Source organism: Nicotiana tomentosiformis, chromosome 11, assembly GCF_000390325.3.
Source record: "Nicotiana tomentosiformis chromosome 11, ASM39032v3, whole genome shotgun sequence".
Lineage (NCBI taxonomy): Eukaryota > Viridiplantae > Streptophyta > Magnoliopsida > Solanales > Solanaceae > Nicotiana > Nicotiana tomentosiformis.
The window spans coordinates 86,067,043-86,139,131 of record NC_090822.1 but is presented as its reverse complement, the minus strand read 5'-3'; the positions used below and the strand labels follow the sequence as shown (position 1 = coordinate 86,139,131).

General features: G+C 38.8%; 3 protein-coding genes and 1 long non-coding RNA gene across 4 annotated transcripts; 2 read left to right on the top strand and 2 right to left on the bottom strand.

Moving 5' to 3' along the window:
- Positions 1 to 33,944: 33,944 nt before the first annotated feature.
- Positions 33,945 to 35,919, top strand: LOC104111872 (uncharacterized). The gene has a single exon (XM_009621667.4). It carries the CDS (start codon positions 34,438 to 34,440, stop codon positions 35,518 to 35,520), a length of 1,083 nt encoding a protein of 360 aa, XP_009619962.1. The 5' UTR covers positions 33,945 to 34,437; the 3' UTR covers positions 35,521 to 35,919.
- Positions 35,920 to 39,217: 3,298 nt separating this feature from the next.
- LOC104111871 (probable WRKY transcription factor 4) lies at positions 39,218 to 43,504 on the bottom strand. Its single transcript, XM_009621666.4, has 4 exons — positions 42,915 to 43,504; positions 40,563 to 41,275; positions 40,295 to 40,459; positions 39,218 to 39,838 (listed from the first exon to the last, which is right to left on the bottom strand). The coding sequence occupies exons 1-4, from the start codon at positions 43,353 to 43,355 to the stop codon at positions 39,559 to 39,561; spliced, it is 1,599 nt and encodes a 532-aa protein (XP_009619961.1). The 5' UTR covers positions 43,356 to 43,504; the 3' UTR covers positions 39,218 to 39,558.
- A 21,433-nt stretch (positions 43,505 to 64,937) lies between these two features.
- On the top strand, positions 64,938 to 65,337 carry LOC138900961 (uncharacterized). The gene is made up of 2 exons (XR_011412352.1): positions 64,938 to 65,057; positions 65,172 to 65,337. It is a non-coding gene; the product is annotated as an uncharacterized lncRNA (long non-coding RNA).
- On the bottom strand, positions 65,239 to 67,768 carry LOC104111870 (eukaryotic translation initiation factor 5A-2). The gene is made up of 5 exons (XM_009621665.4): positions 67,513 to 67,768; positions 66,200 to 66,322; positions 66,037 to 66,093; positions 65,881 to 65,955; positions 65,239 to 65,582 (listed from the first exon to the last, which is right to left on the bottom strand). Exons 1-5 carry the CDS (start codon positions 67,633 to 67,635, stop codon positions 65,481 to 65,483), a joined length of 480 nt encoding a protein of 159 aa, XP_009619960.1. The 5' UTR covers positions 67,636 to 67,768; the 3' UTR covers positions 65,239 to 65,480.
- Between the last annotated feature and the right edge of the window lie 4,321 nt (positions 67,769 to 72,089).

Here is a 72,089-nt window from a genome sequence, read left to right as displayed (position 1 = left end):
GTTGAGTTCCCGATATTGTACTGGTTAGCTAAGGCATGTTTCTATGCTATTTAAGTTCTAATGTATGCTTGGACTTACACAATCATGTGCTCTTAAACACTGTTTGAAACTTTAGGAAACCTCATAACTAGTCTCTCCTCTCACATATGACCAACTAGTATCATGTTTAATACTAGCCTATCTTGCTATTGAGAATCGACATGTTTCTTATATTATGATTAATGTTCAGCATGCTAGGGTCTTTCCCATGTTCCATTAAGCAATTGCTTGAACGTGAGTTGGTTCTGTTACTTTATTTCGTGGGGTTTTCATGATGAACATTTTCATGTGTTGACTTTGCTTTATTTTCCTCTTGCTTGAATCTGTTAGACCTTCAACTAAGGTTCCCTAGGTTGACTCTGAATCATGCTTCATTATTGAAACTCTTTGGAATGGTTTACTATCCTACATAGTCAGTTAGGTCACTCTTAAACTTTATCGCTAGAACTATGAGCACGAACTTGCCTTGTGTGCTTCTCAATCTAGCCTGATCATGTTTATATGTCTTGGCTTGAGTTGTTGTTAGCCACAACTCTTAGAACTAAGTGTTTAAGTTGTTTAGTTAATTCTATGAACATTTTGTCACCTGTATGGCTGATCTGAGTAAGTAAGGTTATTCGTTAGGCCTATTGTTGGGCCATACATATTGGGTTTGAGTATGGAACTTAGGTTGCTATGGTAAGTTGTGTATGGGTTTGTTGTTGCGCGAAGATTAAGACCATTGAAGGCTTGGGGACATCCCTGGGTTGTTCTGCACTGGGCATGTGTTTGTTCTATTAGGTTTTTGGTTGTTTCATTCTATAACCAGTCATATTTAGGTTTATACTATGTCATTTGGGCATGTACTAATTTGTAACAACGAATAATGGGGAGATTAATGAAAGGGGGCTGGGGTATTCTAATATTCGCATGAAAGGGTAAAAAACATGTCTATAGGGTTTACATGCTTTATGTGCTACTTTGTTTAAACTTGCTTTATTTATGTATATCAATAGAAATCATGGCTATAGGAATCACGCACATCTCACTTGCACACTGTCCAAACTTAGTTCAAGTATTTACCATACTCGATTCTATATTACTAGTGTACATTTAGACAACATGCCTATAGGATGTATGACATATGCTTTTTGTCAACCTAGATACCATGCCTATAGGACTTCAAATAATCAATTGGTCGATTGCTTCTATTACTTTTAGTGTACTACCCATCTAGATGCCATGACTATAGGACACCAATCTTTTAATCAACTACTCCTGTTTGTTTTCATTACACTGCCTCGCCTAGATGGCGTGCCTATAAGAGTACAGTGTTATAAAATCAAGTCTGATTGTCAATGGTTAGAAACCCTACCTATAGGATGTTGTCACTCGCTTAAAAAATTATTTATGAGATCAACGTTGTTAATACTAGACTTTCAAGGTTGTTTCATTGCCTAAGTTATCAACTATTAGAAATCCTTCCTATAGGATACTGCCATCTTCTTGAAACACACGTCTACAAAATTAGCACTGGTAATTCATAGTTCTGGATCGTTTCATTGTGCAAACAATTAGAAATTTTGCCTATAGGATTTACAATGCATGTAGTCTACCTAAGCATTAGTCTAAAAATTGCAGTACTGCCTGCATGATGCCAGAAATCAGAATCATATGGAAATCATGCCATAGGACTCAACGACTCAATTACGTCTTAATACTAAAATTGTGTACTGTGTAGCCTGGAACTTGTTTGTGTGCTTTGTTGTTACGTGTGGAGGCTAACATGAGCCACTCTTTGGCATTATGTGTAGTCCTACTTGTTTTGACTGCGCGATTAGTTTTATCATTTTGAGCAACCTAGGTAAAGTCTAGAACCACCCAAATAGAGGTCCAAAGCCTCCTGGACCGCAGGTATGGGACGGCTAGTGCACGCATAGGGTACGGTTTAGAATTGAATTAGAGTGCCTTTAAAAAATAATATCAACATAGTAATTAGGTAGCAGGAGATGATAGTCTGTGCCCACTGAATAATATGAGCAACCCCCTACCTTAAGGGAGTTGCGAAGTATTATTTATGTTGCACGGGGTGATCCTTTTGGCTAAAATCATAGGACCCCCCTTTCTTTATATACTTGTTATTTACACTTAATCATCTAACATAAACCAATGTAGATGTATCCTTGTCATCATTAAAGATTTGTACTGATTCTCATGTGTTATGATAAGACTCTTCGACTTCTATATTTCCCTTTGTTTATTCGATCACCTAGCCTAATCACATAATCCACATAGTTTAAAATTCTGTCGGGACCTACGATTGTGGACCTTAAAGAGTGCCTAACACCTTCTTTTTGAGGTAATTTGATCCTTTACCCGATCTTTGGTGACACGGACTAGTCAAATAGAGTTATTTGCAAATAGGTGCCCTAACGTACCTTTAAAAGTCGTTAGGTGGCGACTCTTCTCTTTTAATACCTCATTTTAAAAGAGTTGTCACATATCGAAGAACGCTGTCGCAAGAAAACGTGGCGCTACAGTGAGCTAATTGTGTTTAGTTTGTAGTTACATGTTATCTTTCTTATTGTTGAGTTATTGGTGTTGAAGTTGTGGAAGTCATATCATTTTGAAGCGAGGTTGATAATTGTTAAGATATCTTTCTTGTTGAGAATTTTACATTCATTGTTATTATTGATATTCGTGTACACGTTGTGGTAGAGCTATGGATGTAACGACCTGGCCGGTCGTTTTGAGAATAATAGTCCTGATCCCCTATTTACTGTTTCCCTCATGCCTTTTTCTACTTAGGTGACTTGCCGGGAGGTTTTGTTTTTGGTTTCGGAGTGTTTTGGGACACTTAGTCCCTAAATGGAGGTTTAAGCCCTAGGATTTGGACCGTAGTCGAAACTATGTGAAGATGACTCCGGAATGGAATTCTGTTGGTTCTGTTAGATCTAATAGGTGATTTTGGGTTTAGGGGCGTGTCCGGATTGTGTTTTGGAGGTTCGTAGCTCATTTAGGCTTGAAATGGCGAAAGTCAATTTTTTGGAGTTTTGGGCCGATCGTGGAATTTTTTATATCGGGGTCGGTTTCCGATTTTGAAAGTTGGAGTAGGTATGTAATGTTTAATATGACTTGTGTGCAAAATTTGGGGTCAATCGGACGTGGTTTGGTTGGTTTAGGCATCGGTTGTCGAATTTGGAAGTTTCAAGTTCTTTAAGTTTGAATCGTAGGATGATTTGTGATTTTAGCATTGTTTGATGTGGTTTAAGGATTCGACTAAGTTCGTATGGTATTTTAGGACTTGTTGGTATGTTTTGTAGAGGTCCCAGGGGCCTCGGGTGAGTTTCGGATGGTTATCGGATCATTTTTGGACTTGGAAGATTTTTCTGGTGCTGGGCTGGTTCTGCTGTAATCGCACCTACGCAAGGCTGCCCGCAGGTGCGAGCAAATTGGCGCAGAAGTAGAGTTGGGTGGATTGGTCAAGGGTCGTAGCTGCGTGGAAAAGGCCGCATCTGCGATGCCCGCATATGCGCAAGGCTGTCCGCAGGCGCGAAGTTAGACCGCATAAGCGGATGGGATTTCCGCAGGCGCGCACGCGCAAGTGTGGCCCTTTCATCGCAGGTGTGGAGGCAGAGGGGGTAAGTGGTTTGCACATAAGCGCTCATTTTTCGCACAAATGCACGTGCAGGTGCGAAAATGTCTGGGCAGTGTAAAAAACCGAAGGGGCTTCGTGATTTTGTCATTTTGGACTTTGCAAACTCGGTTTAGGGCGATCTTTGAGAGCATTTTCGAGAGATTTCTTGAGGTAAGTCCCTTGTTCTTATTTTTGATCAATAATCTTGCTCCCCATTTATTTTTTCACCTAGTTAGTGTGTATTTAAGGTAGAATTTGGGAGTCTGAGGCGAGGGATTTGGAAAGTTTGAATTGTGGATTTGAAGGACCATTTGGTGTCAGATTTTAGTAAAGTTGATATGGTTAGACTCGTGAGTGAATGGGCTTTCGGATTTTGTGACTTTTACCTGATTCTGAGACGTGGGCCTGGGTAGACCTCTTTGGGCAAATTTCGGAATTTTTATTAAAATCTTGATTTCATTCATTAGATTAGCCTATTATAGTTGTGTTTATGATATGTAATTATTTTGGCTAGATTTGGGCCATTCAGAGTCGGATATTCGTGGAAAAGGCATTGTTACCGATTGATTGAGCTTGGTTCGAGGTAAGTGGCTTGCCTAACTTTATGTGGGGGAAACTCCTCATAGGATTTCTACTGTTTTTGATATATGAGCGTCATGTACGTGAGGTGACGAGTACGCACATGGGCTAATTGTGTAAAAACCCTATTTTCTACTAAGTAATAACCTGATTTCTTTCTTATTTGAGTTTCATCAGCATGTGTAGTATCCTGCTAGATTAGAATAGCATGTCTACTTGCCTTAATGGTTTACTTAAACTACGTGCAGCATGTTTAGTGAATTTACCTGTCTTTCTGTAACTGGTACTTAGGTTGAACTGTAGAATTTCGTGCCGTGACTATTGAATTCTATTGTTTAGCTGCATATTTACTTTGGTACTATGGAACGGTATTCCGGGAGATCCGCCTGTACTGCATATTTACTTTGGGACTACGGAATGGTATTCCGGGAGATCCCCCTGTACTGCATATTTAATTTGGGACTACGGAACGGTATTCCGGGAGATCCCCTTAGTACTGCATATTTACTTTGGGACTACGGAACGGTATTTCAGGAGACCCCCCTGTACTGCATATTTACTTTGGGAGTACGAAACGGTATTCCGGGAGATTCCTTGTTGTTATCTCTGTGTACTGAGTTGTTGTCTTCTATGAATATATTCTTCCTTAAATTTCAGCACTTATTTTACTGCAATATTTCATTCTGTCTTAGTTCATTATTTATATACCGACTTATTAGTGTCTCGCGGATCGGTACGGAGACGTCTGTACTTATCTTCGGGAGGCTATGGAACTGTTAGGAAAATTTCACTACTTTAATTCCTTGTCGTGCGAAAATTGTTGACTTCAAAAATTCTAAACTTTTGTATTCTATTCTCTCACAGATGGTGAGGTCACATACAAGTGGATCTAATGACCAGGCACCCGCGCCCCTAGCTAGATCTGCGAGAGGCCGGGGCCGGGGTAGAGGCCGAGGACGTCCACGTGGTGCATCCAGAGCACCCGTACGAGCTGCTACAGAGGAGCCCCCAGTAGCTCCAGCTGGAGGGCAGACACCTGAGGTACCTGTTTCTGCACCAGCCCTCCAGGAGACTCTAGCCCAGTTTCTGAGCATGTTCAGCACCTTAGCTCAGGCTAGATTGATTTCACTTGCTCCTGCCACATCTCAGGCCAAGGGAGGAGCACAGACCCCCGTCGCCGGTACTCTAGAACAGCAGGTTCAGGTCAACCAGGTTCCAAAGATTGAACCAATGCAGCCGGTAGCTCCAGCTCAACTCGAGGGTAGGGCAGCAACAGCTTTTGAGATGGAGCAGCTCAGACTTGAGAGGTACAAGAAGTACCACCCGCCTACCTTCAGCGGATTGGCTACAGATGATGCTCAGGGTTTTCTGGACAAGTGTCATCGTATTCTCCGTACTATGGGCGTAGCGGAGACGAGCGGGATTTCTTTTACTACATTCCATCTTAGAGGAACAGCCTATCAGTGGTGGCATGCTTAGGAGTTGAGTAGTCTGGCTGAGGCAGCTTCACTTACATGGACTCAGTTCTCGGACATGTTTTTGAGAGAGTATGTCCCTCAAAGCCTCAGGGACTCATGGCGCGCGGAGTTTGAGCAGCTGCGCCAGGGTGCTATGACTGTGTCAGAGCATGTAGTTCGCTTCAGTAATTTGTCCTGACATGCACCGGCCTTGGTTGCTACAGTTTGATAAAGGATTCGACGGTTTATTGAGGGACTCCACCCCAGCATCCGGATTAGTATGGCCAGGGAGTTGGAGAGGGATATTTCTTATCAGTAGGTTGTGAGTATTGCCAGGAGATTGGAGGGCATGCTTGCCCGGGATAGAGAGGATAGGGAGGCCAAGAGGTCTTGAGAGACTGGTTATTATTCTGGAGCTCGTGTCCCAGCAGCTCGCCATGATAGGGGTTATATGAGTCGCCCCGTTCATTCAGCTCTTCCAGCTGTCAGTGGTGTTCTAGCTCCTTCTAGGCCCCAGGAGCCTTATTATGCACAACCAGTATCTAGCGTGCCTCCTGCACGGGGTGTTCCTAGCCGCCAGTCCAGCAGACCTGGCCCGAGCCAGTCACAGTAGCCACGCCCTCCCAGAGCTTGTTTTGAGTATGGAGACACTTGCCATATGGTGAGGGATTTCCCCAGGTTTAGGAGGGGTGCACCTCCATAGACTTTTTAGCCACAGCGTGCTCCACCGGGTCCTCAGGCTATGATTACAGCACCAGCTGCCACCCCACCTGCTCAGCCAGCCCGAGGTGGAGGTCGGGGAGGTAGAGGTTGCCCTAGAGGGGGAGGTTAGGCCAGATATTATGCCCTTCCTAATCATACAGAGGCAGTCGTTTCTGATTCTGTCATTACAAGTATTGTCCCGATCTGTCATAGAGATGCGTTGGTATTATTTGACCCAGGCTCTACATATTCTTATGTGTCCTCATATTTTACCCTGTATTTGGGCGCATCTCGGGATTCTTTGAGTTCCCTGGTTTATGTGTCTACTTTTGTGGGAGATTCTCTTGTTATGGACCGCGTGTATCGGTCGTGTTTGATTGCTTTTAGTGGTTTTGAGACCAGAGCCGATTTATTATTGCTCAGTATGGTAAACTTTCATATTATTTTGGGCATGGACTGGTTGTTGCCCCATTATGCTATTCTTAATTATCACGCTAAAACCATGACGTTGGCTATGCCAGATTTACCGCGGTTAGAGTGGAGAGGTACCTTAGAGTATACTCCCAGCAGAGTTATTTCATTTCTTAAAGCTCAACAAATGGTTGAGAAGGGGTGTGACACGTATCTAGTTTATGTGAGAGATGTCAGTATTGATACCCCCACAGTTGAGTCAGTTCCAGTAGTGAGGGACTTTCGAGATGTGTTCCCAGCGGATCTTCCGGGCATGCCGCTCGACAGAGATATTGATTTTGGCATTGATTTGTTACCGGGCACTCAGCCCATCTCTATTCCTCCATATCGTGTGGCTCCTCCTGAGTTAAAGGAGTTGAAGGAGCAGTTACAGGAATTGCTTGATAAGGGCTTCATTCGGCCCAGTATGTCACCTTGGGGTGCTCCTGTCTTATTTGTGAAGAAGAAGGATGGTTCTATGTGGATGTGTATTGATTACCGCCAGTTGAACAAAGTCACGATGAAGAACAGGTATCCAGTGCCTCATATTGATGACTTATTTGATCAATTACAGGGTGCCAGAGTGTTTTCCAAGATTGACTTACGTTCAGGATATCATCAATTGAAGATTCTGGAGCCAAATATCCCGAAGATTGCTTTCAGGACCAGATATGGTCACTGTGAGTTTCTTGTTATGTCTTTTGGGCTGACCAATGCCCCAGCAGCTTTTATGCTCTTGATGCACAGTGTGTTCCGGCCTTATCTTGACTCATTCATTATTATGTTTATTGATGACATTCTGGTGTACTCTCGGACTCTGGAAGATCATGAGCAGCACCTGAGGACTGCACTTCAAACCTTGAGAGAAAAGAAGTTATATGCAAAATTTTCAAAGTGTGAGTTTTGGCTAGACTCAGTGGCATTCTTGGGTCATATAGTATCGAGTGAGGGGATCCAGGTGGATCCGAAGAAGATTGAAGCAGTGTAGAGTTGTCCCAGACCATCCTCAGCTACAGAGATTCGGAATTTTCTTGGTTTGGCGGGGTATTACTGTCGCTTTGTAGAGAGATTCTCATCTATTGCAGCACCTATGACCAGGCTGACCCAGAAGGGTGCTCCGTTCAGGTAGACAGAGGAATATGAGGAGAGCTTTCAGAAGCTTAAGACAGCTTTGACTACAACCCTAGTATTGTTATTGCCTACAGGTTCGGGATCTTATACTATATATTGTGATGCATCGTGGATTGATCTCGGCGCGGTGTTGATGCAGGACGGTAGGGTGATTGCCTACGCATCCAGACAGCTGAAGGTGCATGAAAAGAACTATCCTATCCACGACCTTGAGTTAGTAGCTATTGTTCATGCATTGAAGATTTGGCGGCACTATTTGTATGACCCAGAGTTTGCAGCATCTGTTCAAGCAGAAGGATCTTAATTTGCATCAGAGGAGGTGGTTGGAGCTGCTTAAGGATTATGATATCACCATTTTGTACCACCCTAGGAAGGCCAATGTGGTGGCCGATGCTTTGAGTCACTGAGCAGAGAGCTTGGGGAGCTTAGCATATCTACCAGCAGTAGAGAGGCCCATGGCGTTAGATGTTCAGGCCTTAGCCAGCCAGTTTGTGAGATTGGATATTTCTGAGCCGAGTCCAGTATTGGCTTGTGTGGTCTCTTGGTCTTCCCTTTATGATCGTATCAGGGAGTGTCAGTATGATGACCATCATCTACTTATCCTTAAGGACACGGTCCAGCACGGTGATGCTAAGGAGGTTACTATTGGAGATTATAGTGCATTGAGGATGCAGGGCAGGCTATGTGTACCCAATATAGATGGTTTGCATGAGTTGATTCTTCGGGAGGCTCAAAGCTCGCGGTACTCCATTCATCTGGGTGCCGCGAAGATGTATCAGGACTTGAGGCAGTTTTATTGGTGGAGGAGGATAAAGAAGGACATAGTAGAGTATGTGGCTAGATGTCTAAATTGACAGCAAGTGAAGTATGAACATCAGCGTCGGGTGGGTTGCTTCAAAAGATAGAGATTCCAGAGTGGAAATGGGAGCAGATCACTATGGACTTCATTGTTGGTCTCCCACGGACTCAGCGGAAGTTCTATGCAGTTTGGGTGATTGTGGACAGGCTGACCAAGTCAGCTCATTTCATTCCTGTGATGACTACCTATTCTTCTAAGCAGTTGGCTCGAATTTATATCCGTGAGATTGCCAGGCTTCATGGCGTACCGGTATCTATCATCTCTGACTGGGGTACACAGTTTACATCATGATTCTGGAGATCCGTACAGCAGAATTTGGGTACTAAAGTGGAGCTGAGCACAGCATTTCACCCTCCGACAGACGGACAGTCCGAGCGCACTATTCAGATACTGGAGGATATGTTTCGCACTTGTGTGATAGATTTTGGGGGTGCTTGGAATCAGTTCTTGCCACTTGTGGAGGTTGCTTACAACAACAGTTATCAGTCCAACATTCAAATGGCACCGTATGAGGCTTTGTATGGTAGGCGGTGTCAGTTCTCAGTGGGTTGGTTCGAGCCGGGCGAGGCCAGATTATTGGGTACGAACTTGGTTTAGGATGCCTTGGAAAAGGTTAAGGTGATTCAGGATAGACTTCGCACAACCCAGTCCACACAAAAGAGTTACACAGACCAAAAGGTTTGCGATGTTGCATTCATGGTTGGAGAGCAGGTCTTGCTCCGGGTTTCGTCTATGAAGGGCGTTATGATATTCGGAAAGAAGGGCAAGCTGAGCCCAAGGTTCATTGGTCTTTTTGAGGTGTTGCGGCGTGTTGGGGAGATTATTTATGAGCTTGCCTTACCTCCCAGTCTAGCAGGAGTTCATCCGGTATTCCATGTTTCGATGCTCCGAAAGTATCACGGTGATCCGGCTCACGTATTGGATTTCAGCTCAGTCGAGTTGGACAAGGATCTATCTTATACTGAGGAACCAGTGGCTATTTTAGACAAGCAGGTCAGAAAGCTAAGGTCAAAGAACATTTCTTCTATGAAGGTTCAGTGGAGGAAACAGCCGGTCGAGGAGGCGACTTGGGAGAACGATCAGGATATGCGCAGCCGTTATCCTCATCTTTTCACCACTTCAGGTATATCTCTATGCTCATTTGAGGACGAACGATTATTTTAAGAGGGGGAGGATGTAACGACTCGGCCGGTCGTTTTGAGAGTAATAACCCAGATCCCCTATTTACTGTTTCCCCCGTACCTTTTTCTGCTTAGGTGACTTGTCGGGAGGTTTTTTTTTGGTTTCGAAGTGTTTTGGGACACTTAGTCCCTAAATGGAGGTTTAAGCCTTAGAATTTGGACCGTAGTCGAAACTGTGTGAAGACGGCTCCGGAATGGAATTCCATCAGTTCCGTTAGCTCTGTTAGGTGATTTTAGGTTTAGGGGAGTGTCCGAATTGTGTTTTGGAGGTTCGTAGCTCATTTAGGCTTGAAATGGCGAAAGTCGATTTTTTGGAGTTTTGGGACAGTAGTGGGATTTTTGATATCGGGGTCGGTTTCTGATTCTGGAAGTTGGAGTAGGTCTGTAATATTGAATATGACTTGTGTGCAAATTTTGGGGTCAATCGGATGTTGTTTGGTTGGTTTCGGCATCGGTTGTCGAATTTGGAAGTTTCAAGTTCTTTAATTTGAATCGGAGGATGATTTGTGATTTTAGCATTGTTTGATGTGGTTTGAGGATTCAACTAAGTTCATATGATGTTTTAGGACTTGTTGGTATGTTTGGTTGAGGTCCCGGGGGCCTCGGGTGAGTTTCGGATGGTTATCGGATCATTTTTGGACTTGGAAGATTTTTCTGGTACTGGGTTGGGTCTGTTGTAATCGCACCTACGCAAGGCTGCCCGCAGGTGCGAGCAAATTGGCGTAGAAGCAGAGTTGGGTGGATTGGTCAGGGGTCACAGCTGTGTGGAAAAGGCCGCATCTGCGATGCCCGCAAATGCGCAAGGCTGTCCGCAGGCGCGAAGTTAGACTGCAGAAGCGGACGAGATTTCCGCAGGCACGCACGCACAAGTGTGGCCCTTTCATCGCAGGTGTGGAGGCAGAGGGGGTAAGTGGTTTGCGCATAAGCGCTCATTTTTCGCACAAACGCACGCGCAGGTGCGGAAATGCCTAAGCAGTGTAAAAAATCGAAGGGGCTTCATGATTTTGTCATTTTGGACTTTGCAAACTCGGCTTTGGGCGATCTTTGAGAGCATTTTAGAGAGATTTCTTGAGGTAAATCCCTTGTGCTTATTTTTGATCAATAATCTTGCTCCCCATTTATTTTTCCACCTAGTTAGTGTGTATTTAAGATGGAATTTGGGAGTTTGAGGCTAGGAATTTGGAAAGTTTGAATTGTGAATTTGAAGGACCATTTAGTGTCGGATTTTAGTAAATTTGATATGGTTAGACTCGTGAGTGAATGGGCTTTCGGATTTTGTGACTTTTACCCGATTCCGAGACATGGGCCCAGGTCAACTTTTTGGGGCGAATTTCGGAATTTTGATTAAAATCATGATTTCATTCATTAGATTAGTCTATTATAGTTGTATTTATGATATGTAATTGTTTTGGCTAGATTTGGACCATTTAGAGTCGGATATTCATGGAAAAGGCATTGTTACCTATTGATTGAGCTTGGTTCGAGGTAAGTGGTTTGTCTAACTTTGTGTGGGGGAAACTCCCCGTAGGATTTGTACTATTTTTTTTATATATGAGCACCGTATACGTGAGGTGACGAGTACGTACACGGGCTAATTGTGTAAAAACCCGATTTTCTACGAAGTAATAACCTGATTTCTTTCTTATTTGAGTTTCATTAGCATGTGTAGTATCCTGCTAGATTAGAATAGCATGTCTAATTGCCTTAACTGTTTACCTGAATTACGTGCAGCATGTTTAGTGAATTTACCTGTCTTTCCATAACTGGTACTTAGGTTGAACTGTAGAATTTTGTGCCATGACTATTGAATTCTATTGTTTAGCTGCATATTTACTTTGGGACTACGGAACAGTATTCCGGAAGATCTTCATGTACTGCATATTTACTTTGGGACTACGGAACGGTATTCTGGGAGATCTCCCTATACTACATATTTACTTTGGGACTACAGAACGGTATTTCAGGAGATCCCCCTGTACTGCATATTTACTTTGGAACTACGGAATGATATTTCGGGAGATCCTTTTGTACTGCATATTTACTTTGGGACTACAGAACTGTATTCCGGGAGATCCCCCTGCACTTTTACGTTTGGAACTACGAGACGGTATCTCGGGAGATTCCCTGTTGTTATCTATGTGTACTGAGCTGTTGTCTTCTATGAATTCATTCATCATTAAATTTAAGCACTTATTTTACTGTAATATTTTATTCTGTCTTAGTTCATTATTTATATACCAGTATTGCCCTGACCTGATCTCGTTACTACTCGACCGAGGTTAGGCTTGGCACTTACTGGGTATCGTTGTGGTGTACTCATGCTACTCTTCTGCATATGTTTTGTGTGCAGATCCAGGTACTCCTTACCAACCCCGCTACTAGCTGAGAGTGCTTGTTGTTGTACGGAGACTTCAAGGTATATTTGCCGTGTCCGCAGACCTCGGAGTCCCCCTCTATTCCTTCCTATGTCATTTACATTCCTTACTTCTTTTATTAGATTCTGGTGTATAGAGATACTAGTTTCCTTCTGTAGTTTGTGACTTATGATGTTTCGGGTTCTGGGATTTTTGTGTATTTTTGAATAGTTAGTTATTGTACATACCAGGCGGCATGGTACCCAGTTATGTTGTTACTGCTATAGTTAGTTGTTAAATTTATGATTTCATTTCATTATTCTGCAAATGTTAGGCTTACCTAGTCGTAGAGACTAGGTGCCATCATGACGTCATGCGGAGGGGAAATTTGGGTCGTGACAATGGGCTATTGTTGTGAAAATATTGATATTGTTGATTGTTGGCAAGTTGTGATATATGGGCACTCGTGATGTGAGTTGTTATTGTGATGTGATATTGACGTGCATGCAGTGGTATAAGGCTTGGGGTTGATGTGTATGTGGAGATGGGACTTACGTGCGTGTTGCTTGTAGGGGAACTACATGAAGCCACGTGGCGTCATAAGGTGGGCTAAAGTATGTGTAGTTATTTTGGGAAAACCGTTTTCAAAACCTATTTCAAATGTAAGGCTCACGAGGCAGTATAAGAAAGGATTGTGATTGAGATTATGAATTGTGAACATGAGGCGGTACCTCGTTTGTGATTCTTGATATATATACACGAGGCGGTAACTCGATGATGATTCTCATTGTACATGAGACGGTACCTCGTTGTGATTCTTATTGTTGTGTTTTGTTTTCCTTGTTTTTGACAGTTAATGTCCGTAAATGATCATTCTGGTTCTCTTTAACAGATTTTCTTATATTATTTCCGTGCTTAAAATTTTGGTATTAGTTCATGTTGTTAACTTTTTCGTATCAGTTATTTCTCTATTTTCCACTATTTATCCTTGTTACATTTTCATATTGTTTATTTATATCCTAGTAGGTGTCTTTACCTGGCCTCATCACTACTCTACCGAGGTTAGGCTTGACACTTATTAGGTACCGTTGTAGTATACTCATACTATGCTTTTGCATATTTATTTGCAGATCCAGGTACTCCTGCTCGTGCCGGTCATTAGAGATCATCTGCTAGCTACCTTTTGGAAACTTCAAGGTATGCATGCTCGGCGTCCGTAAGCCTTGGAGTCACCTTCCTTTATTCTTATTCCCTGTTGTATTTACTTTCAGACAATGATGTAGTAGATATTCTAATTTTACTCTATAGATCTTATGACTCAGTTCCACCGGTTTTGGGGAGAGTATTGATGAGATTTTATTTTTTGGAAGGTTATATTAGTTATTTAGCTTTGTTTTAGTATTTTGAAAATTATTTATGTCAAGTTATTATTAACTGTTAGTCTTACCTAGTCGTAGAGACTAAGTTCCATCATGACATCCTACAGAGGGGAAATTGGGGTCGTGACAAAATTAGGGCATTACATGTCAGCAATAAACTACACATTTAATATCCCGGCTCAACCCGCTCAAGTATATCTTTCAGAAGCCGATGCCTACAGAAAAACTAGCCAAATGACAGATCCTTCTCAGCGAATTTGACATTGTGTACATAACGCAGAAGGTCATAAAAGGACAAGCCTTAGCCGACCACCTTGCAGAAAATTCAGTGAACAAGGATTATGAGCCGCTTACTACATACTTCCCAGAAAAAGAAGTGTTATTCGCCGGAGAAGATATTGCAGAGTCATACCCAGGGTGGAGAATGTTCATCGACGGAGCAGCAAATTTCAAAGGAGTAGGATTTGGGGCAGTCCTAATTTCAGAGTCAGGATAGCATTACCCAGCATCAGCAAAGATAAGGTTCCCTTGCACCAATAATATGGCCGAGTATAAAGCATGCGTACTTGGGATCCGGATGGCGGTCAACATGAACATCAAAGAGCTTTTGGTCATAGGGGATTCTAATCTATTGATACATCAAGTTCAAAGAGAATGGACAACCAAGAACATCAAGATCCTTCCATACTTGCACTATGTAAAAGAGCTATGCAAGAAGTTCACAAAGATCAAGTTCAAGCACATTCCCAGGGTCCAGAACGAGTTCGTCGATGCTCTTACAACCTTATCATCCATGATTCAGCATCCAGATAAGAATTGCATCAACCCTATCGAGATAGAGATCAGAGATCAACATGCATATTATTTTCATGTAGACAAAGAGCCAGATGGTAAATCGTGGTACTACGACATCAAGCGGTTCCTCAAAATAGGAGAGTATCCAGAGAATGCTACTAATAGTCAAAAGCGAGCACTCAGAAGGCTGGCAAATCACTTTTTCCTCAACGGGGAAATCCTATACAGGAGGACCCCAGACTTGGACCTATTAAGATGTGTAGATGCCACCGAAGAAACCAGATTGTTAGAAGAAATACATACAGGAAAGTGCAGGGCCCACATGAATGGATTCACCTTAGCCAAAAAGATTTTGAGAACTCGACACTTTTGGATGACCATGGAAAGTGATAGTATCCGCTATGTGCAGAAGTGTCACCAGTGCCAAATCCACCGGGATTTCATCCGGGTCTTGCCTAATGAGTTAAATGTAATGGGTTCGCCTTGGCTATTTGCCGCTTGGGGAATGGACGTGATTGGACCTATAGAGCCCGCGGTAGAAAATGGGCAGCATTTCATCTTGGTAGCCATTGATTACTTCACCAAATAGGTTGAAGCTTCTATATAAAAGGTCGTCACGAAGAACGTAGTGGCAGATTTCGTCTGTAACAACATAGTTTGCCGATTTGGAATACCCGAGTCAATCATCACTGACTACGCAGCCAACCTCAACAGTGATCTCATGAGGGAAATTTGTGAGAATTTCATAATTGTCCACCATAACTCTATAGCCTACAGACCCCAAATGAATGGAGCAGTTGAAGCAACCAACAAAAACATCAAGAAGATTCTACGAAAGATAGTGGACAATCATAGGCAATGGCACGAGAAATTATCCTTTGCCTTACTAGGTTATCGAACCACCATGAGGACATCCACTGGGGAAACGCCATACATGTTGGTATATGGCACCGAAGCTGTGATACCCGCAGAGGTCGAGATACCATCTTTAAGAGTCATCCAAGAAGCCAAGTTAGATGATGCAGAATACTTATGGGTCAGGCAGGAGAAACTCATGCTTATTGATGAGAAGAGAATGGATGCGGTATGCCATGGTCATCTGTATCAAAATAGGATGGCCAATTCATTAAACAAAAGGGTGAAGCCTCGCTAGTTTATACCGGCACAATTGGTTTTGGAGAAACTATTCCATCATCAAGAAGAAGCCAAAGGAAAGCTTGCACTGAATTGGCAAGGTCCTTACGTGGTCCATTGAGTGTTGTTAGGAGGAGCTCGGATCTTGGAAGAGATGGATGGAAGTGTCAGTAGGAAGCCTATCAATTTAGAGGCAATCAAGAGATAAAACGTTTGAAGACAATAGAGTTAGGTTTTAGTTGTAACAGAACTATGCTCGACCTGATTTCCCATGGAGGGATACGTAGGCAACCCACGTAGGGTTCGGTTTTTCTCTCTATCACCTTCTTTTGTAATAGAAAATCCAAATATCATCTCGCTTGTACTCGGAAGTACGCCACGACTTGATTTCTTTTGGAAGGAATACATAGGCAATCCTCATCGGATTCAGTCATCTTTTGTAATTGAACTATATTCTAGCCTGATTCCATTTGGATAAGTAGGGAGTCTAAGTCAGACTCGACCACTTCATTTCAATCTCATCATTTTACATATGTTGTGATTGAACTATGTTTTGAACTGATTCCATTTGGATACGTAGGCTGCCTAAGTCAGGCTCGGTCATCTTCATCATATTTTTCTTTATCACTACCCATGAATAACGTCCATACCTGATTTCGTTTCGGATACATAGGCAACCTGAAAGGGTACGGTCATAACCTAAGGAAAACCTTTGTAATACATTAGTTCAGATTAGGATGCAATCATAGTAGCAAGAAGCCGCATCATCAGAAGCATCATGGAGGATCGACATCAATAAGATAGAGTCTTCTAGAAACAACGTCTGTGCCTGAGGGACTTATGAAATATGTCATAATCCGGAACAACGGTATTCGCCATAGAACAAAAGATTTTTCAAAATGTTTTACAAAGATATTATAATTCTTTCCACCTACCGAACTTCATGGGGTAACCTCATCAAGACAGGGGCAAAGCCAGGACTACGGTCGACACAAACAAACACCCCCTGCTAAGAATTTTGCTTTGAATGCAGGGCCAACGGGACATAAAGAAATGCTGGAACACATTGGGGCAATAACGGATCCGCCATTCTCTCATAACTATCATCCCTCTTTCCTTATCAAATATTTCTCCTTATATATGACTAAACACTAACTCTCATATCCATGCAGTATCTCGAAACCAAGCCGTCGGCCTCGTCATTCGAATCCATGTACATAGCAAATCTTCTTCTCAATTAATCGGAGCACCTTGTACAAAATTGAGCTGCCGGCTTCGCCAATCGAAGCTTTGTATATAACAAACCGAAAGCTCAATCAATCAGAGCGCCCTATACAAATCAAGTGTTGGCTTTGCCAATCAAAGCCTTGTATATAGCAAATTGTTTGCTTCGCCAACGGGAGCATTCCGCACCATCACTCCACCATATCGGAGATCAAAATAGATAGCTACAAACCTCGTCGCCAATGTTCTGCCAAATAAGGGCCGCAATTTAGTTTCGCAGTCAAGAGTACCTCTTAGGCATGCTCCTTCTTCTTTATTTTTATCTCGAATGTTTTGATGTTTTGCTCATGTAGCTTACAAGCATGATTACAATTTTTCAATTTAGAAACTCCCATCATACGGAGGATATTTTACGTTCCAGTACAATCGCTCCCATTTAGTGGAGATACTTTACATTTCAATGCAACCTCTCACAGCATGCGAAGATGCATTCTATATTACAAGTCAACTACTCACATCGCGCGGAGATACTCCCAACACGAGGAGACTTAATGCTCTGATAGCTGTGGAACGGTACACAACCCGGCTAATAATCGAGTCAGATTCAAGTATGCCATCATCCCAATCCCAAATAACGGCTAGCAGGCAGCCAGTCATCATCATTCCTACATCATTTACATCACATCTAAACATAATCTTCATTACAATATATGGGTATGTGTGTGTTTCATTTTTGCAGGAACAAACATCACAACGCGGAAATCCTTCTAAGCAGCAAACCAAGATACATAGCTATATGAGACAACAAACTTATAAGTGGACCAAGGATCCGAGCTCAAACTCAAAACGATCAGTAGAACTCTAATTCTTCAAATCTTTCAAATCAAGCCGCAACTCAAAGCTATCATTCGTACCGAATCTTCCATCTCACAGTATCGTCATAATGCGATACTGGGGAAATTTCTGTGGGCGTCGCTTCCCCAAATCTTCACTCCAGAACTACATTAGTCATGATTCTCGATAAGCACGAGGTATATAAGCAACTCAAAGCCAGAATTCGACCTCAACTCCCAAAAACTCCTCCTGGAATCTTCCTTAAATCCTAATCTTACAACTCATAATCTTCCTTAATCCAAATGTCATTCTTGCAATGTATGCCCAAAGTCGGGACAAAATTGGCTTTAGTTCAATTTCTTTGCCTGAAAACTCTTTTATCGTCTCCGGTCAAAGAGGGGCAGCTGTTGACGACCAATTTTGACCCTCCCTTTTAAAATTAATTTATTTATACTTAATAATTTACAATGAATATTTTGAAAATATTTTCAATCAATAATACCTATTTTTACAAAATTAATTTAGTATTAGTAATTCTGAAATTGATAATTCAATGTTATAATTATAATTACAAATATACCATGCTTACTACTTTTAGATTATTAAAAAAATTATATACGTCACATAGGCTTTATAATCAATTTAATGAATTACTCCTTAGTTTCTAATTAATTAGATTACTATGTTAATAATTTGAAACTAGTGTAACAATTTAGAAGAACAAAAGATTTTATAAATATTTAATTGCAATAATTAGTAGTATATTTGATAATTATAATTTTACTATATTTTATTGAAAATAATTAAATTTATTTAAATTAATTTCAAAAGGGTTAAAAGTCAAAAGGCTATAATTGTAATTCTTCAATTAAACACAAATTGGCCATCTTTTAAATTAATTTTGGCCCAAATACATAAGCCCAATCTAAAATGACCCAGTCCAAACAACCCCTCCAATCCAACTTGATCGGAGCCTACCACGTCACCCGTCTCCAACGCACACAAAACAAACACAATTGATGTGGGTCGTCCATTTCTTAGATCAACGGCCCACGATTTTGGACTCCATTTTCTCTTTTTAATTTGAAGCACTCGGCAGGTTTAATCATAGCCGTCAAGGATCCAACGGCCACCAAAATTCTCCATAAAAATTCTAAATCCCAAATTATCAAGACCGTTGATCTAAAAGAGCAATAACCCATATCTCGTTCTCTTATCTTAAACCTAGAGACCACCCCTAATCCTCTAAACCCTAATCATTTCCCCCAAAGACACGGTCGTCCCCTTTTACCCCTCCTCTCTTATTTCTCTCAACCTCACAGACCCATCAATCTCAAAACCTTGCACTAATTAGTTCAAGGTCATGAATCATGACCAAAGATCATCCTTCCTGTCTCTTATATCTGTGATTCTCGCTTAATCTTTCCCCTTTCACCGATAAAATTTGAAATCCCCCAAATATGAACCCTAGACCAAAAGAACAAAACTTTAAATCTCCTAATTTCTCTTATGCTCCATCAAATCGGAGCATACATGAGGATTTCATCGGGCTTCATCGTGTTATTCGATGTTCGGAGGTCAAACGCAGTGACCTCTGGACATTAGAGTCTTATCTGATGGATTTTTCTCATTAACAATCATTTCTGGCCTTCTCTCTTCTCAGGAAAAAATGGCTACTAATTTCTCTCTATTTTTCTAAGATTTTTACTTGATTATGCTCGCATCACTACCCCTTCATCACTCTTCACTACCGAGTTTGAATGCTATTGAGCCTAAGGTATTGAATGCCACTATAAATAGAAGCCTTAATTGCTCTCACAAAAAAAAAAGCCTAACAACACCTAAAATCTGAAGAAAATTAATACATAGTATAGTATCTTTTAGGAATTTTCAATTAAAGTTTAAGTTCTTACTCAATCTTTACTTTTCTCTCTGTGTCTGGTTCTGAGTTTGCTTACTGATTGAAAGTTTGAGCTTTTGGTTTTCTAAACGGCTAATTTGAGCACTTGTTTGGTTTGTTGCCCTAAAGGAGGTCAGTAAAACCTCAACCCTACACTTCTTTTGTTTGTTTGAATTACTAAGTATAAATTATTCTGTTATCTCTTACTGAGCGATGTTGTTAATAATGTGTTAATAATCGATTGTTTTATATGTTTATTAATGACATATGGTTGTTAAATAAGTTCTGGAATCATGAATTTTCTTAGGTTATTAAAATTAGAATTATGTATTGATCCCAATGAACATTTGATGACTTATCTCTGTTGTTATGTTTTGAAAATAGCCTAAAACTCTCAAACTATCCTGATATTTAGTTTTGGATTTCCCTAATGTTCTGTTAGTACTGTCATGGTTGTTATACAAACTTGCCTTAGGTATTACTTGTAACTGTAGTGGCTCACCTGACAAACTAGACTTAAACAAGTATGAATCTATTTAGTGATAAGACAAGATTATCATCTTAGTTTGGGAACACCAGCTTATGACATTTGAATCTATCTTCTCTTTCTGGTATGCCTCTGTGATTTTGTTAACTCTTAAAAGGTCATTGGCTCTTTGATTAAACTCATGGTTGTTTGATCATATTATATAATCATATCCTAATCTAATTAGATTCATGTACCATCTTTGTGTGTATTCTGAAGATTACCATATACTTGACTTAAGTCATGAGGTTTGTCTAAGACATGTTCATGTTCTGATGCTTCATCTGTTGTGCTAAAGTGCTGCAATTAGGCTTCACTATACCTGAAATCCCATACTTGACTTGCTTAACAAATTCCCCAGTGTGATGATTCTACCCCTTTTCTGAAACTCATATAGTGACATTGTTAGCCTAATTCTATATGAATAACATCCTAATTCATGTTTGTAATAATATGACTTCTGCTAAATGTACCCTGTTGGTGTTCCCCTAGATTCACTTATCTTGATTCTTCGATAACTCTGTTTATCTTTCATGATCATGTACATGTCTATATTGTCCTTAGAACTTCACTAAACTCACATAAATGGACTAGATTTAGCTTGTGAATATAAGGTGAATATCCTGCCTTGTTTTAGTTTAGTAGTATGTTTTATTCTCCAATGAGATTAGTGTGAAGTTAAAGCTTTTATAAAGAAGTGGTCATGCCATTTATTTTAGAATGAGATAGTTGTTAACTTGTACCTCTGTTAATACTCTTTAGAAGTTCTAATTGAAGTTTGTTAAATTGTTAATACTCTTTAGAAGTTCTAATTGAAGTTGTTAATTTGTAGCACTGTCAATACTCTTTAGAAGTTCTAATTATGGTTGTTAACTTGTATCTATGTTAATATTTCTTTAGATGGTTTTCTGATTGAAGTTGTTAACTTACATCTCTATTAACATTATTTAAAAGCTTCCATTGAAACTGCTAACTTGTGTGTATGCTAGAAGTTAAGACCTAATTAAAACAAGTCCTTGACAAATTTGATTGAAGGCTATTAAGAAGATGTAGTCATGAACTTGTTATAACTATGTACCTCATTTACTCTTAAGACAGGTGATTTCAGGTGTTTTGGTTTCTAGCAGTAATCTGATGATGCCCTTGTCTCTATGTGTGCTTGAAGCTAATTTCTTTTGAGCAAACCTAGAATGTCATATTATTCATAGTGACTCATATGCTTATGTTTAAATTGTGGTTGTACTAGAGTGATTGGTTGTCCTGTAATCATATAGTAATCTGTAATAGTTGTTATAAGAATGCATACTTTAATGGTTTGGTGTTATGTGGTATGGGAACCTACATGGAATGCCTCATTAGCACCTAAACATGTAGGGAAGAATGAGTGTGAGTAGTTAGGGGTATTTGAGAGTAGATTTTAATTCTTGGTTGGGCTACTCTCTCTGACACAAGCACTGCCCTGGGCCTTGAGACCCTTGGAAACTTTGAAGTGTCAAGGATCCAGAGATTGCCTTGGCCTTGAATGGAATTCTATCCTTCGCCTCTAACCTATTCACATTTATTACTCCTTTTAGGTCTAGGGTTTAATGACTACAAAAGGCTTTCATTGTGAATCACTTTACCATCTGTGACTCCACACTAATTCTTCTTATATCTTTCAACTGATAGTGATTGTTGTAATATGTCTTAAACCCATGCCTAGTTTATTTCATGTGTAGTTATGAGCTTAGAGTAGCATATCTAATGACCTTTTTTTTTCTTGAACATGTATTACAATTGGGCCTGCTGAGTTCTCAAAGAACTCGGGCCCAAGTCATGTACTTGCGCATAATGGAATCCGAAGAATGTTGTTGTTCGTTCCTACTATTTGTTGGGCCTACTTCTTTTCAGGCACATACCAAAGTCCATTTCTCTTCCTTTACAACTTATTTAAATTTTACTGTCCTTATTTTCCACATGTATATAACACTTATCATACTAGATTAAAGGCTTTACTTTATCTCTTTGAATCATGTCAATAATCTAGGCAAGCCTAAAAGACATAAGATTAAAAGAAACATTAGACTTAATACCAGATAGCCTTAATTTGTTAATCATATATTGTTTATACAATTAATCTCTACTAACAATTTTATGAAGTCTTTAGGAATCAAAATATCTTTAGCAAAGGATGACAATTTTCTCTTTCAAAAACCAGAAACGAAATCTGAAAATTGACCTTCTAAAATTGAGTTTTTCTAAACAAGTGTCCCTGCCCAGTTTAAAGGCCTTCCAACGATTTCTTCAAAGTAAAATGAAGTTTGAAAACCAAGGTATATCTTAAACCCACTCTCACAATACCCTTATTAGAGTTACACAAATAGTCATATTCATTTAAAGACATAGTGCTTTATAACTTGGCCACATCTTACAAGTTTTTTAAACACAAACACTATATACCATACTTCAAAACTCTTTCAATCATATATATACAAACATTACCTTCAAGGCTTTTATAAACCTATATCCTTTTATAAAAATAAAAAGCTACATATCCTCTTTTAAAGTATTAAGTTCTAAATTAGATATATAGCATGTCGTACCTCTAACACTTGTTAAGCAGAGTACAGACAACTAATACTTTACACCTAGTCTAAGTCCTATAGAGCTACCTCAGGTAGATTTTAAAGGGTGCCTAATACCTTTCTCTTAGAAGAACAAGAACCCTTATCCAAAATCTCACCGGTTAGCAGACTAATAAAGAAATAACCTTAATAATTAAATAGGTACCCTAGTATACCTTTAAATATTAGGTGGAGACTCTCTATTATCATCAACGAGGAAATCATAAGTTGAATCTTATTTTGACTTGTGCAAAATAGGGTGCAACACTTACCTCGCTCCGAAATCCGATAACCGGCTCCAACACCTCTCAAACACCTCAAACCGATGCCAAACGATCCAAAACTAATCAAACAACGTGCAAACTAATCAAAATATACTCCAATACTCGTAATTTAATAATTTATAATAATTTTCAACTCTGCTCAAAAAGTCAACAAAGTCAACCTCCTGGCCCACGTGCTGGGATTTCAAAAATTCTTGAAGATAATTATTACACATAGCACCACGAACTCAAATATATAATTTATTTCCAATTCCATATCCTATATCGTGGTCAAAACTCAAAAGTATTAATTCTAAGTCTGTTACCAAAAATCCCACATTTTTCACTTAAATTCTAGAATTTACATGCCTAAATTCATATATATTCATGAAAATATAATAAAAATGGGTTAGAAACACTTACTATTAATAGAAGGGTGAAATGGACCTCCAAAATCGCCCCTAAAGTCAGCTCCGATTGGTCCCAAATGAAAAATGAGATGAAATCCCGAAATTCCAACTTATAAAGTTTGCCCAGGAATCCTTCTTCGCGGTCACAGAAACCTCCTCGCAATCGCGAAAGCCAACAAGCCTTGCCCATGAAATCACACTACACGAACGCGAGGGCACACTCGAGATCGCGAGCCCAACTCTGCGAACTTGTGTTCCGGGACTGCCCAACCATTTGTGATCGCGATGGTATGTTATCGGACTCTGGGCAGTGTTCCGGGACCTTGGATAGGTTTGTTTTATTGATTGGAACTTGTGTGTGAAGTTTGGTCGTGATCCGATATGTCTAAGTGTGATTCGGACGCGTGCATCAAAGTTTGAAGGTTTGAAAGTTAAAAGAAGGATTTTTTGACTGTCGATCCATGGTTTTGATGTTATTTGTGGTATTTTAAGCCATTGGATAAGTTTGGATGAGGTATTAGGACTTGTTGGTGTGATTGGATGGGGTCCGGGGGGCCTCGAGTGTATTTCAGGATAGTTTCAGATCATTTCTCTATGTGTTACAGATGGTGGTTTCTGGTGTGTTTTGTGTGCATCGCAATCGCGGAAGAAGGGTCGCGATCGCGAAGGGTAAAGTGGACTGGTGGGGACTTTGTTCTTAGCGATCACGAAGAGAGAGTCGCGTTCACAGAGCTTGATTAGTCTGTACTTCGCATTCGCATAGATATGGTTATGAACACAGTGAGTTAGAGGAGCTAAACTGGGACTGGAAGGTTGTTCATCTCGATCGCGTTCGCAGAGTTGGTTGGTCTCCTCTAATTTGCTTGATCCCTTCTTGTGTCCGAATATTCAACAGTTGATGGTATGTTGAAGTTCATGTATCCAAGGCCTTCTGAAGATTACATTATAGCCCTTGTCGCTATCTATCACTTTGAATAGGGTGCTCTTTGTTACTCCTTCGGCATGTGCGGTCAGCAAAATTTCTCCTCGGGTTGTCACATTTGTTTAGTTGAAGCCAGCTAGAAGCTTTATCACTAGAATGATGTTCCTGATTAATTTTGCTTGCCCCAAAACTCTCCATTGTATCATATTGGCCGAACTTCCTGGATCAACCAAAACACGCTTAATTTTAAAATCTAAAACATTAAGAGAAATTACCAAAGCATCATTGTGTGGTAGAAGTCCATCATCATCTTGCTCTGTGAAAGTGATGTCATCTTCTGAAACTTCTCGAATCCTCTTGCCATGAGTCACCGATATCTTCATCTTCTTTACTGCCGAAAATGTCACTCCATTGACATCATCTTCTCATAAAATCATGTTGATTGTCATCTAAGGTGACCCTGCTACCGGCTTTGATGGTTCTGTATTATCCCAGTTTCTCCCACAGTCATTATTGGCACGGTTGTAAGGCCCCGTAAAATATTACCTAGAACTTGGGATTTCGTGGTGCCGAGGTAGGCTAATGTGTTCGAAAATTGTAGAAAACGAGTCATGGTACGAACTTTTTGGGTTGTACAATGCATAGTGGAGGGGGTAGAAGAAATTGCAGAAAATGATGATTCTGTGGTCCATTATGCTATAGTGGATCTGTTATGCTGACCATGAAATGACCACATAATGAACCAGAAGCAACTCAAATTTTGAAAACTATTTTTGCTGGACACATAATGATTCTGTTGTCCGCATAATGATTATGCTATCACGAAATTGCATCGCGGAATGGACCAGACCCAACCCAGAATTTGAAATTCATTTTGTGGCCATTCTGCTGGCCGCATAATCATTCTGCTATCTCAGAATTGACATACCATTTTGTGGCCATTCTGCTGCCCACATATTGATTCTTCTACCCACATAACAATTCTGCTACCATATAATTGACTTCGGAGGTCATTTTTGGAAATTTTCTTATCCGACCCTATTTTGATATAAGGCCTTAGGGGGTCATTTTACTAGATAAAATCTGATATTTTAGAAAGAGGGGAGAGCTATTCTAGAGAGATAAGGAAGGGCACCAACATCTTCATGCTTCAAATTCTTTCTCAAGCTTTGGAGATTCATGGGAGAAATCCACAAGATCTTTATCTAATAGGTAAGGTTCTACTCCCTAACCCTAAACTTCGGAATTTGGACTGAAAGTAGTCATGGGATGTATGATTCTTAGGTGTGGGATTTGCTTTTTGTATATGAATGTAAATATAAGGATGGTGGGAAGGTAATTGAGCAAATATGAGTAAATATTTGGTATTTAATGGGTTATGGAGTGAATAAAATCTTGTAGAAGAACCTTGTGGTCAAATTTGCACACCTAGTGCTTGATAAAATATCCAAATGAGCTGAAACCATGAATATCTTTCTAATTTGTGTTCAATTCTGTTATGTCTCAAAATAGATTGTGATTGTTAGGATTTCCAGAACGTTGTAGTAACTTAAGGAAAGCTCAAGCAAGATATGTTGGATAAACTAATCTCTTAGAATTGAATTCCATGATGTTCCCATAAGTTTCAAGTATGGTTGGCTCAAGTTCCTTATTCCCATGTTCCGAGTTATTCCTAATAAATTCGATTGTCCCGAGTAAGCAAAGTGTCGAGAATTATGTATTCAAAATATGTTCTGAATGTTCCTATCATATTATGTTATCCTTCGAAAATGTGTTCAAGAATGATATATGTATTAAAATGTTATGGCTTTGAGTCGTGTTTCAAATGAAAGTCCATTATGCTTAACTTGGAAAGAATACTCCATGCGTCTAAAACTCATATTGCCCATATGTGTACTTAAGGTCTTGATTTGAAATGTCTTGTTGTTGATAATCTATAAGGATGCTTGAAAGTGAAAGAAGTGGGTTGGAGATGTAAAGCGTGGCCATCGTGCCAATATAAAAGTTATACTTGTGGCCAATGGTGCCAAGAAAATGAAATGATGTGATAAAGGTTAAGAAATGAGCCTTGATTCAACTGTTCCAAATTGACTTTGAAAATAGATTTGCCTAAAAGCTTATGTACTCAAGTCATGCCTAAATGTGGTTGTTTCAACTAATGCTATGCTTTATAAGTATTTCCAACGTGTTTTAAGCTCTTATATATTCATGAGTAGAAATTGTGTATTTCCCTTTTGGGGAAAAGTATTTCAAGAATAAATGATGTGTTACTCGTTTATGATTTTAACTTGTGCTTCGATTGCCAATAATTTTACTCCATTTCTTGGAAAGAAATCCATTGTGTTTAAAGTCTTCATTACTAATGAACCTAAAGTTGTGATTTCGGGAATATTCTATTTGTTGATATTTATGATGATGATCCATGAAAGGAAAGAAATTAAAGTGTGGAATATGAAATACGGCCATTGTGCCACAAATGAGGAATCATATGTATGGCCAAGATAGACAATGAAATAATGATGTTGTAAGTAGTTGAAAGTGTCAATGAGGCTATAAATGGTGTGAAAGGTTATGAGGTAAATGCAATTGTATTTATGTTTCCCTTGTATGAAAATCAAAAAAATGTTTTCTTTCGGGAGTATTATTAGTCATCGAGGAATGGTAGGTTGATATAACTTAACCCCAGAATACACCTCCACCCGCATACATTGGGGTGAGGCGGCAGGGCCGCTTTCTGTAGAGATTGTGATTATGAATACACCTCCACCCGCATACATTGGGATGAGGCGGCAGGGCCGCTTTGTGTAGAGATTGTGATTGTGAATACACCTCCACCCGCATACATTGGGGTGAGGCGGCAGGGCCGCTTTGTATAGGGATTGTGATTTTGATTACACCTTCACCCGCATACATTGGGGTGAGGCGGCAGGGCCGCTTTGTGTAGAGTTGTGGTATTGTGATTATACCTCCACCCGCATACATTGGGGTGAGGCAGCAGGGCCACTTTGTGTAGAGTTTATGGTATTGTGGTTGCACCTCCACCTGCATACATTGGGGTGAGGTGGCAGGGCCGCTTTGTGTAAAGGTGGTTACAGAGGATCCCCGACTTAAAATTTATAAATGTTGTTGGAAGCTCTTGATAAATTTGCTTTGACTTTAACGGCTATCTAAGCCCTTTTATTTGTTACCATGATTCATCATATCCATGTTGTATTTTCAAGTCCTTGAATAGGTGTTTTGGTTTTCATACTAGTACCATTCCACATGTACTGACATCCCTTTTGCCGGGGGCGCTGCGTCTTCAATGGATGCAGGTGGTTCATCAGTGGGCAGTTTTGGTACTCGTTAGCAGTCACTCTCTATTCAGCAGATTTTGGTGAGCCCTATTCTGTTCTGGGCCTTGTGTCATTTCATCTTGTATTTTGATCTTTGAGGTATAGTCGGGGCCTTGTCGCCAGCACTTCCATTCTTCTCTTCTATTGGACTTAGAGGCTCCTTAGACAAGTTGTGGGTGATGTTTGATGTTGGGAATTAAACTAGTAAGTGTTGGTATTTGGGAAAATATGTTTTTCATCATATCTATAAACTTGTAATACTTTAGAAATCATAAATGAATATTCTTTAGTAATGAAAAAAGAATGTGGAACACTCGAATCTTATCATGTCTATCACTTGTACTAGTTCTTATATTGTTAATGGGAAAGGTTGGGTAGAAGGCATCTAGCAAGCTTGCTTAACTGGGGTATCTCGGTTGAGAGCCGGTCGCGCTCCTCGAGGTCGGGGCGTGACAACGGTCACTTAAAAACTCTCTGAGGTGACCATTCTTCAACAATGTTGCCACCCCTTCTCGAAGGTGTCGGCAGTCCCCAGTCCTATGGCCGTGAGTCCCGTGGAATTAACACCATAGGTTAGGATCCCTTTGGCTAGGATTCGATCAAATTGGTTTCGGGAACCTAGCTTCTTTAATGTTCCTCATTACCGACACCAATTCTACCAATCTAATGTTAAAATGGTAGTCAGATAATCTAGGATATGTCAAATCTCAAAACCCCGATACCTCTTTCTCCTGCAATGATCTGTTACTTCGACCCCGGTCCGCCTTTCTACCGAAAGCAAGCCTATCCGAAGATTGAAAACATTTATTTCCACGCCTCTAAACCTTCTCGTAAGGTTGAAAACAACTTCTAGAGGACCTCCGATCTATATCAAAATCATTTTTGAACTTATAAAGATTTAGATAACGATTTCATCCTTTTAAAGACATCGAGGAACCGAGTTGATCTCGTAGAGATTATGAACATATGCCCATGTGGTTGTCTGAAATTCAAGCAAGTTTTCCTTCAACTTTCGGGAAGCATCAAAACTCAACGGGCTGAGAACCTTTGTAAATACCTCTGCTGCCCAATCATCCGGAACCGCTGGTAGCGAAGTCCCATCATATTTTGGCAACTGTGTATACTTCTTTGAATCTGGTCCCTTCAACACCGGTGGCGCTCCCGAGATCTGATCCATCCGAGCATAAAATTCCTTTGTATTTGGATCCATTCGTTCATTCATTTCTCTCATAAATCTCATGACCTCGGTTTTGAAAGGGTCATTTAAGTTGTTGTTCCAAGATCCACTACCGGTACCTCCTGCTTCGTCGAAACTGATTTCCTCCCTTGGAGCATCGTTATCGGTTCTTCGAACCGTTTGATTTATGGGAATGCTAGAAGGAATCAGAGCCCTTCTATGAGAATTATTGGAAGCACCCGATAACGTCTGCTATAATTCTGTCATCACCTAATCTTGCGTTGAGAGTGACCCATGATTGCCTTTTAATGTTCTCTCAAGATTTTGGCCATAGCAACAACGTGTTCATCATCAGCATCATCAGGAGTTGGCCCTACACATGCCGAGGATATTAGCCTTCACGAACTGGAGTTGTCTCATCTCCTTCATTGCGGGTTTCATTGGCTGAATTATCACGTTGAAACAGATTGTCACGTTCATTGTGTGCTCCAACATTATAGACATTGTCAATATCGTTAGTTGCGATATTGAATTTTTCTTTTGCTAAGAAAGGAATCAAAATTTGTTAGCAATAAATGAATGGATCAAAGCAATTACACAATTGTCTATGCCCCATGGTGGGTACCAAATTATTTACCCGTAAAATGGTACAATTAAATTTATTACGTGATTTATAGACAAGTGAATTGATTTGATCCAAAAAATATAAAACGAATAAGAATACAAGTAAGAGTATAAAATAGTATTAAAGGAAATACAAGACTGACTGTGAGTTTAGTCTTTCCAGTAGCAAAAATACAAACAATATTAAGAGCAGAAGAAGTAAATATTTTTATAATTTTGAGAGCAGAATATAGCTTTTGTGTACAGAATATTTTCTGTCTCTACAAATGATGTTAATTCTCCTATTTATAGCTTTATTTAGGGAGACAAGATCCTCAAATCAAGCTCATCTTGAATGAGAATAAAACCATCATTGATGGTTGCATAACGGTTGTTTATAAATTCTAATATTCTCTGCATCGACTGCTCATTGAATGTTATCTGATATCAAATCTTCGAATCGTTATTATCGACAATTGTCTAATTATCACTAACTAATTTTACCCCATACACTAATGAGACACAGACTCGAGCTCATATGGCAGGTATAATTGTTTCTCTTTCATCAAGTATACATACAGAAAACGGGATAGTACACTTAGGAGCTATACATTATATAACATCTATATTGGATTTGTTGAGTGATGTCAGGTGTATTGACAATCCTGTAAATAATAAAGTGAAGTTGCCTAATGGAGATAGTAAATATATCACTCATGTTGGTAATTCTAGTCTGTCAGAAGATGGCAAGTTGAAAATGTGCTCTATGTCCTTAACTTTAAGTTTAACTTGTTGTCAGTCTCAAACTGACTAGAGATTTGTCTTGTATTGCTATTTTCCTACCTGAGTTGTGTGTATTTCAGGATCTATATAGTGGCAGGGTGAATGAGACTGGTAAGGAACATGATAGATTATATTTGTTAAAAGGAAGAGGAGTCAAGCAGTTAGTAGCTCTGACTAATGCAACAGGGAGAGCTGGAGATTCAAGTAGTTTGTGGCATAAAATATTAGGACATACTTTTATGCCAGTGATGTATCACATTTTATTTTTGCAATATAAAGTAGATAGTTCAATACATAATAAACGTGTTTGGCCTGTGATAAAACAGTCTAGGTTAAGCTTTCCTAATAGTAAGAAGAAAAGTTCTAAGCCTTTTCAATTAGTGCATATGGATGTATGGAGACCATATAGAACAACTACTCATGATAAGAAGTATTATGCCCTCATTGTTGTAGATGATTTCTCTAGAGCAACTTGGATCTTTCTGATGCAATTAAAGAATAAAACTACTATTTTTCTGAAAGAGTTTCTTTGTATGGTAAAAACTCAGTTTGACACCTTAGTTAAAATAATTAAAACTGATAATGGGACAGAATTTTTCAGCTGTCAGTGGAATGAGTTTTTGAGGGCTCATGGTGTGTTTCATCAAAGTAGTTGTGTGTATATACCACAACAAAATGACATTGTGGAGAGAAAGCATAGGTATATCTTGGATATTGCCAGAGCACTGAAATTTCAGGCAAATATTCCAAGTAAATACTGGCTGAGGTATACAAGCTACAGTTTACGTATTGAATAGATTACCCTCTAGAATTTTAGATGGTAAAAGTCCCTTTGAACGATTGTCTGGTAGGGAACCATCATTCACTCACTTGAGGGTGTTTGTATGTCTATGCTATGCCACAAATGTATTGAAAGAAGATAAGTTTGTTGTTTGATCTAGAAAGGCAGTGCTCATGGGGTATTCCACACCTCAGAAAGGATACATATTATATGATTTAGTGACTAAAACTTTTTTTTGTTAGCAGGGGTGTTATTTTTAGGGAATGTGATTTTTCCTTTATGGACATGCAACATAATGCTACTGTTCTATCAGTTGAAGACCATTCATAGGATTTCTTACACATTCAACAAGAGAATTCACATACAATAGTGGAAGACACAGTGGCAGAACCAACTACTATTATGATATTGACCAGCTAGAAGCAGATACAATTGAAAAGTTTGTTGATTCTGGACACTTCTCTGAAGCAGCTCAAGGAGTGGAGGCTTTATTTAACTTGTGTGAATCAAGTACTCATGTTAATATTTCTCCCAAATTACCTCTGATGAGCCCAACTCCACAACAATCGCCAGACATTCTACAAAACTAAGCATCCACATATACGGATACAGGATTATGTGGCTAAGGGTAGGGGTATTCATCGGTCAGTACAGTACGATATTTAGATATTGGTATTTTTGGTATTTGATTTCTTAAAAACGCTATAACAATACCATACCTAATTAGATTCAGTATGGTTTGATTTTTCTCCTTTTCGATTTCGGTTAATTCGGTCCGGTAATTTCGGTTTGTTCGGCTTGAATAGTAATTGTAATACTCTTAATTAAAGGAAAGTGGTTGATTTGCCTCCTGAAAAGAGTTCTACATGTTGTAAGTGGGTTTACAAGATCAAATACAAAGCTACTGGTGAGATTGAAAAGTTCAAAGTTAAACTAGTGGCTAAGGGTTACAACCAACAATAAGGACTGGATTACAATAAAACTTTTTTTCTAATGGCTAAGATGGTCAGGTCAGTCATAGCCCTTGCAACCTCTAAGGATTGGGAATTGATCCAGATGAATGTCTTTAATATCTTCTTTGTAGAGATCTCTCTGAGGAGGTGTATATGGATATGCATCAAGGTTTTCAACGACACGGGGAACAGAAGGTCTGCAGGTTATTGAAGTCCTTATATGGACTTAAACAAGCCTCTAGACAATGGAATTTGAAACTTACACATGCCTTGCTGAGTGCAGGTTTCAATTAGAGTAAGTTTGATTACTCTATGTTCACAAAGAGAGTTGGCGAGTCACTAGCGATGGTTAGCCAGGTAGTTGGTCGTTTTCCGGCATGACAATGGAGGTGGTGTTTGAAATGGTTTTCTTGGCGCTTTGGGTAAAGAAGATGAGAAGGGGAAAAGATGGGGGGTTGTTTGGTTGGATATCAGCCGGCGGTGAGAAGGATTTAAGGAATAGGAGGGAGGAGGCAAAGGAAGATGGAGAAAAGATAGCGCAAGGGAAAAAGGATGTAACTGAACTCCTTGAAGAGTGACGCTAATCATAGTGACAATTAAGGTAGTATTCAGATATTCAGAGGCTTTTAATGAGGGGATGCATATAAATTTGTAAAAAAAAATATTTAGTTCTAATCAAAATTGGGTAAAATAGTTTGTAATATATTTATATATATATTTCAGAAACTACTATTGTTTAGTGGCTATTAACTTTCTATAGCTACCATATACATAATTACTTCCTATAGCTACTATTAAGTTGTTACGGTAGTGTATTCACATGTATTTGCACTGTTGTATTCATGAATACATCAGCAAAAAGCACCTAAAATCATGGCAGTCCAGCTGTACGCGCATGTATTCGCGCCATGTATTCATGAATACAACAGTAAAAAGCGCCTAAAATCAGGGCAGTCCAGTTGTACGCGCAGGTATTCACATGTATTCGCGTTGCTGTATTCATGAATACAGCAGTAAAAAATGCCTGAAATCAAGGCAGTCCAGCTGTATGCGCATGTATTCACATGTATCCGCGCCATGTATTCATGAATACAGCAGCAAAAAACGCCTAAAATCAAGGCAGTCCAACTGTACGCGGAAGTATTCATATGTATTTGCGCTGCTATATTCATGAATACAACTTTATGCACGTGTATTCACATGTATTCGCTCCATGTATTTATGAATACAGTAACGTCAATCCCTTAAAAATAGTTATGTCCAGCTGTCTAATAGAGAGGAAAAACATAAATAGCGTATTTCATGCCCGAATGGTAGTATATACCATAAAATACTTATTTTGCTATAAAATATAAAAGGTAGCTATAGAAAATAATATTTTAAATTGATTTTGATTTATAATAAATATGGTGTATACCTTTGCTATAGGAGGTAAAATTTCCTATATATAATACCCCATAACTGAGTTTTTTGGTCTGTTGTCCACTAAGTGGGCGTTTGGACAAAAGAATTGTAAAATTTCAAAAAATGGGGAAAATAATTTTCAAGTGAAAATGGTATTTGAAATTTATTAGAATTGTGTTTGGACATGAATATAATTTTGGGTTGTTTTGTGAGTGATTTGAGTGAAAATTTTGAAAAAAAGCCTTTTGGAGTTTTTCAAATTTTCGAAAATTTTCAAAATGTATCTTCAAATGAAAATTAAAAATTTTATGAACATACGCTGATTTCGAAAAAAAAAATATTTTTTTAAAAAAAAAAGAAAAATTTTCTTATGTCCAAAGGGGCTCTAAGATAATCACCTCTTTCCATAACCTAAGCCCAACTTTCCTGAAATCAAACCCCAATCGTGAGGCCTAAAGTCCACAATTTCTTGTAAAATATTTACACAATCCCCTATACGCCGACAATACTAATTAATCTATCTTAGCTTATAAATTGACGTAACAATACGAATTAATTAGTTATGATTAATACCATGGGCGTATAAACAAATAAATTTTATCATACTTCCACTCATCCTTCGCCATCTCATTAATCCCTTTCCTTAATCAAACTCTAATCATACTTCGACTTCCACTCGCTGTTCTTCTGTTCATTCCTCTGATCCAGATCAGCTCCTTATATACGTTTTCAGAGCTTCCTTTTTTTTTAAATACCTTTTTATTTCACAAGAATATCATCCAATTTTCACTGTATAAAATTGCCAATTCCACATTGAGCCATGATGCTTTTCTTATGCAGATCTGGGTAGCATTTTTTAGAGCTAATACCTAGACACAGATCCAAGATTGGTAATACGTAATTTTTTGTTTTCCCTTTTATACTGTTGATTAAAGGGACTTGTAAAATTGCTATAGCACAGCACACATTTGTTTTTGTATTCCTTTATTTTTGGCTTCTCTTGGAATATATTTTTTGTAAAGAACAATTGGGATTTGTCAAAAATGGAAATTTCCAGTGGACTGAGTCCTAGAGTTAACTCAGTTACATCTGATGAAGGTAAAAATGCTGACCCACATCCTCAAAATTTCGACTTGGAATTAACTGATACGGTTTCACACACAGATCACCATTTTCAGACACTGAATGCACTGGAGATTTTGAGGGAAACTGTGAGAATTTTGAGGTATAATTCAATAGGTTTCATGGCAATTGCTGCATTGCTAATCTGCCCTGTCTCTGCTGTTGTTTTATCTAACGTATTGGTTAATCACTCCTTAGTTAAGAGACTAACCATAAGGTTATTGCTCGTTTCCAAATCGAGCGGGCTTCCATTGATGCCATTTATCAAACTGTCTTGTCAAAAGTTCTCTGAAGTTGTGATTTCAGCTGTAATGTGCTTCCCTTTGTACGTTACTTTATCGCTGTTGTCAAAAGCTGCTATAGTTTATTCAGTCGATTGCACTTACTCGAGGAAAAAATTTGATTCGCAAAAGTTTTATGTGATTATGACCAAGATTTGGAAACGGGTTGTTGTGACTTACCTGTGGGTCTGTACTGTGATTTCCGGATGCTTCACATTGTTTGTTGTACTCGTTGTATCCGTGAGCAGTGTTTTCTCGATCATGGGGTTCCCTCCTGACTTGATCTTGTACCCCGCGATGGTAGTAGGGATGATTTTCTCGATTATTTTAGCGAATGCTATTATTATTTGCAACATTGCGATTGTGATATCTGTTTTAGAGGATGAATCTGGACCGCAGGCATTGCTTAGGTCTAGTTCGCTTATCAAGGGGCAGACACAAGTTGGACTTCTAATATTTCTCGGATCAACTATTGGGATGGCGATTGTGGAGGGTTTATTTGAGCATAGAGTGAAGACAATAAGCTATGGAGATGGATCTTCAAGATTATGGGAAGGGCCTCTTTTGGTACTATTGTACTCGTTTGTGATGCTTATTGACTCCATGATGAGTACAGTTTTCTACTTCAGCTGTAAATCGTATAGAATGGAAACCTCAAGTGAAGAAAGTCAGCCTGTGCTAGAAGCCTTGACAATTTCCTCAGCATTAGCAGAAGTCCAATAACATATTGAAATTTGATTTTATGGCTCTTGAAGTTACTGGAAGTTGTTTCTAGCGCGGAGGAATTACTATTATGCCTCTCTTGAAAAATAAGGAATGAGTTGAATTCCTCTTTGGAGAAAGTTATCAGATGCTGAAGGCGGATAAGTTATGTGGTTTGGCCTCGTTGACCACTTCATCACAAATAGCTTCTTTACGGATTTGTTGTCTGCTAAAGTATTACCAGAAGAAAATCATTTGAAAGATGGTAATTTTTGGATTTTTTACACAGTAGAAAACCTCTGCTGAGATTTGAAAAGTTCAAACCATGTACTTTTCGTCATTCACAATTTGTAAAAATACCTTGAAGTTTTCTTTCTTTCTTTTTTAAAATAAAATCTATACCCTTGAAGTTTTCCTTCATGGATCTCTTATCTGTCTCAGTTTGCATGTGATGCTGTGAGAGTTAATTGGCTTGATTTTGAAAGCATAAAATAACTATAAAAATAAATAGAGTGCAGTTCTTTAATAGGAATGTCTTGAGACTTCCCTAAAGCTCAATAATTGATGCTTTGAAATGGCTTTCATAAATGTTCTTCTTTGTTTAGAAAATGTATCGTAATAATTGTTTTCCTGGAAAGACATCAGCTGCTTTCAGTGTCAAAGAGACACAAATACTGCATTATCAATTGATAGCAACAGTGGAATTCTAGATCTGCCTAAATGAATTTCCCGAAACATCTAAACGTGCTGCTTGTAATTGCTCCGACAGTGGAAGCACCAGCTTCTTCATCTGTATGATAATCTGCTGCAGGTCAGACATAAATTAGTTAAAGATGTTGGCACTTTCTTTCAGACAGAAGTAGCGCAAATGTGTGAATGAAAGGTTGAACATCATTTTGCTTACTTCTGAATATAGGGTGTAGTGTAATATGAAGAAACTCTTAAGGATCATCCAGAATACCCTGCCATAGTTAAGTAAGGAATCTATATTTCTTGCAACCTCAAAATTTTCCCATGGCTGATATGTACAGAACTTGGGGGTTTCTTTGAATCTTTTGGACTTCCTTTGCATATTGATTCAGTGTGGAAAGCTTTGTTACCTCCACTTGCTAACAATCTTTATTTTATCATGTCAGGCTTTAGTTCCTAAAGCTTTCCCATTTTCATCTCTCATTTGGATGCTGAAGTCCCCAAATAAGTAAAAGTTAATTAAATAATCATCATTTCTTGGCAGGTTGAGTACTAATGATCTTTTACGGTAATTTAGACTGTATAAAGCCTATTCTCCAGTTTCCACTAAAATCACCACACATCCATCTTTAGTTCTTTTGTATAATAAGCTGTCGACAGTCAGATTGTTATCATACAAGCTTTTCTAATACTTGGAGGATTGTTCAAACTTGTTTGTCATCGAACTCATAAATCTTCTGGGGATTTGGAGTGTAAAGATTCTTAAAGGGCACACTTTGATGTATTAACAATTGTTGGTGCATTGCAGTATCACAAGAGCATTATCTGCCTTTGTGATCTGTATCTACAGTGGTTTAATTTTCATATATTTAGTGTAAAGCACATGAATACTCTATCGTGAAGTGGTCTGCCGCGAGACTGGATATTCTTTTCAGGCCACAAAGTATACATCTTCTGGCAATGTGTGTTAGGAATGTCAAAAGTTTTGGGAGACTGGAGAAGGTTTAGTGAGTTGTGAAAAAGAATAGCACTGGTATAGGGGAGTGGATTCGACAATGGTTCAATCTTTGATGCAGGAAATATTTGTGCTTTGCATATACACTTTTGTGCTTTCTCAAGAGTTTCTGTGAAATGTAGTGCATGATTCAGTGTAATGTACGCATATTGCAGTTATTTATTTGCTAAAGTCAAAGCCACAAGCATTTCATTTTGATGAATTGTTTGGGTATCCCCAGTTGCATATGATAGTTTTGATGTTCTTTTGCTTTGGAGGTTACATTATATCACAAAAACCAGCACATGCAGTTTTTGGCTGGACACACTGGAATCTCTACTGCTTTAAGCTATATCACTGGGAATTCTAGTCAAGGATTTAAAAGGTAGCTCCGCTGGGAAATGAACGCGGTTGCTTGTTCTCTGCATTTAGTTGTGCTAATATCTGTGGACTGATTTTCACTGCAGCAGGGTTCTTTTTCTTGATTGGTTCATCCACTATTGTATGTTTACCAAATGAACTGACTGACTGATATACCAGGAGGAACTACATCAAATTGCAAGGAACCATAAAATTGAAGACTACTAAAACGTTGTCTTCTTAAAAAGCATATACTAAACAACTCAAGTGGTTTCGTTGTAGGGGTGGGCATAGTTTGGGCAAACCCGAAATTCAAACCGAAATCTGATTTTTTTGGATTTTTGGTTTGAATTTTCGGATTATGGATTGGATTTTGGGTTTAATTTTTAAAAAATTTGGATTGGATATTGGATTTGGTACTTCGAAATTTTGGACACCCGAAAATTTAAATTTTTATACTTTATATTTAGTCCATTATCCATATGTCAATAGTAATAAGTTCAAATACCCTACTTATTAGATATTATCTCATATATTCAACATTAATTATAAAGTTACTCTCAGAATACTTTTTATTTGGACATAGGTTTACTATTGTTACTTCTTATCGGCCGTATTAATGTCTCTATTACATTTTCTTGATAATAATTTCATTACTTGAATATTTTATTTAGATGATTGCGGTGAGAGTGAACTTTTCAAGCAATTTAACATGAGTACTTCATTTAAATATTCATTTTTGTAAAAAGAAGAAACATCTCAATTTAAAACCGAAAATCCAAAATATCCAAATTGATTAATCTGAAACCGAATTTAAAAAATCTGGTCCAATCTGAGCTTATTTGGATTGTCATTTCTTCCATCCAAAAACCGAAATCCAATTTGAACGGCCCAAATGCCCGCCCCTAGACTCTTCTCCATTGAACTTCTAGGTACTTAGTTTGCCATAAGTTTAGACATAAAAAGCCTTGATAAACCAAACCAAGATGAGAAAAAAAAGCACTTGATGAAATGTTATCCCAAGACTAGTATTTTGAAACGTCAGAGCTTACTTAACATAAGGGCAAGACGCAGCAACAGTCACCACCACAATTACAACAAAGATTAAATTCTAATAGTGCAAAACTAATAGTAAGTAGTTAAACCGTGAGGAACAGATAAAAGTCCCAGCAAGGTGTACTCTAAACAGAGCATTCCTACTTCATAATAAGTGGGTTGTAATCTCATAACCATCCCTCTAAATGACTACTCCTTTTCTTGTTTGACTTCAAGAAACTCAAATTCTGTCATTGTATATATTGACATGATCATAGATATAAAGATTGTACTAGATTAGATTTTCCATTGGTCAAATTCAGATAAAACGCCAAGCTGATTAAGATATAAATACAGGGCATGTGAACCTATGGTTGCAAAATTAGATATTTTATGTACATATTTTTTAAAATTGGTATAATAAGGTTGAATGGTGCACTGAAAGTTGAGTTATTTATCAAAGAGTAAGAGGGATCAATTCTCATTTAATATATTTTTCCTCCTTTTTTCCAGTAGTGCACCCATGCAATAGAAATCCTAGATCCGACTCTGCAGCAGAATTGCTAAAAATAAAGAAAAATCTACCAAAATATTATTACAAAATCTTGAAAAATAGCAAGATAAATCATATCAAAGGGATTAACACCAACTGCGACCATGTTTATCAATCATCAACCATGCTTGTGCAGCCATAAAAGGCCAAAACATGTTATACAAGAGCATTTACAGAAAGAATACAAATAATATACTACTCTATGCCCTTCTTGAGAAAATTTACAACGTATATTCAATCCACTCCTTGCTCACCTATCATTTTTGATATCAACAAACTTCTATACCATGTTTCCTTAATTCATCTTTGGGTGAGTGAACCAACATTATCACTTCAAATGCACGAAATACTTCCATCTTGAGACAAGTTCGGCAAAAGTTTTTCAGTGGACTCCTCTCTCATTCCTTGCAAGATTGAAGCTCGAAAATCATGTAACCTGTTCTTCTTTGAACCGTAGCAGTGCTATAGGTTGCTGTTCATTGTTCGGGAAGCCTGTTCTAGTTGCTTCCTGTTTATCAACTACGGGGTTGTGTGGCCTCATCTGTGACACAGAATTATTTGCGGTGTTGTGGCTACTGTTCCTAGCTGCAGGCACGTCATGATTATGTTTGCCCTCATATGTTGTTATGACAGCTTTTGGATCACTCGGGGCCCTTTCCACATGTTTCCGTACATTACATCCCTGGCTGGTACATTTGTAATAGCTTCTGCAGAAAATAATATGGTATACTGAATATGTTAGCAAAGCAAGCAAAATAACTGATAAGCATCTGGCTATGCATTCACAGAAGTCATCTAGATGTCTGATTGGTTTGTTTTGTTCTTGCATGTAAATACAACATGGTCCAACTGTACCACGCAAAATTCAGACTATGAGCTTCAAACAAAGAGTTCTAATATATCATGGCAAAAAAAATGTGTTCAAGCAGAAGAAAGTTTTTCTGACACAGTGGCGGTTAAACACTACAACTTCAAGTGGCAGGTGATTCAGGAAGGTAACTTTACACTCATAATGCTTCATAGCCAGATATATTCTATTTAGGGTTCACTTAACCATAAATCTACTAAAAACCAGCTTAACACCAAAAATGCATAGACGATTCCCCTATCGTGGAGTAATTTGTTCATTGACAGACAAAAGAAGTAAATGAGAGATAACCTACCTTGGATAAGGGTTTCCTTTTACAACTTTCTGGCCATACTTCCGCCATCTATAACCATCGTCCAAAAGATCAACTTCGCTTGTTGTTTGAACAATGATCCTAGGTTCTGCAACTGTCCGGTGAGAAGCAGAAGAAGCTGCCTCTGAAGTCTGTACTTCTATGGCCCTGCAGGGTGCAGATGTAGAGATGGAGAACAGTGGCTTATGAAGATAGACAAGGCTATAAAAATATTCACTTCAAATGTTGTGCCAAGGATGAAGCAAATTACCTTCGCTTAGATTCACGTTCATCATTTCCATCAGCTATAGTCTCAGCATCACCCACTTCCTCACCCTCACTTGATCCGGAGACTTGGTCATGTGTAGCTTGGCTGGATTCTTGATCCTTCATTCTTAATGAATAGGAAGGCATGCCATCCTTGGAGTTGTTCAGAGTTCCTGCCACACCCTCAGAGCTGAGTTCAGATGGCCCCTGAAGATTATAGTTTCCATTTGGATTTCCACTCTCTTTCGAGCGTTTACTAGATTGAGGCGGATGATGGTTGTGCTGGCCCTTATAGATAATCTCAGTTACTTGGCCATCAAGAGACCGCTCAACCTTCTTCCTGACTGGACAATTTGGATGTGTACACTTGTAATAACTACGAGGATATTCGCTTCCCTTGACATGCTTCTGCCCATACTTACGCCAGTTGTAACCATCATCAGCAGGTTTATCAACAGCAGAGGAAGCAGGTTCTGACCTCTGATCAGACAGAGAGACTTCAGATGCTTCTTTCATAACATTAGGATCTGATGCAGGAGGCGGTATCTGTTGGTTTGCTGTGGTATTTGAGGTTAGGGACTGGAACTGTGAAAAGGACCGTGCAGGTGGTGCTGAAGAAGACGGATAATCAGGTTGAATGTGCATTTGAGACTGAGGATGTGCTGCCTGAGCTGTAACTTGAGCAAGGGCTTGCTGATGTGACATTCCAAAAGGGCCCTTTATGGTCCAAAAACCATATGTAAATAACATTGAAAAGGCTAATTCAATTTAAACTAATAGCATCATCACCATACATGTTGCAAAAGTTCATTTACAGAGTTCTTTTCCTGCTGATTTAGTCAAGAAAGAAAAAGTCTTTATTTGTGTGTGTGTGTGGGGTTTGGGGGGGGGGGGGGGGGATTCGAGAATAGAAGAGAGAGAAAGAGGATAGCTCCTCCTCTAACACGTTCTTTCTAACTAACGAAGTAATTTAGCCTCACGAGATGGACTGTCAGAAGATATAGAATATTATGCACCAACAAAAAGAAGATATCAAATCTCATATCACATATTATCTCAAACTTCAGTATCAATAGCCTCAACTCGCACTACCAGACTTCAAGGAATGGCTAAAGGGAATCAGACTGCTCTTCTCCTGAATTAAAGAAAGTTTCTACATACACGAAATACAATATTATCTTAAAGCATAACTCCAACCTAACCAGGGACATAAGAACAGGTCTTGACAATTTACAATCTGTTGATTTGTAAAATTGATACTACTTAGTTATAAGATGTGGAGTAGGAAAAGCAGTGAAAATCTTAAGTTACCCATACCTAGCATGTGACAAAGAAAATGGTCAAAAGGTAACACAACAAAAGAAAAATGGCATGCTAACATTGCAAGTGTAAACTCATAGTTTGGACTGTAAATAGGAGCACCAGACATGGTGTTTGACACGGAGATGTGCTTTCCGCTTTGAGAAACAAGAAAATGTCCAAATAACAGTTCCTTCCCCTCTCTAAAAGTACTGGAAATGAAACTTCTTCCATATTTTAGTACATTCTGGCTTTTAAACCAGCAAATCTAGGTGTAAAGTTTTTCTCTCTACCTTCTTTCTCTTCTTTTCTCTCACGTGGAAGTCCGCCTATGGCAGCTCGCAAGGACCTGCAGTCCTCTACTGGTGATCAGACCAGTCTGCAAATCCTCTAGACATGGAATGTGTTCTTGATACAGTTTTACTTCTTCTTCTAAGGAGAAATTACTTTTTTACACTTCTTCCCTACAATAGAAAAACAACTTTTACGAATACTCTAAAGAACGCTTATTTTAGCCAAACACTTGACTCTCCAAAATAAGCGACTTTTTTGAAAATACAGCACTTATATTTTCATAGAAACTTCACCAATCAGGCTTTAAATACCCCAAAGAACCCCATAACCGAAATTATGCTGATACTCTTAAATCACACAATCCACAAACCACACTAAGGGTAACATATTCACAAATCAATCAGTCATTATGCCTCAATCCTAAATAAAATATGGTCAGCTAGATAATTTTTTCTTTTTTCTTAGGACGCTAGTGTTTGGGTTTGCTTGTACTATTTCACCGGGTAGTGTTAATCCCCACCGGCCCACGTACCGAGTAACTTTGCCACCAAGGCATAGACAAACAGAAAGAAATCATCTACTATCTTTTTTTGTCTCTGCTGAGATTGGTTCAGCTATATCAATCACATGTATCCATTCCATTCTATTCATGTGATTCAATATTCAGATAATTCTCATTATTCTGGCTCAGAACAGTTAGCTAAGCTCATATAGTCTACTAAATGCTCATTAAATAAAAAACACTGCAAACTTTTGTAACTACCTGGCCAGGTGAGAACAACAAAGGCGAACCCAGCAAACCGGCCGGACTCAATCCCGGCGGTATAGTAAACATGGGCGATTGAGTAATCACCAGACCGGACGGCCGGTTCTGCTTGAACCCAAAATCCATATCCCCACTACCGGACTCTTTTCCCTTTGAAATAGACACTGTCGTCTCTGGTGGAGGGGGAAAACCCTGTCGTTGACCGGAAAAAGCTGCCGGAGACGCCATAGCGCCGGCGAGGAGCTGGGAGAAGGAAGGGTACTCCGACGCCGGATCGGAGAAGAAGCTGGATACAAGGGTCATCGGGCCCGGGCTGATACCACCCAGCCCGCCCATAAACAAATTTTCCACTGAAGCACGCGGTGGTAAAGTAATAGTGGGCCGCATCGGAGCCCTTGACGACGATGCTGATGATGATGATGCTTCGTTCTCAGCCATTGATTTTGATGACTTTGACCTTCACTTGTTATGGGTTTTTCACAAAAATCGTATAGAAAAAAAAACAATCATTACATTTCTTGCTTGTGCTTTTTTCCTCTCTCTGTATGCTGATCAACTTTAGTTATTGTGGTTTCTCTCTCTAGAATAGAAATAATAAATATAGAGAGAGAAAGGGACGGGAGAAAGGGACGGGATGGCTATGCCGATTGCAGTTTCTTTCCTTCACTACTCTACAGAAAGATTGAAGAAAGAAAGGATCTGTTTTTCTTTATTGTTTTTTTCAGATACGAAAATGGAGGCGTTTGCACAGTGCTGATTTTTCTTTTCTACTTCTTTTATTCCGTATTTGTTTTTTGTTTTTTGGGGGGGGGGATTTCTAAATTCTCTTTGAGAAAGTTACTGGATTAATTATAAAATGTGGGATGACAATCATAGCCCCTAATGATAAATTGGATAATTGTACACTTTACGCTCAGTTTGGATCATTGTTACCCATCGTTTTATAATATATTATATTATATCATATTGTATTATATTGTATCGTTTTATGAATACAATGTTTGGATAGATTGTATTGTTTGTTATTGTTAATAATATTTTTTCTGTTTGGTTTGATTGTATCGTACTGTACTGTAACTGATAAGTTTACTAAAATACCCTTAATTATTTTAAATATTAAATTTATCAAGAATTGCGCATAAAAATAATTTAAGAGAACCCCTAATTTCTACTAATTTATCTCCAATTATGTCTTATAAACAGATTAATCAATTAACTTTATGTAAATTCTAACAAAATTAGTGGAACAAGATAGTAATATTAAAAATAATAATAAGCACACTCTATTCATAATTAGATCATAACAATAATATTAAGAAAATTAAAATATTAAGGAAAAAATAATGACCGTGAAATGAACGAAGACAAATTAGGTAAGAATGGCAGAACTTATTCTTGTTATCTCTGACCATGGAGTTGGCAAAGAACGACAGAAGAAGTTATGAAAAAATGGGAGGAAGACAAACTACGTTATAGGTGAGAGATTTGGAGTTAAAATAAAAATAAAATAAAAAAAGATAAAAGGTAAAATAGAATTATAAAGTAATAAAGAAGGGCATAATTGAAAAAAAAATGAAACAATCTCACTACACCAAATCGGTTGTTTCAAAAAATGGGTCTTTTCATTGTTTCGAAACGATGAATTTAATAATACAATCAATTTTAACTAAACAATCAAAATAAATATTATTTTAAAAAAACAATACAATACGATACAATGGGTAACAACCATCCAAACAAGCTGTTAGTAAAATTGATCTGGTTTCTAAATGATTTTATCATGTTTTACTAGTACGACTTTTAAATGATTTTATCATGTTTTACTAGTACGACTTTTAAATGATTTTATTATCAAAATAAATTTGAAATCAACATTTTTTCCGACTAGTTGAAAAACAAAATGTATATTGAAGTGGAAGGTCATGAAATGCAACTGGATAACGGACAAACAAAGGCGGAATACATACACCAACCTACGTTAGTTTATTATGATTATAAGTAATAAAATTAACATAAAAACATATACTCATTAATTAAATACGATTGAGTGATTGTCTTATATAAAGAAACACGTAATTATGCATTTATTCCTTTGATGCATGCATAAGTCTTTTACATCTACCAAGTGTTAATGCGGGAAAAAATGTTAATCGAAACAGAAAAGAAATTTGAGTCCTCTACATATGAGTCATGGGACAAAAGTGCATAAAATATTACTCAAAATCGTAATTCGTAGGGAGATGAAGGGGCGATCTGCTAGCTGCGGCAAAACTGAAATAAGGGTATTATCATTTTTAGCTTTCGCCAGAAACTATTTATATTCAGTTGCCGAAAAGTAGATAAAATTTATATAATTTTTGTATATAACATACAAAATGTATATATATACAAAAAAAATATATATATTTTTCCGACTATTATTTTTAAAGTGACTATACAGTGTCATTTTTTTTGTGAAATAAATGGACGAACCAATGATCTAATGCAGAGGCGGATCCAGGATTCGAAGGTTGCGGGTGCCACCATGTTATACATACAGTATACATGTCAGTAGCTACAAAGACAGATTAGGAATAATGGGTCGGTTCGCTTAGTTTTTGGTTAATTTGAATAGGTCTTTCATTCACAAAGCAAATAAGATTGATTTTAGTTCAAATTTTTAACGCTTAATTTAAACACAATCTAAATAAAAATACAAAAAAAAAATAACATTTCATGAAAGAGTGCCTCCAATATAAATATTTGCTTAAAGAGTAGCTTAACTACACTATATATTCTTTGTTTGACTAGATTAATTTACTTGTATTGTTTTTTATTTATTTTTCCATCTTAATTGTTGAGTTATATGACAATTATTTTCAAAGAAAAACCTTCAACATTCAACCTATGATATTCGACTCAAAACGACTATCAATCAAGCCATTTAATTGATTTTCAAAATCCAATAGAAGATATTGCTCAAATTATATTTCAATATATAAATTAATATCGTTTCATTAAAAATAAAAAAAAATTATATGCTAATTAAAATCAATTCAAATTACCTATAGAAAATAATTGTTCATAAAGTAAGGTATAATGATAGAAACAAAACGAGAATCGAAAGTTAAAAAAAATGAAGAAGAGAGACTTAGCAAGTAATAAAAGGAGAGAAAGAGCCGAAAAAAGAAGGAAAAGAGGTGAGGCCCTAGGGCTCAACTGAAAATAAAGAAAATCTTAATAAGTAGGAAAAATGAAAAATCAAAGGAGCTGCCCAACAGGTAATCGAACTTGCATTCATGAGACCAAAGAAAGCCTTCAAAGGGAAGGCTGAACCAATGGCACCCACTTTCACTTTGTAATTTTTGGGTGCCACTCTATCCATATATACGTTTCTTCACAGAGATATTATATAAAATTTTAGCTAAGCGAGCGGGTGCCGTGGTACCCCTACCACATAAGGTAGATTCGCCCCTGATCTAATGTAATATCCTTGTGTGAAATATTTCTCCCTGATATATATGATTATTCACTTTTCATCATTCTAACAACAATGTCACATTTTTATGTGCCTTCAGTTTAATCTAGTCTAGTTGTAATAATTAAATAGAATAAAAGGTCAACATGAAGCATATATAGTTACATGCTTTGCATACAAACATTGCGAAATGATTAGATTAGACTAATCAAACACATAAATGGAATAGAGTGAGCAATAATCAATTACACATAGTTCAAAATATTACTAGTAATGTTTTCTGTTGCTTTTTCATTTATCTAATATCTTCCTTGCCTTCTACAATTTCGTTGTGAGATAAACAACTAAACTGACTCTTCTTCAATTAAGTTGATGAAGAAGTAACTTAGAAATACTAATAAATGACAAGAATGAGACAAAAAAAAAAACAGTGCGATTTCGGCATTTCGATTTAAGTATATCTTATGGTTGAGTGAAGTAAGAAACTTGCATCTTCAACTCCACCCAAAAAGAGATGCAAATATTTCTCCATTCTCGTATTTGGCCGAAAACATGCAATCATAACAAAGAAAAACAAGAATCCGATTTTCTTAAAGAAGACTATGCATTTTTATTTTTTTTTATTTTTTTTTGGGGTGGGGTGGGGTGGGGGGGTTAATACGAATTACTAAAGTTTGTTTGATCCAAAAGAAAGCATGTATTATTTCATTAACGACATCATATGTCCAAAGTGTCTAAAGCATCATTTACAAACCAATTCGGAACATAGTTTCACAAAAGCGTCTGTGTAGTCATGTCCAGGATTTGAATTTATGGGTTTTAAACTTACCACTAAATATGTAAATCATTTTAGTTATTGAGTTTTTAATTAAATATTTATAAATATTTAATGAATTTCCGAATACAAATATATAATCTATACAAAGCCTACTAAGTTCGTCGAATTTGTTTCTACTTTTCTAGCTCCCCCTCCGCTCGTACCAAAGAAACCGAAAAGGATAAAATGGACGAAAGATTCTATTTGAGGGGATTATGAACAAATTAAATATAGAAGTTTTGAGTTAGTTGTGCCTTCCATTAAGTTGGAGTCCCACTTAATGACTTTAAGTTGGAGTCCCACTTAATGACTTAAAGTCTCACTTCTTTGTACTTTCCGATCCCTTTCTTACAAAGAAAGAAGAAAACAAAATTAAGAAATTTAATATAAGTGGGGGTTGTACTCGGGGGCGTATGTAGCCCTATAACATTGTGTATACGGGTAAAAATGGAGCCAATGAGCATCCCGATAGCAAGGACATAACTACAAGGAATCGAAATCGAAGCTTGGAATCTCTATTATCAAGGTCCGAACAAAGCACCCGCCACCGGAGCCATCGAAACCACGCCCCCCAAATCCGGCTCGAGCTCCACGGCCTCGGAAAGCATTACCAAACGTCCGCACACGATGAACAAAGGGCTGTGATATCCGTGGCCGACTAGATATCACGGCGTAGATCTCGGCTCATATCGACAGCAGATCAGTGATTAACGAAAAGGGAGATTTTTACCTTTTTTAGAGTTATACTAGGGATGAACTCTACTACTATATAAAGGGAATGACTTTTATTCAAGAAACACACTGTAACACGCATATCAAGGCAATATATACTTGTTTTCTCTCCATCTAAAGTTATTCAAAGTTCTTATTTTTGCTCATAGTTCTTCATAAGTATTTGGCTCCGAATCGAAGGCAGAACAATCACTAAGCTCAGATCCGAGCTTGGACCTAATATCACAACTGGTTTGGTCATTTATTCTCTCTTTAACTCACTTATTTAACGTTATTGATCACTTGTATTAAATTAATCCACATATCCTTAAAACCGCGTATAAATTCAATTGTTATCCATTTTTAGGGGTAAACAATTTGGTGCCTACCGTGGGGCTAAGGATAATAGTGGTGGTATGATATAAATCTCCATAACACGCTCTATTTTACACTTATTCTTTAAGGTCTCAATTTTAGGGCAGCTTGAAAATGTCAAATTCTCAATCTGCTCACTTGAACGTTGAGGACGGATCTGGCCATCATGGCGAAAACAACAATCTGGTGCCTAGCAATGAGGTGTCCCTTGCTGATCCCAACGGGGTCCCAGTCATGAACCTAGTCGATGCTAACTCACATGTGTCCATCGACGCCAACCTTCCTATTGACCCCGGAAACAGCGTTCGCGGAGGAGCCCGACCAACAGCTCAGGAGCACCCGAAGGCGAAGGCGACGGGGCTAGTCTACGATTGATCTTCGAAATGCTACAGGCTCAGTATGTCGCAATAGCATAGCTGCAGAATCAAAGTCGAGCCCCCAGTAGAGTTGAGCCCGAACTGCCCCGGAAAAATACCTGAAGAAATGAGCAAATCACCGAAAGGTCGGGCGAAGCTGAGTCTAGTGTCAGCCCTGGAGTGATGAATATGCTAGAAGCATTAACGAAACGAGTGAAATATGGTGAAAGAAAAATAGAGGCAAATGAAAAGAAGGTAGAGACATACAATCCCCAAGTTGATCAAATCCCAGGAGCGCCTCCGATATTGAAAGGCCTGGACTCTAAGAAATCTGTCCAAAAGACTTTCCCTCCAAACACGGCACCAAAACCAATCCCGAAGAGGTTTCGTATGCCTGATATTCCAAAATATAACGGAACCACGGATCCAAATGAGCATGTAACCTCTTACACATGTGCCATCAAAGGTAACGGCTTGGAAGACGACGAAATCGAGTCAGTGTTATTAAAGAAGTTTGGAGAGACTCTGTCAAAAAGAGCGATGATATAGTACCACAACTTGCCCCCAAACTCCATTGATTCGTTTGCTATGCTCGCGGATGCTTTTGTAAAAGCTCATGCCGGTGCCATCAAGGTCGAGACCAGAAAATCAGACTTTTTCAAAGTTACGCAAAGTGACAACGAGATGCTCAAGGAGTTTGTGTCAATGTTTCAAATGGAACGGATGGACCTGCCTCCGGCTGCGGACGATTGGGCCGTTCAGGCATTCACTCATGGACTTAACCCCTGAAGTTCTTCTATGTGCAACAGTAAACAGAATTTGGTAGAGTACTTGGCGATAACTTGGGTTGATGTCTACAAAAGGTATTAGTAAAAAATTAGAGTCGGGGACGACCAGCTCGGGGGCCCTTCTGGGTCCATTGGTCCCATCAAAACCGAAGACAGGTCTAAGAGAGTCGTCGATCATGAATCATGGTCGGCCCGAGATCGGTATCAACCATAGAGTGCAGATCAAAGGGGAAATGGATTTGGGCGCAACTCTACAATGAACGAAAGGAGAAATAATCGAGGGCCCAGTAGCCGAGGCCTGATGAGCAAAAATGGTTTTGACAGGATGCTCGGGGGAAGGGAAGCTCCGAGATTATCAGAGTATAACTTCAGCATCGATGCAGCCAGCATTGTATCTGCCATCGGATGTATCAAACAGACCAAGTGTACTCGACCATTGCAGTCCGATCCTACCTAGAGAGATCTTAACCTGATGTGTAATTATCATGGCACTTATGGCCACAGGACCGAGGACTCCCGACAATTGAGAGAAGAAGTTGCCTGGTTATTTAACAACGGACACCTGCGAGAATTTCTGAGTGATCGAACGAAAAACCACTTCAGAAATAGAGATGCCAATAAACAGACTGAACCAAAGGAACCCCAACACGTCATCAACATGATCATTGGAGGGATCGATGTCCCCCAAGGGCCGATGATAAAACGCACTAAAGTGGCGATCACAAGGGAGGAGCGCACCCGAGATTATATCCCGGAAGGGACCATTTCATTCAGCGACAAGGATGCAGAGGGCATAGTACAACCTCATAACAATGCACTGGTAATTTCTGTACTTATTAACAAATCTCGAGTTAAACGTGTGTTGATTGATCCAGGTAGCTCGACCAACATCATCAGATCGAGGGTCATAGAATAGTTGGGGCTACAAGATCAAATAGGGTCGGCGGTCCCGGTGTTGAACGGATTAAACATGACATACGAAACTACCAAAAGAGAAATAACTTTGCCAGTAAATACCGCCTGGACAATTCAGGATACCAAATTTTACGTGATCGAAGGGAACATGAGGTATAACACCTTATTCGGAAGGCCTTGGGTTCACAACATGAGGGCAGTACCCTTGACACTACACCAAACACCAAAGTTCCCCATACCGGGAGAAATCAAGACAGTTTATGGAGAGCAGCCAGTCGCAAAAGAAATATTCACAGTCGACGAGGTGATCCCAATGCACGTGCTCTCGACATCAAAGAACACGGAGCCGATTAGGGAGGAAGAAACTAAATAGCAATCACTGATACCGGCCACGACCAAACCGAAGAAGCGGGGAGTAGGCGAGGATGGTGATTACGAGATCCCTAGGTTGTTCATTGCTCCTGATGATTCCAATGCCACCAAATCCAACGGTCGAGGAGTTGGAGCAAATCATATTGATCGAACACTTACCCTATCGGAAGGTATACCTGGGCACGGGGTTAATTTCCGAGCTCAGGAAAAAACTCATTGAATTCCTTATAGATAACATCGATTGTTTCGCTTGGTCCCATCTTGATATGACAGGGATCCTGCCTGAGATAACCACTCATAAGTTGAGTTTGGATCCGAAGTTCCACCCGGTTAAATAGAAAAGGAGGCCTCAGTCCGAAGTCAAACATGCATTCGTCAAAGACGAGGTATCTCAACTCCTTAAAATAGGTTCCATTCGGGAAGTCAAATACCTGTACTGGTTAGCAAACGTAGTAGTAGTGCCTAAAAAAGAAACAAATTAAGAACATGCGTAGATTACAAAGACTTGAACAAGGCATGCCCTAAGGACTCTTTCCCTTTTCCAAACATCGATCGCATGATCGATGCGATGACCGGGCACGAGATACTCAGTTTTTTCGATGCCTATTCCGGGTACAATCAAATTCTGATGGACCCGGGAAATCAAGAAAAGACTTCTTTTAATCACTAAACTCGGCACTTATTGTTATAACATAATGTCGTTCGGGTTAAAAAAACACCATGGCCACTTATCAACGCCTAGTAAACTGGATGTTCAAGGAACAAATAGGAAAATCAATGGAAATTTATATTGACGACATGTTAGTCAAGTCCCTGCGAGCAGAGGACCATTTGAAATATTTGCAAGAAACCTTTGACATATTGAGGAGATACAATATGAAGTTTAACCCAGAAAAATGTGCATTCGGGGTCGAATCCGAAAAATTCCTCGGGTTCATGGTATCCAACCAGGGAATCGAGATCAATCCCGATAAAATCAAAGTTATAGAAGACATCACCATGGTGGATAGTGTTAAGGTCGTTTAGAGGCTAATCGTGCGTATAGTCACACTGGGCCGACTCATATCGAGGTTCTTAGACAAAAGCCATCAATCCTTCTCACTATTGAAGAAGAAGAAGAATAAACTTTTCTTGGACCCCGGAGTGCCAACAAGCTTTGGAAGATCTCAAATAGTACCTTTCGAGTCCACCCCTGCTCCATACTTCGAATGTGAATGAGCAGTTGTACCTTTACTTAGCAATATCCAAGGTGGAGGTAAGCGGAGTCCTAGTTCGGGAAGAAGAAGGTGCGCAATTTCCTATTTACTATGTTAGCAAAACTCTAGGTGAGGCCGAAACAAGGTATCCTCATATGGAAAAATTGGCGGTTGCTTTGCTAAGTGCCTCTAAGAAGTTAAAACCATACTTTCAATGCCACCCCATATGTGTCGTGGCCTCTTAACCACTAAGGAACATCATGAAAAAACCCGAGCTCTCAGGCCGGTTGGCCAAATGGACAGTCAAAATTAGCGGGTACGATATCGAGTATCGGCCCCGAACCGCCATCAAATCACAAATTTTTCTAGACTTCGTAGACGACTTTACGCCGACCATAATACCTTAAGTCGATAGGTAACTATTGTTAACCTCGGGGATAACCTCGGGAGTTTGGACCCTCTTTATGGACGGTGCTTTGAACGCAAAGGGGTCTAGGCTCGGCATCGTGCTAAAACCACCTACGGGTAACATAGTTAGGCAATCTATTAGAAATCTGAAATTGACTAACAACAAGGCCGAGTATTAGGCCATGATTGTAGGTCTCGAATTGGCTAAAAGCCTTGGGGCCGATGTGGTCAAAGCTAAGTGAGATCCCCTCCTTGTGGTTAATCAAGTCAATGGGACGTTCGAAGTAAAAGAGGAACGGATGCAAAGGTATTTAGACAAGTTGCAGGTAATGCTGCATCAATTCAAGGAAAGGACACATGCCCCGAAATCAAAATAGCAAGGCCGATGCCCTGGCTAACTTGGGATCATTCGTTGATGACAACGAATTCAGTTCGAGAACAGTCGTAATGCTCATGAAGTCGGTGGTGGAAGAAGGCCATGCCGAAGTAAACTCGACAAGTTTAACTTGGGATTTGAGGAACAAATACATAGATTATTTAAAGACTGGGAAGCTGCCCTCGGATCCTAAAGAATCGAGAGCTCTGCGCACGAAGGCGACCAGGATTAGCCTGTCTGAAGGGACTTTGTTCAGAAGAATATTTGACGGCCCGCTCGCCATATGCTTGGGCCAGTAGATACCGAATATGTCTTAAGAGAAGTTCACGAAGGCACTTGCGAAAACCATTCGGGGGCGGAATTTTTGGTTCAAAAATTAATGAGAGTCGGCTATTACTGGATCGATATGGAGAAAGATGCAATGGATTTTGTACGAAGATGTGACGGCTGTCAGAGACACACACCGATTATCTATCAACTCGGAGAGTTACTCCATTCGGTCTTGTCCCCATTGTTGTTCATGAAATAGGGAATGGATATCGTCCGTCCCCTGCCGTGAGCACCCGGTAAGGCTCAATTTATATTATTTATGACCGATTATTTTTCTAAATGGGTCGAAGCTCAAGCGTTCGAGAAAGTCAGGGGAAAAAAGTTATTGACTTTAATTGGGACAACATAATATGCCGGTTCGGGATACCGGCCAAGATTGTGTGTGATAATGGAAAACAATTCATCGGAAGCAAGGTAAAGAAATTTTTCGAAGACCACAAGATTAAAAATATACTATCGACACCCTATCACCCTAGTGGGAACGAACAAGCAAAATCTACAAACAAGATCATACTCCAAACCTTGAAAAAGAGGTTGACCGATGCCAAAGGGAAATGGAAGGAAATTCTGCCCGAAGTCTTGTGGGCGTACTGCACAACTTCGAAGTCTAGTACCGGGCCACCCCATTTTCATTGGTCTATGGTGCCGAAGCATTAATACCGGTCAAAGTGGGAGAACCAAGCCTCAGGTTTCGATATGCGACCGAAGAATCAAATGGTGAGGCCATGAGCACGAGCCTTGAACTATTATATGAAAGGCGTGAGGCCACCCTGGTCCGGTTGGCTACCCAGAAACTGCGGATAGAAAGATATTACAACTTATGAGCCAACCTCCGAAACTTCAAGATTGGGGACTTAGTGTTAAGAAAAGTAACACTGCTTACTCCAAACCCAAATGAGGGGAAGCTGGTACCGAATTGGGAAGGACCATATCAAGTCGTCAGAATTATCGGCATAGGCTCGTACAAACTCAAAGCAGGAAACGGTGCACAGCTACCAAACAACTGGAATGTGACGCACTTAAAGCGAACCTATTGCTAAGGTACGATCTCATTTACTTTTTCATAATATTATGAATCGGACTAACACTTGCAGGCAACAACCAAGGAAGAATGTGACTATTAGGTCTAAAAGCACGCATTGCACTCTTATTTCCTTGAACCGGTTTTGTCCCAAATGAGTTTTTCGACAAGGTTTTTAATGAGGCAACAGTAAATCGTGCTAACTTAGATTCGAATGACGGTATTAAATCAGAGTCAATGGGCGCATCAACAGTATTCGAGCCCTTTCAAGATCGACCTCAAACACTTAGGGCCATCACCCTCGGGTTAAGGCTCTTAGCAAGGAAAGAAGGAAACTTTGTACTTTAATAGATTAGGCTCGGTGGTTAGGATTTATTGTAAGGGCCAAACGGTCAAGTGAACCATGACCACATAGGCCACCTTAGCCATGATACAAGCTTTTACACGCTTTCAATCATGTACTTTACACATAGAAATGAAAGAAAGTTTCCATCTTGCTATTACGTATTTTTTCCTCTTAAAACATAGATCCTAAGGGCTACCCCTATCTGGGGACTATCGAGCCCAAGGGCTACCCCTATTCGGGACTATTGAACCTAAGGGCTACCCCTACTGGGGGACTGTCGTCCAAAAAATATTCGGGCAACTCGGGCTTCCAAATCACGGAGGCACAAAACCTATTAGGTAGTGCCTAAACACAAAAGGCTACTGCCACCCTAAAAAATGGCTCGAAGATGTCTGAAGCTCATAATTAGAAGCATCGTCTAAAATCACTTAAGCATCTTGGGAAAACTTCCGGTCACACCAAGTTTTCAAAGCCTCAAACAAATAAAGTTTCATCGAAGTCAGGCTCCGTTCGAACCTTTGAAAAATGAACGACTTATTACTAAATTTGATTCTATGCTAAGGCATTAGAAATATTTGCAAAAATATAAATTATGAAAAGATGCTAACAAAAGTAGAGACTTGAAATTGCCAGAAAGGGAAATTTTATATATTCCGGAATGTACATACAAAAGCCCAACAAAAACGGCCTCCAAATGAACAAAAAACATACACGATACAAAAACTGAAAAAGTTCTAAGGCATTCATGTCTGATCTTCACCGGGGCCCGACTCGTCGCCAGAACTGTCGGAACCTTCGGATCACTCAAAACCCTCGGAACCCTCAGTACCTTCAGACTCGGAAAGTTTTTTCTCCTTGGCCTCAAGCTTTATTTCTTCCTATATCTAGACCGACAGGTTGAAGCCTCGGGCGTGAATCTCTTTGAGGGTCTTCCTTCGAGACAGTCGCCTCATATATTCGGCATTGGTCTTCAGGCGGGCCTCGTCTACTTCGATATCGGCCTTGTATTTGGCCAACATCTCTTCGACATCGGCAGAGGTTGTATCCAACTTGGACTTTATTGCCTCGAACTCTTTACCGAGGGCGTCCCGTTTGGCGACAACTGGGCTCAGTTGTGCTCGGAGTTCATCATTCAACTAGGACCGCTTGTCATCATTCTCCTTTGCCACCCAAAGTTGAACCTCTACTGATTCCAGCTTTGCCTGGGCAGTTTCTTTCTCCAAGGCTAGCAGGTCCATTTTGCTCTTCCACCCATCGGCCACGGCTTGGATCTCATTCATCTCGGTTCGTAGTTGGTCGATCTGGTCAATTTTCTATTGGACCTGCGAGGTTTTGTCATTAGCCACTACGACTAGTTCCTCGTTTCTAACTTCAAACACCTTTACTGTTACACCCATATTTTTGTACGTGAAAGCACATCGTAAGTCAATTGATGTAAGCTTGAAAATGAGATCCTCTTTGAAAGTATATAAAGTGATTTAATGATGTTACGTCTCATTTTTGCAAGCCTTTAAGAGTTATCATTCGGGGATAAATGTTTCTAAGGGGACATGTTGTTACACCCCGTACTTCAGACGTCACTGTCATTATAGGATTATCTAAAGTAAACTCAAAAAGGACGAAATCCTTCTATAAGGATAAGAAAGGTTTACCGAAGTCTTAAGTAATTTAAGATGAATATGAGACTTTATAATCATAATTTAAGTGATTTTAAAGTCATGATATGACTATATATGATGTTTGGATATGGAATATAAAGTTTGAGAAAAATCAGATTTAAGTTGCGAAAAAATCGAGTTAAGATTTGCCTTGTAACAAGCCGTATTGAGAAATTAATTCGTAAGATTTATGATATTATTTTGGGACATATATCATACCAAAATGAAGGTATATGAACCTAGTTTCCAACGGTCCAAACCATTTTTTCATACGATATCGGAGTAAAGAAACATGAATTTTTAAAGTAGGGTCGCCAAGTCACGTCGTCGCACTTCGGAGAAACTAGCAGGCTTATAGGCCATGTTGCGAGGCAGTTTTCTCCCAATATATTGAGAGTTATGGGTATAAATTTATATTGAATTAAAGTCCCATGTGTCTAGTTTCTAACTCTATAAACCGTTCATCAATACGATATCAGTATAGAGAGATATTTGCGTTTTTGAAAGACTGCACAGGAGGCCCCTATGGGACCTACTTGGTCGGGGCCCGATCTTCACTTATTCTTATCTCATTTTTGGGATGAGCTTTGCTCATTTTTCCTTATCCTTTCAGACTCACACTATCCAAACCCTCCCAAACAGCTCCCCAAAGGCTCCAAACAAATTCCAAAGGAATATACCATAATCAAACATCAAAAGTTAGCCTAACTGAAGAAAAGAGTCTCTATGGTGTCGTGATATGATTAAGGGTGGTTGTAAGATAAGGGAAGATTTGGTTCAAGTTTTTCCAGATTCTTTAAGGTATGTATAACACCCTATTTCTTGGGATTAATCTTATCTATGTGTTGGTTAAGTTATTGGATGAAGATCACAAGATAACACTTAGAAGGGGAAGAGTTGTTGTTATCTTTTGTTGGGTTGTTTTAAGGCTATATATATATATATGTTGTTATGGGTGAAATTTCAAGTTGTATCTACTGCCTAACGTATGTAAATCATGTTCTTGGTTGTACTTAAGGTTAATCATGTGTTGTTTGAGTTAAAATCTTCAAGATAGTAATTGATATGGCATAAGGAATCGTTATCTTTTTTGTGAGTTGTGTTGAGGCTATATATATGGTTGGTCGTGGCTGAAAATTATTATAAATAGTTTGATTATGTTGTGGCTGCTGTTTTTAAGCTTATCTATGTTCTAATTTAGTGGATTGAAGAAGATAACATGAAAAACAAGAGGTTGACGATAAAGGTTAAGGTGCTAAGAGTGTGGACTATTTTTGAAGATTATTCTTATGATGTTTTGGGATGAAAATGATATGGTAAGCATAAGTATGATATTATACAAGTTGTAGGAAGATTCATGGAAAAGGAATTGGATTAAATTATATTTTTTTATTGTAAATCGAGCTTGCCGCTCAAAATGGTTGTTGAAGTAATCAGAGAGTTTATTGTGAATTATATTGTTGTTGTTTGGGTTGTTTGGTGACTTTTAGTAACTTATGGGATGTAGTAAAAACAGGGGAGGTGCTGTTCGTTTTTTGTAGAATATTGGTTTTCAAATATGAGAGTTAAAATGCTTATATGATGACAGCGAAGTCAGGTTACTCATTGTAGACGTAAGAAGATCGTATTGAGCTTGGTTGACGATTAGAGAGAAGATTGCAAAGGTATGTTAACGTTAAACCTTTCTTCATTTTGGCATGATCCCGTAACTACATGAGTTTGATAATGAGGCATAAAGAGAAGTTCGTATTCCTGAACTTATGTACATTATCCTAGTCTCATAAGTTATAATATTCTCCCTTATCGGACTTCATATTCAGTTTAGTATTGTCTTCTTTTAGCCAAGAGAATATAGAGTGTGTGTGTGTGTGTGTGTGTATGTATATGTGTGTGTGTATGTATGTATATATATATATATATATATATAAAAATATATATATATATAGTATTGTTACCACCATCGAGCTATAATCGGTGGGCAGGCCCCTATTGGGTAACCTCTGATCGGATGGTAAGTTATATACCGAGTCTTCTGTGGCTGAGCGCCTATGAGCGAGCCTAGAATGGCCTAGATACAGAGCTTACTATGGCTGAGCGTCTATGAGCGAGCCTACTGCGGCAGAGCAGTTACACATATCGAGCCTTATAGTGTCGGACAGTTATTTTACTTACTATATTGAGAGAAATGAGTCAGTATCAGCAGGTAAGCATATCTTCAAATTATATTTGACTCCCAGGTACTTTTAGTTATTATATTATCAGTTCAGTTTCAGATTTCAATTATCTTATTGCCTTACATACTCGGTACATTATTTCATACTGACGTCCCTTTTGCTGGGGATGCTGCATTTCATGCCTGCAGGTACTAATAGACAGTTGGATAGACCTTCTCAGTAGACAAAGTCAAACATCATCTTGGTTGATAAGCTCCACTTCCTCGGAGTTATCAGGTCGATACCTTGGAGTCCATTTTATATATACAGGTTTGATGGGTAGGTCGAGGCCCTGTCCCGACCATGATACAATTCAATTATTCTTATAGGCTTGTATACAAGTCCTGTATATTTTTTATATCAGTATTGTGGCTTTACCATCCCTATATAGATATTTAGTTTGATATTGCTGGTTGTAGACGTTATTTTCAGATGATTCAGAATATGGCCTCATCGGCCTAAGTTGAGGGTTACCCTCCAGAGTTCACAGTTACAGAGTGGTACGCTCTGGCCGAGTATGGCACCGAGTGCCGGCCATGCCTCTTCAGGTTTGGGGTGTGATATTTACCTTTTTGACCAGGTCGGCATGTTCCCGCCTCAAGGTCGAAGCTTCCTTCTGAGCCCTATACAGCTCATCTTGAAGGTACTTGACGGCCCCGTCTTGTTGCTCGCTGAGAAGCTTGTACATATCCTTCTTTCGAGCCTGCTCCTTGAGCTCGAGCTCGAGCTGATTGACCTCGGTGCGGTACCGGAGGAAGCTCGCATGGTGAAGTACTGAGGCATGCAAAACAATGGAGGTCGTGAGAGATGTCAAAACCTAAGTAAAATTCAAGAGGACATAATGATGCCTTACCCGGTTCAGCGCCTGCTGCACCTTATTCAAAAGATACAGCACGTCCACCTCGTTTATTTTTGCATGTTCCTCCTCGGTCATCAGACATCGGAGGTAGCTGGCTATGCCCACAGGAGCAGATAGAAGTCGGGCAACCTCCGGGAAAGTAAGAATAACCGCTCTCTTACATTCAGGGTCTAAACTTGGAGCGGGAAATTGATTAACCAATTTTGGGCTCGAACTAGACCCACCAGCTTCCGAAGATACATCCTTCTTCGGGACTTTCAAGTCGCCCAGCCTGAAAAAATCTTCCAAAGTAAACGAATCCACACCATCGAAGAAGGAATGAATGGGGTCGTATGTACCGTGGAATCCTTCACTTGACTTATCTTTTACTGCTTGGGCCTCCTCAAGCATGGACTCGGTGTAAGAGGGCGTCCCTATGATTTCTATCATGCCGGTTGCTTCATTCAGTATAGAGCCGTCTTCTCAGGGGGTCTCGGCCTCCGTCTCCATCTCGACCTATTGAGTCGGAGGGAGGTCGGTCTCACGGTCTGCCCCCTCGACTGTGGCCTGCTCCCCGGCAAGGGTCGATCCGTGGGCAACAAAAATATCATCTTCTTTAGACTCATCCCTGAGCCGGAGAAGTGAGTTAGAATCCAGCACCCGGGAGCTAGTGCTCTTCTTGGGCTTACGAGTCATCCTCTTCTTTGGCTTCATCTCAGAGCTCGGGGAGCCCGAAGACTTTCTTTTCCTCTTCTTCTTTTCCCCCGCGGCAGCCCCAGTTTGTCCCGTAACAGAGGGATCAACGGGCAAGGACACACCCTCATCCCCTTCCAACAGCCTAAGTTCGGTGTTCTTAGGCAAACCTGTGGAAGAAAGAAGAAAGTTCAGTATTATATAAGTTAAGGGAGAACCTTACCATGAGAATGGGCCTCCCATTGGCCTTTTGAAAGCTTGCGCCATGAGCGCTCGAAGTACGACATCTGCTTGCAGATGCCCTCGATCCACTCCTTGAACCGGGAGACTGCATTTGGAACCCGGGCAATAGCTGCACAACCACAAATACGAATGATAAGGATGGAAATGAAGAAAAATTGACACTTAAGGAAAGGTTGCACTTACGAGATGCATTCCACTTCTCGGGGAATGGCACAAACTCGGGAGGGATCAGATCTTCGGTCTTCACCCGAACAAAGCGTCCCTGCCAACCTCGATCTCGATCCTCATCAATGCTCGAAAAGGGGGCCTTATTGGCCCGGTGAGTAAGCTTGATTAGCCCGTCCCCCGGAAAATTCGAGGACTGTATAGACAGAGAAATTGTTCGAGGGTGAACCTAGGAGACTCAGTTTTATTCATAAAATAACGAAGGAGGATCACGATCCTCCAGAGATACGGGTGGATTTTCCCCAGGCACACCTCGTATCTCTTGCAAAAATTCAATATGACTGGGTCTACCGGGCCCAGTGTAAAGGGATAAGTGTAAATACTTAAATACCCCTCCATGTGGGTTGTGATATCGTCTTCAGTCCCGGAGACTACCACGTCCTTATCTCCCCATTTACAGTCTTCTCGGACAGTATGGAGGGTATCTACGGTGACAGAGCATATATATCTCGATGCCCATTTACCTCGATCTTGTTTGGACGAGGCCTTCTCGACCTTGAAGTCGACCGCAATTGAACATCCCCGGGAATAAAGATTTTCAAGGGGGATCGGGGGCCGGTTCGGTGGCAGCCGACTCGGTGGTAGCCACTTCAGGAGAAGCCATCTCGAGGACAACTATTTCGGGAGCGGCCGCTTCGGTACCGGTGATCGGATGGGAAGATGAAGAGGCAGCCTGCTGAGGAACTGACTTAGAAGTTTTAACCATCACTATCTGAGAAAGCTTGAAAATTTAGAGAAAAAGTATGGAGATTTGAAGGAGCAAGTTTAAAGGCTAAAGAAAAGAGTGTGAAGATTTGAAGATTTGAGAAAAATCTGGGTAAGAACCTAAGAACAATTCTGAAGATTTGAAGATCAAAGGGAAAGATATGAAAGTTTGAAAGAAGTTGATGATAGCTGGAAATTAGAAGGTAGAAGCTTGATCGGAAAGTCGAAAAAGAGCAATGGGTAGAAGCTTTTATAGGGAAAGCACGCGACGCTTCGCATTCAGAGGCAACCAGCCAATGGTTGACATGTGTCTGAAGTCAGAACGACGCGATTGACGGGACATTTCAACTTCTTCGTCGTTTCGGTTGTGTAACGTACGAAGGAAGGAACCGGAGACCATTAATCGTTTCTCGTCGTTTCGGCAAACCTACTCTCTGAGAAACAAGGGGACTATCTATATACGGTTAAAAACGGGGCCAATGAGCACCCCGATTTCTCGATAGGGCAAACGAAGCAAGGACATAACTATAAGGAACTAGAATCGAAGCTTGGAACCTCTCGTACCAAGCTCCGAACAAAGCACCTGCCACCGGAGCCATTGAGATCACGCCCCCCAGATCCGGCTCGAGCTCCAAGACCTCGAAAAGCATTACCAAACGTCCGCACACGATGAACAAAGGGTCGTGATATCCGTGCCCGACCGGATATCACGACGTAGATCTCGGTATGTATCGACAGCAGATCAGTGATTAACGAAAAAGGATATTTTTACCTTTTTTAGAGTTATACTAGGGATGAAACTCTACTACTGTATAAAGGGAGTGACTTTTATTCAAGAAACATATTGTAACACGCATATCAAGGTAATATACACTTGTTTTCTCTACTTCTAAAGTTATTCAAAGTTCTTATTTTTGCTCATAGTTCTTCATAAGTATTTGGTTCTGAATCGAGGGCAGAACAATCACTAAGCTCAGATTCGACCTCGGACCTAACATCACAACTGGTTTGGTTATTTATTCTCTCTTTAACTCACTTATTTAACGTTATTGATCACTTGTATTAAATTAATCCACATATCCTTAAAATCGCGTATAAATTCAATTATTATCCATTTTTAGGGATAAACACATCGGGTTCAATTGAACCGCTAACTTTCGAAATTATTATACTCTTATTAGTTTATATAACTTAAATTTTTATTTCCAGACACATTGAAATTGAGGAATATAAAACAAATGAAAAAATAAGAATTTTCAATTAGATACGCTAATCGTATAAAATAATTTATATTATTCAACCTTTTATAATAGATACTTACTTTATATTTCACGTTATTTGTAATTGTCTTTTAGATAACGGACCAAAATTTTTCAATAATGAATTCAGAATAAAATAAGCGAGATCCGCAAAGTTGGAATTTGGCAAGTTGGCTTCAACTTGAGTAGAAAAGAACTTTAAAAAAAAAAAAAAAAAAAAACAGAGGTACACATGATATATGGTTATGTCCTATATATCAGGTTGGTTGTTGAGCAATCATTACGTAGAATAAAAGCTTAATTATCCTACACTAGTTAGATCCCTTTTCAAATGGGATAATGCTTTTACATCCCACGTTTTTTGTTAGTGCTAAATGCTAATGGACACCCCCCCCCCCCCCCTTATTTGGGCTCCACTAAACACTTCCTCTTCATTGGTTTTTTAACTTTTAAATAATTCTACTTAGAAAAATTTAATTGGAACCATGCATTTTAAAGCTTCAACAAATCTAGTTCAGCAGAGACGAGCAGCGCAACAAATTGAAACTCTGTAGTACGAGATTTAATATACTTATTTGGTTTTCAACTCGGTGCCCAAGGTCCTATGGAAAATGTTTTTCTACGCATGTTTTTGTTATTATTGTTGTTGTAATTTTCAACTCAACGTTTAGTGTTTGGTATTTGTTTTGGGACTCGACTAATTCGAATTCACATCCGAAAGTCCCAGTTTTGGAAGGTAAAGTGCTCTCCACCAAAAACGATTTCATATTCAGTTTGAACCCGAGACCTCTTATTAAAGATGAATGAAGAAGCAATTACTAATCCAATGGCCACCGCAACCTCTTTTTGATCGTTGCCCAGTCTTGCAATCCAATTTACAACTAGTTTCAAGCAGTTACTTTATATTCTTATTGAAAATGTGATTTGCTGTAGCTTTAGCTTACTTTGGGAACACTCTCAAAACCGTCGGTACATTTTGAACTCTTTTTTTTCTCTTTTACCTGTTTTAGTAAAAACATCGTGGTACGCTTATACCGTAAATATCTGCTACAAAAGTCGAAACATAACTTACCATATAGGAGCAGATTGTGCTGAGAACAAATACAAAATATCTGAAGCCACATATTGTTGATTTACTTAAAAGTTTAGAAATTTCAGCAGATAAGATATGGATAACTTGTTCATCATTCTCAGTTATATTAACATGCCGTATGGGGCACGTAGGAAATACAGACAATTGTTTCCCTGTACATGAAATAGTTTCTAGAGTGCAAACCAATATGATTGGTAACAAGTGTCGATTTAGTGTCTAAATTTAGGTTGTAATTTTAGGAATGGTCACTCAACTTTCACTTTATTGCATATAAGTCATTGAACTATATTTGTAATAAAAAAGTCGCCAAAATTATTTTTTGCAACCATAAAGTCAGTCAACTTTACCTAAATATTATAAAAAATATCTTCTTAATGTTCAACTAAGTATATTTAACCCGATTACAGTGGGTTCATCTGCACGGCTGCACCGGCAACCAAAATGCATTTTGTCTAAAAGACAATCTGATTGCAATTCTAGTTCTATGCTGCTGAAAATGAACATTAGGGGTGTGATTGGTATAACGGAAAATATTTTTCAAAAAAATATTTTTTAGAAAACAAATAGTAATATTATTTATTTTTCGGTGTTTGGTACGCGTAACTCATAACTTTGGAACTTTAAAAATTTCGAACATGTTAATAGAAAAATGAAAAAACTAAAACTGAAAATATATTAAAAAAAATATTTTTTTCGGGCGGGGGAGGGGTTGCAAAAAACGAAAAAACATAAATTTAAAATTACAAAAAAAAAAAAGTTAAAAAAAAAAATTTGTGCGGGGTGGGGCTGGGGTTTGACGAGGTGGGTGGTGCAGAAATACAAAAAAAAAACAGAAATTTGAAGTTACAAAACAAAGAGTTAAAAAAAAAAAAAATTGTGCAGGCGTGGGGGTGAGGGTGGGCATTGCAGAAAAATGAAAAATGAAAAATTTGAAATTACAAAAAAAAAAAAAAAGTAAAAAACAAAACTGTGGGGGGGTTAAAAAACAAAATTGTGGGGGGTTAGTAGGGTGGGTGGTGACAAAAAAAATTGAAAAAACAAGTCTTTTCTGAGAGGGGGTGGGGTGGGTAAACATGGGGTGTTAGGTGTTGTGTGGGGGGTGGGTAAACATGGGGTGTTAGGTGGTGGGTGTGGGGTGGGTTGGTGAGGATGAGGAAAATTGAGAAGGAGTTTTGGAAAATGTTTTCCCGTCTCTTGATAAGGAAAACATTTTCCTCCAATTGGAGGAAAATGAGTTCATAAGAAAAATATTTTTCAAAATATTTAAACTAACCAAACACGAAAAAATTGAAAAACCTTCCTACCAAACAAACCCTAGAACTTCCAAAATTTGCCCGACAAAGACGGAAACTGTTACTGGATATTCAATCTTTATGATCTCTTCCTTAAACTTGGATTCGCTAGGATTGAAGAGGGATGGTTCTTGGACCATATTGCTCTCTAACAGAGATCAACACTAAACGTATCTGGAAAACTTGGTAAATGCTTAATTCAATTTAGACACACAAGGTAAATAGTGGCAGCCTCCAATTGTACCAGTATTGTTTTGTTATCATAGATGTAAATTTATGTCTACGGGACATTCTACATGAAGTGCGTCAATTTCTTAGATAACCAAATACGGATGGGAACCCAATTATACATATGATATAGCCTTTATTGGAGAATTAACACAATAATTCCATTTAATTCAAAGGGGAAAGAAATTGGTCTGACCTTTCATTTATGGAACTGTATCTGGACAGGTGAGAACCACTTCATTTCAACTCGTTCAATGATTTTAAAGTGTGGAAGCAGGCTCCCTCATCAGGGTCAAGACATCTAACCTTAATATGTTGAATGATTTTCTCAACATGCAGGAGAAACCAGAATAGTTCCCCATAATATGAAGTAAAGGAGCAGAGCTGAATTGGTGAAGAATGTATGTAGCGGCAGGTAACAATATCCCACACCAAATTTTGAAATAATCTTTAAGGTAGAACAAAATTCAGACAAACACAAGTTAAAATAACAAAAATACGAAAATCTAACTTGCAATGGTCCGAGAATCCTGAAGAATATTCTTGAACAAGTTGGTCCATAAGACCATACCTTTTTCCATGACTATAATATCTATCCAACTTAAGGTGGTAAAGTACTTCGCATCGAACAATCTCCAATCGAGAGATTTACTTGGGACCAATATCCTTCAGGGCACAAATCTGCTCCTCACCCATGGCTGACATGACAGACACGACAAGGTCTTTTCCCTCAGCAAACCCATCCTTGATCTGAATTCAACACATTAAAAAATAATCAGTAACCACATAGTGGTAAGCTACAGTTAAAAAACAACAAATGACAACCAGCCAAAGTCTGAAGAATTCTGTTTAATATTTGCACCATCACTTATTTAAGCTCAAAGACACGAGGTGTCACTCTCGCAAAATGGCATGCTAATAAACTACATAGTACATTAGACATTAAATGAGCTTGTGAAAGACTAGAGGCTACATACAACAACTGAAACAAGCTGCTGCGCACTTTGATCCAAAAGTACAACTGTGCATAAGACAAATTCTTACTAACCTGTGTAAGGAGGTTGTCATCAGTAGGCAGCCTAAGGTCATCCTTGGTGTTACCATTCTCGGTGAGCAGACTCACCTGTAACATTGTGTAGCAACATTAGACTACATCAATCAAAATTATAAAAAAAGAATCAGACAAGGGAATGTAGACACATACAAATCCATCTTCAGAGATGTCAATAAGCTGATAATCTGTACGATTAACATGGGGCACCTGCAATTTGAACACACAATTATTAAATATTAGCACAACTAAACCAGAAAATTGGGGGAAAGAGGGCAATAAACACATTGTGAACAAGAAAAGGGGAGGCACATACATCACAATTGTGTGAAGATGGAACAATATCCTCAAGCTTCTTTCCAGTGAAGATGTCTATAGCGACAAAATGACATTTTGCATGACCATGCTTTCCAGTTTTGGATGTAGAGACTTCCACAACCTGTTATCAAAAGCATCAAAATTAGAGCTATGCTTATAGTAGAATTAATGCAACAATGACTTAAACCCCAAATGCATCTATGATATGTCCTGAAGCAGAATCTTTATGTTACTTGATGCAAATTATCCAAATGTGCCACCATAACTATGACAGTTTAACAAGAAAAAGTTAGGCAGACTAAATTTTAACAGTTAGATATACAACAAACGAAGCTGCATAGAATCCATAACCAGATCTATGAAAAAATTAATCAAACATTAGAAAATATACACACCAACAGTAGTAAAATAAATTTACAAGGTATTTCAGAAGCTAAATATCAAATCCTTTTTTCTCTTCCTCTGCGTCAAAACCGCACTCACCCACCCACCAAAAGACCCTATACACAAACCCAACAGTGGCCCTTTCCCACTCTTGCTCTCTCAGTAATTATCAGATGCCAACAATGCTACTCTATTTTCAAGGTAAGAATCAAATCTACCATAATTGCACAAAACAGACCACTCCAATCACAACACATATTAAAGCAATCAATCAACAATATGAAACTTTATAGCCAATTACACTCCATTCATGCTCCTAATCGCTGGATGAAGCACAAAACTCCAGAACCTCAAATTCCTAAGTTCTATCAAACATACCAAAGATTTTTATGTTGATAACCAAAAAATCCTCAAGGGCAAATAGCCACACGATTGAAAACTCGGTGGGTAATGGGCCAGTTCCTCTACCCTTCTGCACTTAAATACATACCAGGTTTTTTTCTGCAGCAGGGTGTGACATGCTCCAAAGGCACAGAGCATGTGTGCGCTCTTACAAACAAGCAAAAGCCCCGTGGAAACATACGGGAAAATATGTTCACCCGAAACAAAAAGAATCTTAATTAATCACAAGTGCTATTAACCACTCAGTCATCAGATCTAAAATCCAGAATAGGTAATCCCTATAATCACTGCATATCCCAGTAAGCAACCATACCCAAAAAAACATACACTAAAAACAAAACAAAAAGATATGAATTACAAAAAACCACATAGCATCAGATCTAAAATAGCAACAGCAAATACATCTGTAACCCCCGCCCGCAAAAACACACACAGATACATTCAATCAACTACACCATAATAACAAATCAGCTGTGTCAAATAAAATTATATGAATGCTTACAAACACTGAAAAGAAAATAAAACCTTGCAGGGACGGCCTTTGATGACGATGTGACCGTTCTTACGGATAGTACCAGCTTGTTGAGGGTAAGTTTTAGATGCACCGGCATCGGCCTTTGACTCAAACTGGTGCTCCTCGTCCGACATCACTGCTAATTTTTTATTTGACAGAGGAGCTAGAGCTTCGAATGTAGTATTATAACGCAGAGGAGCAGAAGGGCGAGAGAGGCGAGAGGCTGCGAAGTGGAGCACGTGAGGGTTTTTATATGGTGGCAAACCTAAAACGGATTTGGGTTGATTTCTAGGGTTTCTTTTGATGGATTGATTTGATTTCTTTTGGACCGTCGATTCAAATGTCTTTTTTTATCCCTTTTTCGGGATAAGTAGGATAATATTTTTTGTAATTTGCTCACTAACTTTGTCGCCTTTTAATTTTTTCTTTTCTAGATTATTTTTTCCAAAAATCGAAGAGTCTAAAAGCAGATCGAGGTGTATGAAATTGTTGTTAATACTTCAAACGGAATGTGTATGAAATTGTTGTTGTTTCAAATAATTTACAAACGTCAAGGCGTCAAATATACTCATGTATTTTCGAAAATGGTCTAAGAATACCCCTCGTTATACTATTGGGCTATATATATCCTTCCCGTCATACTTTGGAACAAATATACCCTTATTTTGGATGGAGTGCCACGTGTCAGCACCAGATGAAAATGATCAATTTTTTTTTTTACCCGATCCATTTTAAAAAACCCACCACCCGACCCGTTTTAAAATTCAGTTTTTAAAGTATATATTTTGTAAAAACTGATTTTCTTTTTGTAAAAACAGGGGAAAAAAAAAGAAGAAGAAGAGGAATTTACAAAATATATATTTTTAAGTCTTTTCAGTTTTTTTAAGTATTTTTTTTGTAAAAACTGGAAAAAAAATTTTTTTTTTTTTAAAATGCTTTAAAAACTGAAAAATATATATTCTGTAAAAACTGAAAAAAATAAAATTGCAAAATATATATTTTTAAGTCTTTTCAGTTTTTTTAAAGTATTATTTTTGTAAAAAATAAAAAATAAAAATAAATAAAAATAAAAATAAAAACTGGAAAAAAAAAAAGACTCTCCTAAAGCAGTGGACTACATATGCATTAGTTTTTAAAAAATGAAAATATTTTGCAAAATCTTTTTTTTTCAGTTTTTACAAAATAAATACTTGAAAAAACTGAAAAATATATATTTTGCAAATTCTTTTTTTTTCCCAGTTTTTACATAATATATATTTTTCAGTTTTTAAAGTATTTTTTAAAAAAATATTTTTTTTTCAATTTTTATAAAAAAAATACTTTAAAAATATATATTTTGCAAATTTCTTTTTTTTTTTCTTCAGTTTTTACAAAAACAAATTTCAGTTTTTACAAAATATATGTTTTTAAAAAATTGAATTTTAAAACGGGTCGGGTGGTGGATTTTTTAAAATGGATCGGTTAAAAAAATGAAATGGATCATTTTCATCTTGTGCTGACACGTGGCACTCCATCCAAAATAAGGGTATATTTGTTCCAAAGTATGACGGGAAGGGTATATATAGCCCAATAGTATAACGAGAGGTATTCTTAGACCATTTTCGAAAGTACAGGGGTATATTTGGCCCTTTGCCAATTTACAAATGATGTTTTGAGTTTTGGTACTAAGGTCATCTCCGACCCCTACCTCCATTTTCTCTTCCAAAATGCAATAATCTCCAAAATGCAGGAAAGTTATTCCAACCATTACTTTATTTTTTACTCCAAAAAAGAATATTACATTTTATATTCTTCTCTCTCTTCAATATTATATTATTATCTTTATATAAATTTTATTTTCTTATTTCTATTAAAGAAAATTTATCTTTTTTTCTTTTTTACATATTCATCACATATAATTTAATATAAAATTATTTTACACCATAAATTTTTAAATAATATAATGTGTAAGCAAATATTATACATTATATATATTAAAGGATAATTCAAATAAAAGTGAAATCATTGAGATACAAGATAATTCAATACATATTACATAATGGTAAAATTCATATTAAATATTATAACTTATAATAAAATTAACTTACAATTTTACATAAAAATAATAAATGCACGAAAATTAATTTATCAAAATTATACGCCAAAGTTAAGATGTAAAATTAATATTATAAAGATATTACATAAACATAATTAGGTATATATAAAGAGATAAATTAAAAGAGTTAAATAATAAAAATAATAATAAAATATATAATAATAATAATAAAAAAAATATGCATGAATAGTAATTGGGAGATGAATAGTGTCCCCATATTTGGAGGAACACTATTCATTCCCATTTTGGAGGTAAAAATGGGGGAGAGTTGGAGCTCCATTATGGCAAAAGTTGCCCCCATTACGGAGAAATGGGGGAGGATTGGAGATGGCCTAATGAATAAATTGTTCTTTTCAAAGACTATGCTTTTTGAAATTTGATATTTTCAAAATCGGCATTGTCGTACGAAATGTGTTGACTATGGTTTTTATTTTATACTCCAGAGTACCTATTTGGGATTGAATTTGAAATTAATGTTGTAACCTTCACTACTTTATACCTGAGGTCGAAAGGGAATTGTTGTTGAACTCGGGGACTTCCTCGGGGATCTGAACCCTCTTTACAGATGGTGCCTCGAACGCAAAGGGGTCCGAACTTGGCATCGCATTGAAGCCACCGACGGGTAATGTAGTTAGGAAATCTATTAGAATTGTAAAATTGACTAACAACAAGGTCGGGTATGAGACCATGATTGCAGGTCTCGAACTGGCTAAAAGCCTGGGGGCTGAGGTGATCGAATCTAAGTGTGATTCCCTCCTTGTGGTGAACCAAGTCAATGGGACGTTCGAAGTCAAAGAGGAACGAATGCGAAGGTACCTGGATAAACTACAGGTAAAGCTACATCGGTTCAATGAGTGGACCCTACAACATGTACCTCGGGATAAAAACAGCGAAGCCGATGCTCTTGCTAACTTGGGATCGTCGGTTAATGACGATGAATTCAGCTCGGGAACGGTCGTACAACTTATGAAATCGGTAGTGGAAGAAGGCCACGCCGAGATAAACTCAACAAGCTTAACCTGGGACTGGAGAAACAAGTATATAGATTACCTGAAGGCCGAAAATCTGCCATCGGATCCTAAAGAATCGAGATCTCTGCGCACAAAGGCGGCAGCCTGTCCGAAGATAACACCCTATTCAGAGAATATTCGATGGCCCACTCGCTATATATCTGGGACTGGGAGATACCGAGTATGTCTTGAGGGAAGTTTATGAAGGCACCTGCGGGAACTATTTGGGTGACGAATCGTTGGTTCGTAAGATAATCATTGCTGGCTACTACTGGATCAACATGGAGAAATATGTGAAGGAGTTCGTGCGAAAATACACCGGATGTTAGAGGCACGCACCGATGATTCATCAGCCCGGGGAGCTACTACATTCGGTCTTGTCACCCTGGCCATTCATGAAATGGAGAATGTATATCGTTGGTCCCCTGCCATGGGCACACGGTGAGGCTCAATTTATATTATTTATTACTGACTATTTTTCTAAATGGGTGGAAGCCCAGGCATTTGAGAAAGTCATGGAGAAAGAAGCTATTGATTTTATTTAGGACCACATAATATGTCAGTTCGGAATGCCGACCGAGATCGTTTGCGACAATGGGAAGCATTTCATTGACAGTAAGGTGAGCAAATTCTTCGAGGACCATAAGATAAAAAAGATCCTATCAACACCCTATCACCCTAGTGGGAATGGGCAGGCGGAGTCTACGAACAAGACTGTATTCCAAAACCTTAAGAAGAGATTGACCGGCGCGAAAGGAAAATGGAAGGAAATTTTGCCCGAAGTCCTGTGGGCATATCGTACGACCTCAAAATCTAGTACCGGGGCCACCCCGTTCTCGCTCGTCTACGGTGACGAAGCACTAATACCGGTCGAAGTAGGAGAACCGAGTTTCAGGTTCCGATATGCCACCGAAGAGTCAAATGATGAGGCCATGAGCACGAGCCTGGAACTATTGGATGAGAGACGCGAGGCCACCCTCGTCCGGTTGGTCGCCCAAAAACAACGGATCGAAAGGTATTACAACCGAAGAGCCAACCTCTGACACTTATTAGGTACTTGGTGTTAAAACAGGTGACACTGAACACCCAGAACCCGAACGAAGGGAAGTTGGGACCGAAATGAGAAGGTCCACATCGAATTATCGGGATTACCGGCAAAGGATCATACAAACTCGAAGTAGGGAACAATGAGCGACTACAGAACAACTGGAACGTAACCCACTTAAAGCGATAATACTGTTAAGGTACGACCCCATCCATTCTTTTCTTTACATATATTACGAATTGGACTAACACTTGCAGGCAACAGTCAAAGAATAATGCAACTATTTGGCCCGAATGCACGCATTGCATTTTTTTTTTCTTGAACCGGTTTTGTCCCAAATAGATTTTCCGACAAGGTTTTTAACGAGGCAACAATAGATCGTGCTAACTTAGAATTAAAGACCGGTTATGAACCGAAATCGAGGGTCGCATCAACAGT

Coding starts and splice junctions, on each gene's coding strand:
- LOC104111872 (XM_009621667.4), top strand. CDS start 34,438: ATGGAAATTTCCAGTGGACTGAGTCCTAGAGTTAACTCAGTTACATCT.
- LOC104111871 (XM_009621666.4), bottom strand. CDS start 43,355: ATGGCTGAGAACGAAGCATCATCATCATCAGCATCGTCGTCAAGGGCT. Junction 40,460..40,562: donor GAACGTGAATCTAAGCGAAG/GTAATTTGCTTC, acceptor TGCACCCTGCAG/GGCCATAGAAGTACAGACTT. Junction 39,839..40,294: donor AAAGGAAACCCTTATCCAAG/GTAGGTTATCTC, acceptor TATTTTCTGCAG/AAGCTATTACAAATGTACCA.
- LOC104111870 (XM_009621665.4), bottom strand. CDS start 67,635: ATGTCGGACGAGGAGCACCAGTTTGAGTCAAAGGCCGATGCCGGTGCA. Junction 66,094..66,199: donor CATCTTCACACAATTGTGAT/GTATGTGCCTCC, acceptor TTCAAATTGCAG/GTGCCCCATGTTAATCGTAC. Junction 65,956..66,036: donor ACATCTCTGAAGATGGATTT/GTATGTGTCTAC, acceptor ACAATGTTACAG/GTGAGTCTGCTCACCGAGAA.